The sequence below is a fragment of the Ascaphus truei genome, chromosome 4, assembly GCF_040206685.1.
Source record: "Ascaphus truei isolate aAscTru1 chromosome 4, aAscTru1.hap1, whole genome shotgun sequence".
In the NCBI taxonomy this organism is placed as follows: Eukaryota; Metazoa; Chordata; class Amphibia; order Anura; family Ascaphidae; genus Ascaphus; species Ascaphus truei.
The window spans coordinates 216,111,020-216,183,108 of record NC_134486.1 but is presented as its reverse complement, the minus strand read 5'-3'; positions in this window follow the sequence as shown (position 1 = coordinate 216,183,108).

Genomic DNA, 72,089 nt, shown 5'->3' with positions numbered 1-72,089 from the left:
ATGGTCCCTAAACCCGATGGGAAGGTAAGATTTTGTGTGGACTTCCGAAAGGTCAATGCGGTATCCAAGTTTGACGCATATCCGATGCCAAGGGTGGACGAATTAATTGACGCCCTTGGTAACGCGGAATATATATCCACGTTGGACTTGACAAAAGGATACTGGCAAATACCCTTAGAGGAAAAGTCCAAATGCAAAACAGCCTTTGCCACTCCCATGGGTTTATACCAGTTTGTGACCATGCAAGTTGGACTGCATGGAGCCCCAGCCACATTTCAGAGACTCATGGATAAGGTACTAAGGCCCCATAGGACTTATGCCGCAGCCTACCTACTGTTGCGGCAGCTTTTATTCTAACAAATTACTGGTTTTTACCTGGCTTGTTCCTGGAATGCGACACTGTTCACCCGGAGCATGCCGCGTTCCTTTTGCGTTCCCAGCCACGGGTCATGCCCGGCTGACGCGCGGTTGATGCGTTTATTGATAATGGTTCAGGATTTAATAGGCTGCAATGCTTCGCGTGTCCGCCAGATGGCAGAAATTCATGAATTGTAATGCAGTATATATATATATATATATACTGTATAACAACAACCCCTATAACCCCTAACATACACATACTGTATATGCACATCAATGATACTATAGGCCGGCGGGGGTGTTTGCGAGCTGTTGTCTTTGAAGCCGAGAAGCCGTTGTGACGATAGCTTCCACAGGCTTATTAATATTACACAAAAATAATTGGGTTTGAACTGAACGAGGCTTAAGATATAATAAATTGTATTTATTCCTTAGAATAAAGGTGAACACAACAGATAATGCAGTAACAAACAAGAAGTACACTTACATTGGGGTTGGGGAATGAGAAGTATGATGTAGCATTTCTCTCAGCAGTCAGGAAATCATTCAGGTGAGATCAGGTTACCATATCAGCAAACGAAAACGAATGAAGACTTTGCATGAAGACCAAAAATGAAGACAAAGGATAGATGGGGAACAGCAGGTTATAAACCTTTTGTCCCTCTATCTCTAACATTAAGAACTTGTGATTGGTTTGCAATTATCTCCAGCCAATCTTTGATGGGGGGACACATTTTAGGACAGGCCCCCCTGCTAGCTGGCACATGTGCAGTAGAACTCTGGGGTCTCCTTTCTGAGGCCCCACATGTGCAAATGGAATGCCAGCCCAGCTACCCCTCCGGATCTTGGACAAGATAACCTGTGTTGGACAGTGATAAGTGGGACACTTAAAAACTGCTATGGTATGCGCCCCCTCCACCCTCACATAGACAGGGTGATAAAACCTTTTGAACAAAGCTTAAGTTCTAGCCATCTGTCATCCTGATAGCAAGGAATTTCGTTGAAGCTTTGTCCATACCTTGAGACACAGTATTAACGGACTATTAACCCTTGTGCTCCCGGATGGATTCTAGTGTGTGTGCAGACACTGATGTACAATAACAGAGGGGAAACAGGAAAATACACATTTACAGGTTATAACAGGGGTGAAATCACATTTCTGGACTCTCAGTCCAGTTAACCCCTTGTCTCCCGGGTGGGGTCAGGGGTGGCCAAATGGGGTGCAACCCCTTTAATACCGGGCCACCCCCTTTCTCCCTCTACAGCCGTCCCCTGGCGAGATGTGTTTGCAGCAGAGAGAGATCCGCTGCTCTCTCTGCGCAAACATCGGCACATTAAAAATTATTTAAAATACATTTTTATTCATAGTGTAGATGTGCAGGGGGTCTCCGGAGCTGAACCGCATTGGTTTCAGGTCCGGGGACCCCCTGCGTCCCGAGATACTGGCCCCTTTATGGGGTGCAGGTATCCCTCTGCATTTAAAGGTCCAGATCACGTGACCGCGGAATGTAAACAAAGCAGAGGGATACCGGCACCCCATAAAGGGGCCTGTATCTCGGGAAGCAGGGGGTCCCCGGAGCTAAAACCAAAGCGGTTCCGCTCCGGAGACCACCTGCACAACTACAGTATGAATAAAACACCCATATCAATAAACACTCGTTCCTTACCTTTGCGGCTATGTGCTATGGTAACGAAGCAGCATGAATGTATTTTTAATAATATTGTACAGTGAGCAGGGGGTTCCCTGAGCCACAAATCAAAGCTCAGGGGACCCCCTGCTCCTGCACAATATTATTAAAATACAGAAATGCTGCTTCATTACCATAGCTGATAGCCGCTAAGGCAATGAAGGGGTTAACCCACCGTGCCCACTTTATTGTGGGTAGCTGGGGTGGGTGAAGGGGGTATTTGGCCCTTGGTGTGAGTTTAGGACTTGCGGGGGGGTTGCGGGTGCACTTAACCCCTTCATGACCGTAGCAGTTAATACCGCTACGGTCATGAAGGGGTTAACCCCTCCCACTACCCCCCGCAAGCCCTAAACAACCACCGTTGGGGCTAATACCCCCTTCACCCACCCCCGCTACACACAATAAAAAAATTCACACACAGCAGCCCCACAATAAATAAATAAATCTAAATAAATAAATAAATACATGAATATAAATAAATATATATATACAATATATATATATATTTATAACAACAACCCCTATAACCCCTAACATACACATACTGTATATGCACATCAATGATACTATAGGCATGAATGTATTTTTAATAATATTGTACAGTGAGAAGGGGGTTCCCTGAGCCACAAATCAAAGCTCAGGGGACCCCCTGCTCCTGTACAATATTATTAAAATACAGAAATGCTGCTTCATTACCATAGCTGATAGCCACTAAGGCAATGAAGGGTTAAGGCAGAATAGCATGTTTATTGGGGACATTTGCCCCCAATAAACATTGCAATAAACAACATACAGTACACCCCCTGTGTATTTAAAATACATAAACAACAATAAATACATTAAATACATATTTTTAACATAACTGTTCCCTTTTGGTTATAACCCCACCTCCTTGACTGTAATCTGTGTAAGGCCCCCTCCCCCTAATTTGTCTGTTAAATCTCCCTGCCTTCACTGTAATCTGTGTAAGGCCCCCTCCCCCTAATTTGTCTGTTAAATCTCCCTGCCTTGACTGTAATCTGTGTAAGGCCCCCTCCCCCTAATTTGTCTGTTAAATCTCCCTGCCTGTGTTCCTGTGAGTGCAGTTTATGTAAATGTGGGGAGGGTGAGGGGGATCCCGATGTGCATATAATGCAGCGCCTCACTGCCAATGGCCCACCCCGTGAGGCCTAACCATCCTCACCAAAAAGAAAAGACTGTCTTGCGCTTCAGCTAAACAGTCAATACCGTCATGTGGGCAGGGTGGGAGGAAGTTAAGTGCGACCCTAGAGTGACCGGAGTGAGTGGTGAGGCAAAAAAGTGAAAAACTCTTACCTTAATCTCCACTCCGGTCTGGGTCCTGCTAACCTCTGTCCTCCTGCGCTCGCGTGCTGACTTCTGTAAGTATGGCTGTGTAGGAAGAATTCCGGCGCAACTGCGCATGACACAATCCACGAGGTCCCGGATGGAGTCAAAAAACTTTATTGGCACATAACAACACCAAGGCTACACCACGATCTCCCCCTCTACGCGTTTCACCCTCTGGAGAAGGGCTTCGTCTCGGAGTGGGGAGATGTGGTGTTGCCTGAACATTTAAAGTAAAAAGCCCGTGAAAAGCGGGTAATAATGATTAACCCCTTCATGGGAAAAATTGCACACAGTCATTACATATTCATAGACATAAGTATAGTGATAACATTCAGAAGGTAACCTTTATAAAGGATTAAATAATAATCACCAATGACTTAAACTTATGGCTAGTCAATTTTACATGAAGGTACTTAAAAAGCTGCTTGCAACATTGCAAAAAATCAACCTTATTGTACCTGTGATTCCCTTATTAGACATGCAGTCTTAATTCCATTGATATAGGTAAAGCATATCTTAATGCATATAACCTTAGCTTAAAGTGGTAAACACTTTAATGAGACTGCTAATTGGAATCCAAATGCAGGTTGAACAGCAGAGGTTGAACAGAAAAAAGAAAAAAGAGTTAAGAGAAAAGTCATTATGAGGGAGAGAGGGTGGGGAGGGGTGGGTAGAGGGGGTGGAGGGGGAGGGGGAGGGAGGGGGAAGGCGGAGGGGGGAAGCAGGGGGGGTGGAGGGGGGGGGAACCCAGAAAAAGAAAGAAAAACAGACACAGTAAAATCTAATAAAGTATCGAAATGCATTATTCTATAATATGCAAAAACATAGAAGAAGACACAATTTATTATACAGACCTTTTACACGGTAAGATGCATCTATTATGTATTATAAAAAACAACGTAGATCCCATTCCTGATTGAGTCCATTGGGTTGCAGGGTATTCAAGGCAAAAATCCAATGAGCCTCCCGTTGATACAGTATTTTCTTCCGATCTCCTCCACGAGGAGGTAAAAGAATATGCTCAATGGCTATACATTGCAGTGAATTTACTGAACCCAATGGACAGGTGTTAAAATGTATGGATACTGGATGCATCATATCGTGGTTGCAGATAAGTCTCAAGTGCTCTAAGATGCGAATCTTGAGCACTCTACTCGTGAGACCAACATATTGTTTCTTACAACCACATTGTAATAGATACACTACAAAAGGTGTCTGACAAGACATGAAGGAACTAATTTAAAAATTACGAGTTTCATCACAATTGGAAAAATGTGTGGATTTTCTCATAAATGAACAAATTTTACAATGACCGCATTTAAATGAACCCTGTAATTTAGGGAATAAGGATAATCTGTTTTTCTTACAGGTATTAGGCTGTAGCATACTTGGTGACAAGAGGTTGCCTAGTGTGGCCGCTTTCCGGAAGACTACACGCGGGCCAGTATATACCATTTTTTGTAACAGTGGGTCCAAATATAATGTGGCCCAGTGTTTCTGAATAATAGATTTGATGGCATTCGCTTGTTCACTGAAATTGGTAATGAAATAGGGCGCATCAGTGCCCTCTTGGGGCGTAATGGTGTCAGATCTTTTAACATTCATGTTAATTAATGAATCTCTTTCAGTGTCTAATGCCATTTCATAGGCTGTATCAAGGTCTTGTTTGGCATACCCTCTTGCCAGAAATCTGTCCCTCATCTCACCCGCCCTGTGTACAAAGGCACCACGAGAGGAACAGTTCCGACGCAAGCGAAGGAACTGGCCCCTCGGGATGCCTCTGACCAGAGGGCGGGAGTGACAACTTCTCGCATGAAGCAAGGAATTCCTTGCATTAGGTTTCCTAAAGATGTCTGATTGGATTTTGTTATCAATATCAATGTACAGATTAAGATCAAGGAATTGAATTTGATGCATGTCAAACGCATGTGTAAATTTCAGATTCAATGTGTTGTCTGCCAGATAAACAAAAAACTTTTTAAGTTCCTCCTCCCCACCCACTCCAGATCAAAAGCAGGTCATCAATATAGCGCTTGTAGAACGCTATATGATGCCTGTAGGGATTGGAATCTCCAAACACGTGGGACGCCTCCCACCAACCCATGAACAGGTTGGCATAGGAGGGGTAAACGAGGTCCCCATAGCTGTCCCACGTGTTTGGAGATAAAACTGATGGTCATAAAGAAAATAATTGTGAGTGAGTGAAAATCTGATGCTATCCATTAAAAAAGCGGTGTGAGCAGGGGAAAGGGGGGAAAAATCAGTGAGAAAGAATTCCACAGCTGCTAGCCCGTGGTCATGGTGAATAATATTGTAGAGGGAAGCTACATCTAGTGTGACCCAGATGTAGTGTGAGTGCCATATGAGAGGTGCTAAAAGTGATAAAACATGCTTGGTGTCCAAAATATGTGAAGGTGAAGAGTGTACAAGTGGTTGTAAAAAGTGATCTATATATTGCGAAAGGTGCTCTCCCAGGGACCCAATACTAGAAATAATAGGTCGACCGGGGGGTGAGTGGAGTGTTTTGTGAATTTTGGGGAGGTGATGAAAGATGGGTATGATAGGATCTGGAGTGGTGAGGAAGTCTCTCTCAGTGGGAGTGAGAATTTGTAAAATCTCACCTTCATCCATAAGTTCGGCAAATTATTTAAGAAATTGGGGAGTCGGATCTCTGGCAAGAACTGCATACGCCTCGGGGTCCTCAAGCTGCCGCTGGGCCTCTAACACATAGTAGTCTCTGTCAAGGACCACTGTGGCGCCCCTTTGTCCGCTTTTCTAATGAGAATAAGATCGTTATCAGCGAGTGATCTAATAGCCGCCCTTTGATCAACTGTAAGATTATCAACATGTGATCCATAAATATTGGATCCTTTGGGCCCTACTCCCTTGGCAAGAAGTGATAGATCTCTTTCTACAGCTTTTTGAAAGATGTCAATGTACTGCCCTTTCATATGGGAAGGGTAAAATGTAGACTTCTTTTTGAAATCCGAGTTGATACTACCCAAAAAGAAAGTTGGATCATCTAGCGTGTTGCTTTCAGTAAAGAGATCTTGTGTTGTCATAATTTTTATTTTTATCGGCCAAAAACACATGGTTTTCACGGCCCAATCAGGGCCGTGGGAACCATATGACGAAAATGTGACGTCATAGGCCTTTAAAAGCCTATGTCGTCTCATTTTGAAGACCTCCTACAGAAGAAGAAGGCCAGGGCGTGGCCGAAGACGGGAAGAAGACCCCGCCCGGAAGAAGATAGAAGAAAGAAGAATACAGATGAAGATGGATTACAAATAGAAGACCCGTGGATTGATTTGGATTTTTAGTGTAATGTTTATTTTTTTATGGTTTATTATTTTATGGGTTCCTGTGCCTGGTGGATTGGTTCATGAGTAAGCTGTTCAACGAGAGTCGGTGGGGGCAAGTAATGGTAAGTGAACTAAAGAAATGTATTTAATTGTGCTTGTAAATTTTTCAAAAGTTTTTTTTAACATGTGTATTTATTTATTTGTGGTATATCAGTTCTTGCCACTGTATGTATGTATGTATATATGTCTATAGAGATATATACATACAGGGTAAGAAATGTTGTTATATTAAAAGCTTGATTTGATGTGTTTTAAATTAATTTGGCTATGCTGCTATGCTTCAATGTGTGTATAATGTTTTTTTTTTACAATTGGATAGATGTAATCCTTGGTATTGTATTGTGTGCTTGTGGTTAGGGTTAGCCTTGGTTTTAAATTTTGTATTCTGGTTGGTACTTATATTTTTTCACATGCTAAATTGTTCTGCTCCAGGCTTGAATTAGTTAATTGTTTAATTGTTCGGGATGGACTGTCAATTGTTTAGGGATGTAAATAATGAATGCTAATTGATTTTTGTTTACTTGATTGGTTAAAATAGTTTACTTGTTTGGCGGTATTTGTATTTTGCTTGCAATGATATTGTTAACATTCATTTGCAGAATGTATATGGTGCATAGATTTTATGCATCATATATACAATGTAAATGCAATGTATTGATTGGAATGTGAGGTTTTTCATTGGCATTTGATGATTTAGATTGTAAGATCAGTTAGTATTATTAAAGGAAATTCATTTTAATGTAGTGTGTCTGTATGGAGAAGTGTTATTTGTAGTACAGTATGGTTTTGATAACCCTTCTACATTTATTTGTATATTGGTTCATCATGTGTGTATATACTGTATATATATCTCTCTCTCTCTCTCTGTGTGTGTATATATATATATATATATATATATATATATATATATATATATATATATATATATATATATATATATATATATATATATATATATATATATATATATATAGTTGCATGATGAAGCCACTGTACAAATTCATGGGTGAAGGGTGGGTATCGGGCCAGTGTGGCTTAACCCCTTAATTACCTTTGCGGTTATTATCCGATAAGGTGTTTAAGGGGTTAATTGATATCTGAATGTACTTGCAATGTATTGGCTTTGTATTTGCTATGTATTTTGTGGGCAAGACAAGGATGTTGCTGGCGACGGAGACTTCTTATTGATGAGGTCAGTAGTACTTTATTTATTTGAATATGCTAGTTAATGTTTTAAATAATGGGCAATTAATCTATTATCCATATCTGGATAATAGTTATTTTGCATATTATTGTACTGTAGGTGTTGGGGGGGGGGTATATGTATTGAATGTATAGGCCAGGTTTATTTTTTTTACATTCAGGGTTTGTTCCGTGGTTCTGCGTGGGACCTCTGGAGACCACCTGCGGGTCTCCTCGGGTATCTCATGGGTATCAGGCTGGTGGTTCCACGGGTGACACGTGGAAGGGGATGAAGCGGTGGCCTCACATCTGTGGAGCACCGTGGACCCGTAGTCTGCGGGGATGAAGCGGTGGCCTCACATCTGTGGGGGCACCGCCGACCCATAGGTGCGGGGATGAAGTGGTGGTCCTACTTCTGTGGGGGCACCGCAGACCCATAGTGAGCACTCGTGAGTTCCCCAGACCCGCGTGGGAACCACCCGAGGCCCCGCAGACACCTGTGGGTCTGACCAGGGGCTCCCAGATATCCTTGGGCCTACCGTGGGGACCCAATTGTGGCCCATGGTGACCCAAGGAGACCATCTGGGGGCCATGGTGCTGGCGGGACCCACCAGCAGGCCTCAAGAACCTGTTTGAAAAGGGCTGCTGGTACCCTGTAGGTCTGTCAGGTGCCCCGCCAGCCCACCGGGGACTCGCGTGGGGCTGCGTTATGAACCCTGTTTGTAAAAGGATAAATCTTGTATTTATGGGGGGGCACAGGGGGTGGGTAATGTATTTAATAAATACAATGATGTTTATTGTGGGTCACTGTATTGTTTTTATTGTGGGTACTGGGGGTGGGGGGTGTTTCCCAACGGTATGTGGGTAGGCCTCCCTTGTGGGTAGTGGGTGAGGGTGGTTAGGCCTCACGGGGTGGGGGGTTAGTGTGGGAGGGTATGTAGGCGTCCCAAGTGGTGGGTGCGGGTGGGTTAACTCCTTAATGACTGTAGCGGTTAATAACCGCTATGGTGATTGAGGGGTTAGGGGACATTACTTTGGATGTTTTAATTTTTGTGTCTGTTTTGCAGCAGCGGAGGGGCCATGGGCAGGATGGAGTGTGGAGGGGGGGGGGCAATGGTATGTGGGTAGGCCTCCCTTGTGGGTAGTGGGTGAGGGTGGTTAGGCCTCACGGGGTGGGCCATTGGCAGTGAGGCGCTGCATTATATGCACATCGGGATCCCCCTCCCCCTCCACACCTTTAAATAAACTGCACTCACAGGAACACAGGCAGGGAGATTTAACAGACAAATTAGGGGGAGGGGGCCTTACACAGATTACAGTCAAGGCAGGGAGATTTAATAGACAAATTAGGGGGAGGGGGCCTTACACAAATTACAGTCAAGGCAGGGAGATTTAACAGACAAATTAGGGGGAGGGGGCCTTACACAGATTACAGTCAAGGAGGTGGGGTTATAACCAAAAGGGAACAGTTATGTTAAAAATATGTATTTAATGTATTTATTGTTGTTTATGTATTTTAAATACACAGGGGGTGTACTGTATGTTGTTTATTGCAATGTTTATTGGGGGCAAATGTCCCCAATAAACATGCTATTCTGCCTTAACCCTTCATTGCCTTAGCAGCTATCAGCTATGGTAATGAAGCAGCATTTCTGTATTTTAATAATATTGTGCAGGAGTAGGGGGTCCCCTGAGCTTTGATTTGTGGCTCAGGGAACCCCCTGCTCACTGTACAATATTATTAAAAATACATTCATGCCTATAGTATCATTGATGTGCATATACAGTATGTGTATGTTAGGGGTTATAGGGGTTGTTGTTATATATATATATATATTTATTTATATTCATGTATTTATTTATTTATTTATTTAGATTTATTTATTTATTGTGGGGCTGCTGTGTGTGAATTTTTTTTATTGTGGGTAGCGGGGGTGGGTGAAGGGGGTATTAGCCCCAACGGTGGTTTTAAGGGCTTGCGGGGGGGGGGGGTAGCGGGAGGGTTTAACCCCTTCATGACCATAGCGGTATTAACTGCTACGGTCGTGAAGGGGTTAAGTGCACCCGCAACCCCCCCGCAAGTCCTAAACTCACACCAAGGGCCAAATACCACCTTCACCCACCCCCGCTACCCACAATAAAGGGGGCAAGGTGGGTTAACCCCTTCATTGCCTTAGCGGCTATCAGCTATGGTAATGAAGCAGCATTTCTGTATTTTAATAATATTGTGCAGGAGCAGGGGGTCCCCTGAGCTTTGATTTGTGGCTCAGGGAACCCCATGCTCACTGTACAATATTATTAAAAATACATTCATGCTGCTTCGTTACCATAGCACATAGCCGCAAAGGTAAGGAACGAGTGTTTATTGATATGGGTGTTTTATTCATACTGTAGATGTACAGAGGGTCTCCGGAGCGGAACTGCTTTGGTTTTAGGTCCGGGGACCCCCTGCTTCCCGAGATACAGGCCCCTTTATGGGGTGCCGGTATCCCTCTGCTTTGTTTACATTCCGCGGTCACGTGATCGGGACCTTTAAATGCAGAGGGATACCGGCACCCCATAAAGGGGCCAGTATCTCGGGACGCAGGGGGTCCCCGGACCTGAAACCAATGCGGTTCAGCTCCGGAGACCCCCTGCACATCTACACTATGAATAAAAATGTATTTTAAATAATTTTTAATGTGCCGATGTTTGCGCAGAGAGAGCAGCGGATCTCTCTCTGCTGCAAACACATCTCGCCAGGGGACGGCTTCTTGGCTTCAAAGACAACAGCTCGCAAACGCCCCCATGAGTTTTTACACGGCATTGCAGTATTGCAGACAGCGGGAATAAAATGCTTAAATCACAGCCGCGAAAATAACGCAATTCACCCCGGACGAAAACGACACAAAACCGCACATAACCGGGATAATCTGAAATTCCCGGATCTAGCCGAGTTAGAATAAAGTGTGTCGCCACTGTAGATGACATTGTCATTTATAGTAAACACTGGCGGGCCCATCTAAATAGGCTGAGAGTGGTCCTCAAATCTCTAAGAGAGGCAGGGCTCACAGCCAACCCTAAGAAATGTGCCTTGGGTAAAGCGGAAACCAAATACTTAGGGTATGCAGTGGGAGGTGGAAAAGTAAGGCCACTAGCCGACAAGGTAGCTTCCCTGAAAGAAGTTCCGACCCCCCAAACAAAAATGCAGGTACGCTCTCTGCTGGGTTTAGCAGGGTACTACCGGCGGTTCATCCCCAACTATTCGGAAGTGGCAGCCCCTTTAACGGACCTCACAAAAAAGTGTGCCCTACACAAGTGGTGTGGTCAAGGGATTGTCAGAGAGCCTTTGAGGACATAAAAACAACTAATGTACGGGCTGGTAACATAGATCTTCAGATTGCAAAAAGGGAGCAATTCTGGATATTTACCCTCCAATCCAAGTACCCGGGGGGCTTGAACGACTATGTGGAATTAACCCCTTTTTTGAGGTGAAACCATGCATACTGCAATTTGATACAAACATTGGTCTAATACTTTTTTATCTGTTTTTCATCTGATTTTTTTAGCTACTTTATCATTACAGTGGTTTTTATTAATTTTATAAGCCTTTTTCCCCACCTTTTCTTCAATTCTTTCCTTCCCTCCACCCACCTTTCCATTTGTTCTATTTCCCATATTTTAAAAGTTATTTATATGTCATTTAATGTTATTAATGTTGTTATCCAGTATGCACATATACTTTGTTTTTTATGCTACTACTATGCATATTTTATTGCACTTGACTATTTGGGACACATGATTTTGGCTCCCCTTTAAGGTCTGTTTACCTTTCTATTTACACTTATATATATACTTAATTAGTGTAATTCATTACTGGATCAAATGCACTAACAGGGAGGTCTTCCTATTGTGGCCCGCCCCTATCAGTATATGAGCCTGATTGGCCATGCAGCCATTAGGTATTAACCAATGACGCACAGAATTAGACCTATAAAGGACCCCTAAACAGGTGTCCCAGATATTGCCTGAAGAAGTTTACTTTGGTAAACGAAACGCGTCGCGACTGTTGTGGCTGGCGGTTTTACTATCCACCACCAGTACACACTCAAGTGTACCGTTCCTGCTTATTTCCGATCGTTTCTATGCTATCAAAAACGGACAGGCATCCTAAGGACACCTATTGAAGGCCCCGGTTCCTGCGCATGCGCGCTACACTCCGCACCACGCTACCACACGTGGAGGACAGGAGAGTGAACAGAGACAGCCCCAGCGCGCGGGTCTGATCTCTCAGAACTGAGATTACCCTTCATACTTCCTATGTGATGCCCTACTCCTGTGATAGACACCAGAATCGGGGATTATTAAAGAAATTTTATATGTAAGTTACTAATTATATTATTTGTTGCTAATACAATATCTATCTCTCATCTTGGTGCGCTTTTGTGTTTTTTCTTGTTTTGCTGATATTGGTATCACCATCAGGGTTCCGGTGGAAACCACATTTGGAGGTGGGGGAGACACCTCATAAACACAGAAGCAGCAAGAGAACTGAGAGGGACCAACACTCCAAGTTTAAAGAGCCAGAGCGCGGACTGAACTTTTCATTACTGGACATAAAAAGGTGTCTATCAGAGGGTCCCATCCTTCGAAGCCCAAACTTCAACAGCCCTTTTATAGTACAAACAGATGCATCAGAGATAGGGCTAGGGGCAGTGTTGTCACAACAGTTTGAGGGAGTTGAACATCCTATCCTTTTCCTGAGTAAGAATTTGTTCCCAAGGGAAAAAAACTACTCAGTGATTGAGAAAGAGTGCCTCGCAGTAAAGTGGGCAATCGCAGCTTTGAGGCATTACCTGGCAGGAGTCCATTTTACTTTGGTGACGGATCATGCTCCACTGAAGTGGTTAAATAGCATGAAGGATTCCAATGCTAGATTGACTAGGTGGTATATGGCCCTCCAACTCTTCTCATTTGAGATTCAGCATAGGCTGGGAAAAGAGAATGCAAATGCTGACTTCTTTTCTAGAGAAGGGGTGGATAGTCGGGCTTCAGACGTGCGTAGCCCCAGCCACACACTAACAGGGGAGGAATGTGACAGGGTAAATAAAAGCCACCAGTTATATGCCTGGAAAAACTATGTCTAGTCTGCAGTGCAGCACTGACTAGGTTAACTTCAGCTGGGAACCTCAGGACAATTAGTTGGATCCCAGCTGCCTAATCAAGGTGTGTTAAAACCCAGGCTGTAGACACATGGAGCCTGTCTGTTGAGGAGAGAGGAGTAAGCTGCTGAGAGATTTCCTGATACAAGGTTAGAAAAGTAGATGAATTGTGAACTGTCTGTCCCCTGCATAGAAAGGGCAACTGCCATATACACTGTCTGCTAAAGAGAAACTGTTTTTTTGTCTGTCTTCTGAAGAAAAGCCATTTTCCTTTTGTTGCTGATGAAAAGCTATTTTTGCTCTGTGTTCATGTCCATGTTTCCCCGACGCCGGAGCAGGAGGGTGGCATGGATGTGCTGAATGGGAGCTTCGACCCCCTTCCATCACCAAGCGCACCCCCTCCACCAGAAGATGTAGTGTACATGTATGCCGTTGAGGAGGACATGACAACCCCGTCAAGACCACGCCAGGAGACAACACGGCGACCAAGACCAGAGGAAAGCTTCCTCCCAGACAACCTACCATCGCCCGTCGCCTCAAGCACACCCGCTCCCAGAAGACCTACATTCGCTCGCATCGATATGCCCGACATCACCCTGTGTTATCTGCCACCGGCGCTCGGGGAGAAGTATAGGGTGATGAGTGCTGGTGCACCCCACAAGTATGCCTTGTTACTTTTTAAGCACCATGTGCCCTACTCTTTGTACTGAGACTGGGCCTTCAGAGTGAACTACGAAGGAAATCGATTAAAAAAAGCGCTTCCTGCCAATTTAAGAAAGACCATTCTGGGGGAATTGCGGCGCTTTTATACAATTACAGATCCTGTAATGAAAGGCGTTCGAGACTGCATTAATGGCGTTTTGCGCCATGCAAGGAATCGGCCATGGACGGACAATCTGGTGGACTTTCTGGTTTAATCACGGGTACTGTAAGACCATACTGTTGTGCTGAACTGTACTGTACATGTTTTGACCTGCTGTACTTAAATAAAGGAGATGTTGTTGTGTGTTTTTTAAGGTTGTCCTGAAAACCGGGCCTGTTTGCTGCCCTCGAGGACTGTAGTGGTGCAGGCCTGACTGACTGTTTTGCACACCATCCCACTGTACTGTATATGTTTCTTTAATAAAGGAGATGTTGGCATTTTGTATACTATATTTTAAGAATAAATATTTTTTTTAATCACAGGTAAGACCATACTGTTGTGCTGAACTGTATTGTACGTTTTGACCTGCTGTACTTAAATAAAGTAGATGTTGTTGTGTGTTTTTTAACTTGTATTTATACAGAAATGTTTTAACTTGCTGTGCACACACACAGGACCTGCACAATTCCAGTCCCTGAAAGCCGCAAACAGGCACGGTTTTCAAAGGTTACCCTGAAAACCGGGCCTGTTTGCTGCCTTCGAGGACTGTACTGGTGCAGACTGTTTTGCACACCATCCCACTGTATATGTTTTGACTTTCTGTTCTTTAATAAAGGAGATGTTGCGTTTTGTATATTTTATGAATAAAGAATTTGTTTTTAAAACATGTGACTGTAAACCATACTGACTGACTGTAAATGTTTTTACTTTATATACATAAATGTTTTCACTACTGTAGCAGTAAACCATACACCTGTTGATGTTTTGAATTGCTGTGCACTTAAAATGTTTCTACATTGTACAGTATTTGTAAATAAATGTTTTTGTACTTACTCCACCAATAAAAGAACATGTTGATTTGTTTTACATTGTTCCATTGGCTCCTTTGCTACTGTAACAAAATACAGTGTTTCTAGAATGTACACTACTGTCCAGGCATACTGTACTGTATACTGTAGGCATGCTCAATACAAGAGTATTAAAAAAAAATAGAAGACACATACAGTACTGTACTGTACTGTATGTACTGGCACTGTATAGAAGACACATACTGTATGTACAGTACTATAATACATGTAGAATAAATGCATAGTTTTTATTTTTTCGGGTTTATTACACAGTATACTGTATATAAAAAAGTATTGTATACTGTACGGCCGGAAAACATCAGCATACTGTTTCAGGTACAGTATTCTATCCTAATCAATAACAACGGCCACTAAACTGTAGCCTCCGGTACGTGGGTTTTTAAATCCGATTCAGCAATGTGCAGGCATTGTTACACAAAGCGATATTATCCATCGAAATCCCTCCATTAGCCGTTTTCTTTTCTGAGGAAAAACAAAAAGAAATTTTTTACTGTAATGGTCAGCCCCCTAAAGAAGTTCCCAGCCAGTCCCACCAATAATTTTCTCGGGGGGCGTCTCCTGTTCACATGCGCATGCGCCTACCGTCGATGTAATGACACGCATATGCGTTTCAAGAAGGTTCCAATGCGCATGCGCCTAGCGTTCCACCAATTGTTCAGTATCTGCAGCACAGTACTGGAGAAGCCGCTCAGCCAATAATATTGCTTACAGGAGAATCGCTTGACTTTTGAATCGCGCCGATATTGATACTGTATTGTCAAAATAAAAAAAAACACCGAAAATAATACGGCAACAATACTCACCATAGAATTTCCCATTCAGCTGGCGCCGGTGCCGGGCCACTGCCAATCCAGTGTTCTTGATCATCCACGTCGATAGTTTGCAGCGGGACTAGTACACCTGTAGTGAGCTGATGAGGCTGGAAATTGCTTAGGTACATGCAAGCTTGATCGAAACTGCACGCGAAATCCGGCTCAGGCTTGCTGGATAGACAGCAAGGGTTGTCACTGACGGTGGGACCGTTATTGGAAGCCGGTGCTGGTGCTGGTGCATTGCTTGGCAGCGACTGTCGTTTCTTAGTTGGTTTTAACACGACCTTTTGCCTTTTGCCGTATGCATGATCATAGATACAGGAAAAAGCCGGTGATACACACCAATACCCTCCAACAAATTGTGGCTCAATACGATAAAAACAGGGATCGCTACATAACCTTTTCCTTATTGCATGCTTCCACGTATGAGGAGCTGGCGAAAATTTGTAAAAGTCATAGTTTTCGATAAAATACTGATAAATTTGAACAACTGTTGCCATCTTATCATCTGTTGCATTAATCGCGGCCCATATCAAATACGCGTAACATCTGTCGGGTTTTTGGAAAACTGGCTGCACTTGAACACTCATGGCGAGGACTCTTTGGAGAATACTGTAACAGAAACTGGTCTTTGTCTTTATTTAATATGAAAAGCCTAAATTGATACATTTTTGCAACCTCTTCCTTCAGTCTCAAGGACACATTACTGAAGCGCATGCGCATTACAATTGATGCATATCTGCCATCTGGCGGACACGCGAAGAATTGCAACCTATTAAATCCGAACCATTCTCAATAAACGCATCAACCGCGCGTCAACCGCGCATGACCCGCGCATGTCCTGTGGCTGAGAACGCAAAAGGAATGCGGCATGCTCCCGATGAAGTGCGTCGCATTCCAGGAAAAAGCCAGGGACAAAACGGTGATGTGTTAGAATAAAATGAGCCGCAGCAGTATATATTAAAAAAAAAGTACAAGTAACTCACATAATAAAAACCGCTTCTTCAGCTATGTGTTGCCTTTTTGCGTTCTCAACTACGGTTGACTCCCGCTTCCGCGTCCGATGGTGGGACTGCTGTAAGGGAACTCTTGTGACTACGGTGGCCGACACTGGACAAAGTTGTGCACGTACCGACAGGGAACAATGCGTTTTGCATGTATCTATGCTTCCTCAGATTCCTGTCGGCATCATGCAAGTAACTCTATATTTATACCCTGTGTGGAACATTCACAGGTATATATGCTCAATTAGTCAATTTTTTCTAACATGTTATTGTCTGGATGAATTCAGATGGTAAAGCTGCTATTTACAGCTAACATGTACAGTATATGCAAATCACCATTACCGAGACTCATAAATGCCTGCCCCAAATTGAGGTTCCTGCTCAAAAGCACTACGTTGTAGTTGTGGATACTAGATATAAATAAGTTCGGCGCAGACCTGGTCCTCTGGCGGAGATATATCGATCCCATTTTAAAAGACAATTTACCTACACATCCTTGGGTAATGTTCAGAAAAGCAGCTAACAATAAAACCAAATTAGCAGGTAGCCAGTTTAAGACAAATGGAGAACCCAATAGTTCCCAATGGCTTCTTCAAATGCTCAACGTGCAAGGCCTGTATACAGGGTTCTAAAGAGAAAATGGAATTCAAATCAGCAGTAACGGGAGAGATTTTTAAAGCAAAAGATTTAATGAACTGCCGTTCTACGTATATTGTATATCTACTACATTGCCCATGTGGACTCCAGTATGTGGCCGCACCAGTAACCACTGAGGGTCTGCATACTGGAGCACATGGGCAATATTAGGAGAAAGCTAATGACCTATAATGTGTCTAAACACTTTGTTTTAAAACATCAGAGCAATCCAACAGGTCTGACATACAGGGCCATCGAACAGGTCCCCATAAACTGGCGACGCGGAGACAGGTTGACCAAATTGGCGAGAAAAGAGACATTCTGGATCTATGTTGAATATATTGGCTCCACTGGGTCTCAACGTAGACATAGACATAGGGGCTTTCATCTGATTCTGTCTATTGATAAGAATAGTTTCTCCTTTTTAATAATTTATTCTATTATCTTGGAATATTTTTATATATATATATATATATATATATATATATATATATATATATATATATATATATATATATATGTAACGGGTTTTCTGACTTGGCCTGACCCACCCAATCTCACATTGGCCCCTGTGGTCTAACCAGTCCCCATTACAGTGTGGTTGTGTCTGGTGGTGCACCTGTTGGCTACAGGACTCCTGAGTCTCCCGCATGATGGTGTGTGGGGAGGACCTGTCCAGACAGGCAGCTGAGGTAGTGTGCTGAGTCCTACCTAGTTCCAGTGCAGCGCCTCCACCTCATCAGGGTCCCTTCGGTCACTTGGGGATGGTCCTGACGAGGAACTCCTCTGTGGTGCTCCTCTCTGTACATTCACTCCACACATGTACACGAGAGGGTTTGTGATTAAGAGCATCTTTATTGATTGAGGTGGGCTAGCTGCCCCTCGCAGTAGTTTCTCTAGCCACTCATTGTCCCTCAGTGCTTCCCTTTGAAAGGTGTAATTCTCCTTTAATAGGGATTCCCTATCCCAGCCGGGATGTCTTTACCCTGTGCCAGGTCCCTGGACACAGTCTTCTTACTCAACTACTATAACATAACTCTTACAGACTATTCAGAACCACGCAGGACACAGAACTCCGCAGAACCAACTTTTAGACACAGTGCTGTGCCTTATGTACACTCTGGAAGCTGACACACCTCTGACATCACTAACCATGGAGTGAGAGCCTGTGACCACTCCCATCCATACACAGGGCACCTCACCAGGGTGTGAGGGCAAACCTCCATAATTACTGCTGGCATGCCCACAACTTACCAGGCCTTACTGTCAGCAGGAGAGATGACTGTAGCCATTTTACATGACCGCTACATTCTCCCCCTGGTGAATCCCATCGTCCTCGCTGGGACCTAAATTTAAATGCCTTCTTCCAGGAAGCACTGTAACACATAACACATAATTGTTAACATCACAGATTGTCCATTATGCAAAAAAAAATGACCACAGTGACATCTCGCCAAGCCCGCCCCGACCAGCAGCCACGAGCCCGCAAAATGCCTTAGTACCCCCTAATAATAGTGACTCGGGTCAGGTTTCTTAACCTCTCTACCACCCATGTCCAGGACCGTGACATGATAGTGCCTAGGCAGTCCCCTCTCGGGCCTATAGGTCACCCTGTGTTTGTGTATATTCCTCCCTATACTCCACACTCGCATCAGGTGATCTATTCTGTCCTCTGCCCTCCTTCCAGTAACGTCACTCCCCTTATTGACTAGGTTCATCTCGATGGTTTCCCTAAGCCACCTTTCCCTGTTCTCTTCTATCTCCTCCATGAGGGGTTCAGGGACATAAGGGTACTCCAACCCGTGGGAAGACTTATATCGAGCCATTATTGCCCGTTCCGCTCTACTGATCCTAATTAGGTCAGCCCTACCTGTTCTCCCAGGTAGCACCCATGACAGGGGTTCGTCAGGATCCACAGGGTCTGACAGGGTGTGGGGACCCATGGGCTCTATCTCCCTGTGCTCAATCTTATACCACCGTTCCTGCAGCTCCCTATCTCGCTGTTCAGGGGTGAATTCTCCCTTGGCCCACCAAAAATCAACTACATCCTTCCTTCGAATAAGGAATCGCGTACGATCCATCCAGGCCGCATAACCTTCAAAGAGGGGGGCCCACCAACGGTGTTCCTTGAACCTATGTGAATCCCCTGAGTCACTCTCTTCCGCATCCCCCCATGAGAATACCCCCGATGTCCGTGCTGACCGTGGTATGGACCACCGTGAAGACCCCAGGGCCTTGTCCTCTGTTTTATTGGTCGCAGGAGGCAACCACCGGCCTACCGCGGCCTTGCCTAATTCTCCTCCACCCCGAGAAATGCCCTCCGTAGCGCAACTGCGCTGTCTTTCCCCAGTCCGTCTCTCCTCCCCCCCCAAAGGTATGTCCACAAGTTCCAGGCTAGGCGGGGACCCCGGGGGACAGGTGATGGGGGCAGGGGTTTTACCTAGGGCGTGGGGTTGGGCATAAGGGCAAGATGGGATACGCCACGGGACTACGAACCGTTCCCGGCTGTCCATGGACTGCTCCAAGGAGGATAGCTCACCCTCATCCGTCTGCGGTTCTCCCATCCAGCTCTTGGGCCCTTGAGGTGATCGGGGACCTTCACCCGATCGCCGAAGCGTTGCTGCATCCTTCCTGTCTCTTCCGCCATCGCCACCGGAAATGATGTCCTCATCGGAACCGGAAGCGCCGCCATCTTGGGTTGGACCCCCATGCGGGATCTCTTCCTCGATGACGACATCCGGAAGCTCCGCCGTCGTCTCCACCGGAAGTGGTATCTTCTCCGCACGTGCGTCTTGGGCCTGGCACGGCCTTGTTTCCGCTACACCGTCTACCGGAGCAAGGTAAGTGAGTGGCTTTCTCTTACCATTCCGCAGGGGTGTAGGCGTCTCTCGCCCGTCGCCACCATATCCTGGGGCGGAGGGACTCCGTCTCTCGGCTCGCCGATCTGCGGGGGACGCCCTGCTTTCCAGGCTGCTACTCACGCTACGGGGTGTCGTCCTCCCCGGTTCTGTCCTGGGCCTCGATTTCACCTCCGCTAGCTCGCGGAGATCCTCATCCGAGTATTCTGCCTTCCCCGACTTAGGGGTCACCGATCGGGGCGATAGTTTTTTCTCAGTGCGGTCGGGGAGTGACCCGACCATCTCGGTTGCTGCTGACCCAGCCGATTTAATCGACTCCAGTCCCCTTTCTCCGGGACTTGCACGATTGATCCACAGTGCACCAGGGGACTCGGCGGAGCGCCTAGCCGTATCCCCCGGGGGGTCAGCAGATTGGATCAGAATGAACGTCGGCATTGGCCATAAGTATAATGTCCCGCATTGTGGGCAGCGTGCCGCTGTGTTAACAATGCCTCCGGGCAGCCCGCATTGAAGGCAGAGCCTGACCACCGTTTCGGTGTTGGCCACCCTGACTACCAGTACCCCGCCGGGTACCGAGTAGGGCTGGGTGGAGACCATAGTGCCCACAGTGGAGGAGCAGGCCATTCTTTTAGTAGGGACCACTTTCAGTATGGGTCTCTCCTGGTCAGTGGTTCCTCGCAACTGACCGGTAGAAGCTTCTGGGCCAGCCACTTCCTGCTTCGGCTCCTCCTTCTGCTGGCATAGCTGGAATCCGCCCCCAGGGGTTGCAATTATGGGCGGATCCCACAGGGGAATAGCATGCCCCTTAATTAAGGCCGCGCCTTTCTCAGTCCTGGTGGGCGCGGTCTGCGTTTTCGCGCCAATTTCCTCATAAGAGTGGGATTCTTGGCCCGCGGCTAGTTCCCGCCTTCTCCTGGCAGCTGCTTTTCGTGCAAAATATCCCTCCTTTTTGCACGTTACCTCCGCGGCCGGAACTACTTCTTGTAGTGGCGCCGTCTGGATATCAGTCCCTGGGCCCAGTGGGTGCATTCCCACAGGCCATAATTGAAAGTCACTCCCCCTGGTGGAAATCAGGGGAGGGTCCCATAGACTAAGCGGTTGACTCAGCACAGGGGCCGAGTGAGTCACTGTCCATGAAGGCGCAGCCATAGCTTTCGCGCCATACCCCCCATCAGGGCGGGGCTCTGCTGTTCGCGCCATTCCCGGCCAGCTTTTTGCAAGTTCTGAATCAGCCATTTTCTCTGCGACTGGCCCACGCGGTCTCCCTAGCAAGCGGGAACCGCCATTTTGGGTGGCTTTTAAGCCCGAAATGTCAGTTTGTTTGCTCTCCTCGCGGGGTTCCCCCCCAGTTATCACAATGTCCTCACACTCTTCAAGGGTGGCCCCTCGGTGTCCCAGACAGGACAAAAACGGGGCAGCCACAGCCTTCGCTCCACTCCAGAGCAGATTAGTTAAGGACAGCTCAGCGACAGTTTGCTCTTCAGTGGGGCGCACGCCACGGGTGCCTTCCCCATCAGCCTCTGGTCGCCATTTTGGGCTCTCCGCACCACGCGGATCCTCCATTCCTTGGGTTGACACGCTCTCGTACCAATTATCGTACATGGGGCTCCGCTCTGCGGGGCAGCCACCACACCAGTACAATAAAGATTGCTCAGATGCACCACCACATGTGTACCTGATCTAGGCTGGGCTCATGTTGCACTACCTCAGGCTAGGCTCACTCTCTCAGTGTCTGCTGTAACTCCTTCCTCCCAGTCTGTGCTCCCTATTGTAAGTGTCTGGAATGGGCTAGAGTACTCTGGCTCTGCCATGCAGTACTTGGGGCGTCTACCTCTCTTGGTCAGCCTAGCGCAGACCCTCTCCAGGATTCCTGACCACGTTAACAGGCTATCCCTTCTGGCGTCCTACCAACTAGCACTACCTCAAAGTGACTCGGTCAGCTATAGCCTGGCTCCAGACCCCTCACTCCCTTCAGGCCCCTAGGTCGTCCCTGCGAACTGACAATACCCTGTCAGCCCCTGACCACCCCTAGGTCCGTCCCCACGCAGCACAGAGTGGCAGCAGACGCTCTCCCTGTTTCCCAGTGTGCCTAGCTAGAGCCTGTCCTGTTGACAGATCTGATCTCAGCAGCTCGCCTCCAAATGTAACGGGTTTTCTGACTTGGCCTGACCCACCCAATCTCACATTGGCCCCTGTGGTCTAACCAGTCCCCATTACAGTGTGGTTGTGTCTGGTGGTGCACCTGTTGGCTACAGGACTCCTGAGTCTCCCGCATGATGGTGTGTGGGGAGGACCTGTCCAGACAGGCAGCTGAGGTAGTGTGCTGAGTCCTACCTAGTTCCAGTGCAGCGCCTCCACCTCATCAGGGTCCCTTCGGTCACTTGGGGATGGTCCTGACGAGGAACTCCTCTGTGGTGCTCCTCTCTGTACATTCACTCCACACATGTACATGAGAGGGTTTGTGATTAAGAGCATCTTTATTGATTGAGGTGGGCTAGCTGCCCCTCGCAGTAGTTTCTCTAGCCACTCATTGTCCCTCAGTGCTTCCCTTTGAAAGGTGTAATTCTCCTTTAATAGGGATTCCCTATCCCAGCCGGGATGTCTTTACCCTGTGCCAGGTCCCTGGACACAGTCTTCTTACTCAGCTACTATAACATAACTCTTACAGACTATTCAGAACCACGCAGGACACAGAACTCCGCAGAACCAACTTTTAGACACAGTGCTGTGCCTTATGTACACTCTGGAAGCTGACACACCTCTGACATCACTAACCATGGAGTGAGAGCCTGTGACCACTCCCATCCATACACAGGGCACCTCACCAGGGTGTGAGGGCAAACCTCCATAATTACTGCTGGCATGCCCACAACTTACCAGGCCTTACTGTCAGCAGGAGAGATGACTGTAGCCATTTTACATGACCGCTACATATATATATATATATATATAGCAACTGTAAATATTCCTATTTATTCATTTGCATGTCTTAGACAGGTCTGCAACCCTGTCTTTCACCATTATCACCCAGCAAACAGCACTTCCACTGCAGCAAGGGATTCTGGGAAATGACATGCAAATGAGCACACAGTGCCACCTTTTATCTCATGCTCACATTACATGAGCAACCCTTAGTCAATGCATGCTGCTTTAAACACAGCTTTTAAGCAAGGACTTGGGAGATGCAAAGTCAGTTAACCCACTCACAGACATGTTTCAACCTTGATGGGTATCATCAGTGTGAGGTTGGCTTGCTGACATTTGCTCAAATGAGATAAGAGTAGGTAATCACCACGACTATTAAGGTTATGGTGGGTAAAAAAGTGACTAAAACCCTCCACAGTAAAGCATAAAGCAACTGTAAATATTCCTGTATATTCATTTGCATGTCTTAGACAGGTCTGCAACCCTGTCTTTCACCATTATCACCCAGCAAACAGCACTTCCACTGCAGCAAGGGATTCTGGGAAATGACATGCAAATGAGCACACAGTGCCACCTTTTATCTCATGCTCACATTACATGAGCAACCCTTAGGCCTTGCCCCCGCTGCCTGCTACAGCGTCCGCTGTGGCGGACGCTGCGCTCACGAGAGCCCTCCCCGCAATTGCGCCGGGCCCGCTGCGAGGGGGGGCCGCAGCGCTCGCGCGAGAGCTACTCCTGCTCTCAATAGTATTGAGAGCAGCAACTCGCGTCGAGCGGCTAGGCACGCCCCCCGGCGGTTCAGCCAATGAGGGCGAACCTGCCGGGTGACGTCATGGCCGCGCCCCCGTCACTCCTCCGCCACGCCCCCCCGGTCTCTGCTCCTGCAGTGAGCTGCAGACCGGGGAATCGCCGGAACGCGCAGCCAAAAGCGCGGGCGCGCATTAGAGCGCCGTGACCGGGGCCTTAGCCTTAGTCAATGCATGCTGCTTTAAACACAGCTTTTAAGCAAGGACTTGGGAGATGCAAAGTCAGTTAACCCACTCACAGACATGTTTCAACCTCCCTTGCTGCAGTGGAAGTGCTGTTTGCTGGGTGATAATGGTGAAAGACAGGGTTGCAGACCTGTCTAAGACATGCAAATGAATATACAGGAATATTTACAGTTGCTTTATGCTTTACTGTGGAGGGTTTTAGTCACTTTTTTTACCCACCATAACCTTAATAGTCAAATATATATATATATATATATATATATATATATATATATATATATATATATATATATATATATATATACATGTATATATATGTATATATATATATATATATATATATATATATATATATATATATATATATATATATATATATATATATATATATATATATATATAGATTAATAGTGTATTATTCTCACCTTTATCTTCAGGTCCAACACTCTACAGTTTTACTACGTGGGCTAAGATTTGTGTCGTTACATATACAGTATGTTTACCCACCATATAAAATTTTATTGTCTACAAGTAGCAAATGTGAATATGCATTAGCATTGCCTTTAAGATCCCAACATATTCTTATGATACCAAAGAATTTTAACACTGTGAATGAATTTACATGCTATTCAGCTTGGTTATATATATGTAGTTTGCCCTTTCATCCACTAGATAGAACCCTTGTATTATACATCTTAAAAGAACACACTAAGAGACGTTGTGAAACTATTTAATCCAAAAAGAATATTTTAAGGAATGGTTCTGAATATCTGGGTATAATTTATTCTGTTGAATTTAATCATTAATGGTTATTTTACTTTGTGTAACTTTTAATTATACTAAAAACCTTGACAATAGTACAATGTATGTGTAACCATGCTGTAAAATGGCTGCAGTCATCTCTCCAGCTGACAGTAAGGCCTGGTAAGTTATGGGCATGCCAGCAGTAATTATGGAGGTTTGCCCTCACACCCTGGTGAGGTGCCCTATGTATGGATGGGAGTGGTCACAGGTTCTGACTCCCTGGTTGGTGATGTCAGAGTTGTGTCAGCCCCAGAGGATACATAAGGCACAGCACTGATCAAAAGTTAGCGAGTTGGCAGTAGAAGGTTCAGAGATTGTTGCTAAGTAGTTGGAGGAGTTCAGAGTTGGTACACTACAGGACTAATGAGACTGTGACCAGGGACCTGGCGCAGAGTAGATATCCCTACGGGGATAGGGAATCCCTACATTAGGAGGATAATACCTTTCAAAGGGAAGTACGGTGAACAATGGAGGGCTAAGTTCACCCATTGTGGAGGGCAGCTGGCCCACCGTACTAATAAAGATGACTCTGATAAAAGATACCCTCGTGTGTAAGTGTGGAGTGATTACACAGGGGGCTGCACCACAGAGGAGTTCCTCACCAGGACCATCCACAAGCGGACGCTGGGATCCTGATGAGGTGGAGGCGCTGCACTGGATATAGGTAGGACTCAAGCACACTACCTCAGCTGCCTGTCTGGGTTGGCAATCCCCAATACAACATCATGCGGGAGACTCAGGAGTCCTGTTGCCAACAGGTGCACCACCAGACATCACACTGTAATGGGGACTGGTTAGACCACAGGGGCCAATATGACATTGGGTGGGTCAGGCCGGTCCAGAAAACCCGTTACATACGTTTCTAAGCCACATAGGCATACTTAAATATTATTTTACGTGCTATGTTAAAAACAAATGTCAACATTTTTGCAAGTCTATTGAGATTGTGTGTTTTTAAAGTTGTAAGAAAGTTCTGTGTTGTCAATTTCCTAACAGTTGACGAATACCATAACAGTCACTTATTTATATCTAGTATCCACAACTACTACATAGTGCTTTTGAGCAAGAACCTCAATATGGGGGAGCCATATATGAGTCTCAGTAATTGTGATTTGTTAACTGTAAATAGCAGCTTTACCATCTGAATTCATCCAGACAATAACATGTTAGAAAAAATTGACTAATTGAGCATATACACCTGTGAATGTTCCACACAGGGTATAAATATAGAGTCACTTGCACGATGCCGACAGGAATCTGAGGAAGCATAGATACATGCAAAACGCATTGTTCCCTGTCGGTACGTGCACAACTTTGTCCAGTGTCGGCCACCGTAGTCACAAGAGTTCCCTTACAGCAGTCCCACCATCGGACGCGGAAGCGGGAGTCAACCGTAGTTGAGAACGCAAAAAGGCAACACATAGCTGAAGAAGCGGTTTTTATTATGTGAGTTACTTGTACTTTTTTTTAATATATACTGCTGCGGCTCATTTTATTCTAACACATCGCCGTTTTGTCCCTGGTACATGCAAAACGCGTTGTTCCCTGTTGGTAAGTGCACAACTATGTCCAGTGTCAGCCACCCTAGCCCCAAGAGCTCCCTGACAGCTGAGAATTCAAAAAGGCGACACAGAGCTGAAGAAGAGTTTTTATTATGTGAGTTACTTGTACTCTTTTTTTATATGTATTAAACCATTTATATTTTACCTATCGTGTGTGATTGGCATCCCTATCCGGGTTATGGAAGAGACGCCGGTGGTCTATCTTCTTACAGTAGCTGCCGGGTAACTGAAAAATCGTTTGGGAGGAGAGACACAGTGCCTAAAGATACTCTTGATGTGTGAGTATAAATATTATCTATACCTTTTCCTATCATTCTCCACCATTGACCTATTATTTAAAACTGTCTATAAAGTGTAACAACACTAATTGGTTTTTATTATATATCTTTCACATTTCGCGCTGACCATATACTCCACATCCATTGCCTCATGAGGATCAAGGGATGATCCTTTTCTGGCAAGCAGCAGTTCAACAGAGGGGCCAGTATATTAATCATTATTGTTTATTTCTGGTTTTAATCTCTTACCCACTACTAGTCACATTAAGACGCTTGTTTGTGACAACATTGTTCAATATATATATAGGATTTACAGGGAGCGCCACAGTTACTCTATACATCGAAGGACATGGACCTGGAGTATGCAGATGAGGATTCCCTCCATGATGGTAGGGGTAAGTTGAACATTTTATTTACTTTATTAATGCTGGCTAATGTTTGATTTTCTAATGGGCAAATGCACTATTATCCATATCTGGATAATAGTAATTTTGCCCATTACCGTACTGTATGTGTTGGGGGGGGGGGGAGAGAGGGGATTGGGGGTAGAGGAGGTGGGTAGTAGGTAGTAGTTGTGTGTATTTTTATTTATTGTGTGTAGAGGGATTAGGTGAGGTGGGTAGTAGCCCCAAGGATGGATGTTTAATCCTAGCGGGTGGTAGCAGGAGGGGTTAGCCCCGTCATTGCCTTAGCCGTATTAACCGCTAAGGTAATGAAGGGATTAACTCCACCCGAAACACCCCCGCAAGGCAGAAACACCCACCAAGGGCCAAATACCACTTTACCCCACCCTCGCTACCCACAATAAACCTGACACCTGCAGTTAACCCCTTCATTGCCTAAAGGTAATGAAGTTGCCTCTTAATTCATTTTTATTGCATGGGATTCATGCCGGGGTCCTCCGGTGCTGATATTCATGGGCATAAGCTCTGGAGACTGCCAGAATCAATCCAAGGCAGTAAAAATTCATTTTTTTTCTAAGTCCTCTCTCGCCGCCTTATTGGCAGGTTCTCACCACCTTCACGCCAACTTTTCCTGGCAGCAAAATTTTCAGAGGAAATCGCCATTTTAGAGCCTCGATTAGCCCCAATAACCTACTTGAGGCTACTAGAATTGCACGAATGTGAAAACCTGCTGATAAGTGGCTTATCATTGCTTGCCTGGCGATTTTTTTTTGGAGAACAACATAAGCCTTAAAAGCCTTTTAAGGGCCACTTATCGAGGATTACTGAATAGCAATAGGCCTTTTTGGGTTATAGCATAGGCCCCCATGTGTCTTTCCCACTGTCGAATTGTATTGGCTTCCAATTAAACTGGTTCTCCTTACTTATATCTTGTGTTAAAGATTGGTGAGAACTGTTCAAGGCCAGCGTTGAACTTTGTCGCTACTCCTTTCCAATCTTTGCACCTTCTAAGTTCCTAAGGTCCTTCATACAGTAGTTCTTTTTACTGCAAAGTCTTTTCTCAAGACCATTTCCACTCCTACTAATAATTTTTAGATCTTCCCTTTGGGGCAATTACCTGGTACTCTGGAGATGAAGTACAGAGTTTGGCCACCTCTTTATAAAACCCTGGCCACGATGTGTAGTACTGTAGATTGAAGAGAAGACAGGTGCCAAAGTCTTTGTAATTTATAAACTCAAGCAGCCTCTCTTCAGTCTTTGCTCTTGCTCGTCACGCTTTAGTCGCTCGCAGAGGACTTCTTGCTCAAATTAATTTTTCCATTTTCCCACCTCCACTTTTACTCACTTTGCAACAAATTCTTCCATGTATCGTGTGATCTCCTCTTCCCTGTAACTCGTATGACCCTCTGTGTCTGGTACAGCATTATTTACAGCTGCAGCCGCCGGATGTCGACCATTTCACGCCAGGCAACCTGAGGCTAGCCATGAGATTTCAGAAAATTGTCACGCGTGTTAGCCACGAGTTTACTGTGGTTCGAAAGAGTGCAGAAATTTAATTTTGCGTTGTCTACAATACCGGCCAGAAACTCAAGTCAGCGATTGTAAGTTATGTGTCTTAAAAATCTAATTGCAATGCAACCTGTCACTTATTCCTGTTCAGGTGTGCACGATCCGATATCAAACAGATGTTTAGTACAGAACTGTACTGTACAGTATGTACTTCAAGTGTGTTTAATTGTAATCTGAAGAGTAAAACCGTGAACATACCAAGAAGTATTTTTCAAGTTTAAAATGTTTTATTTGCACACGATAGATAAAGTAAAAATGAATAGAACAAAAATACAGTCTCTTTTTCTAAATGTTAAATATTCTTTAATTTTGCTGGCTGGCTTTTGGACGTCTTGGCCTCTAAAGAAAGATCCAATATTCAATATTAATAATTGAACATTACATTATGAAATCCTGAGGTTTTTTAGGGTTTGGGGAGAAAAGACATGATATTGAGTACTATTTGACTACATTATGGGGTCTATTCACAAAGCAGTGATAAGTGGTTGAATGGGTGATAAATGCCCTTGTAGCACGATACTGCCTGATCTGCTGTTCACAAAGCAGTGATAACACTGCAGTATCATGTTATAAGGGCTTTTAAATGCCCATTTACAGACAGAGACAAAAAAGTTATCTGATAGGCCAATAAAAAGCTAAAATCATTTTTTTGCCAGTAATTGCTATTCACAAAGCTGTGATAAGTTTATCGGCACATAAAAATCTTTCAATATCTTTGCACCAGCTAAAGTCTGGTGATGAAAATATTGAGAGATACATAAAAGCATTTTTTTTCTACACGGGATTGAAGCCGGCGGGGGTCTCTGAGTCTCCAGCTCCTACATGTGTCTGGGGGCCTGCGTGTGGTCCCCAAGGGGTTCCAGGGGCCCCATCGGTGTCCGGGGGTCCTCAGGTGGTCCCCGCAGGTGTCCAGGGGCCTCCAGGAGGTTCCCACATGTGTCTCGGGCCGCACAGGTGTCCGGGGGTTCTTGGGTGGTCCCCACGGGTGTCCGGGGGTCCTCGGGTGGTCCTTGTGGGTGTTTGGGGGTCCTTGGGTGGTCCCAGCGGGTGTCTAGAGGCCTCTGGGTAGTCCCCATGGGTGTCAGGGGCCTCCAGGTGGTCCCCACAGTTGTTTGGGGGCCCCACAGGTGTCTGGGAGTCCTTGGGTGGTGTCTGGGGTAGTCCGGGGGCCTCTGGGTGGTCCCTGTGTGTGTCCGGGGGCCCCACAGGTGTCTTGGGATCCTCAGGTGGTCCCTGCTGGTGTCTGGGGGTCCTTTGGTAGTCCCCACAAGTATCCGGGGGGTTACAGCTGGCCTGCGGTATAAATCCTGTGCAGAAAAAATAGTGCAATACTTTCAAATAAATACACCCCTTCCCCCCAATACATACAGTAAAGGGCAAAATTACTATTACCCTCTCTCTATTCATTCAGTCGAGTACGACTCTCAGCCACTCTATGGATCAGTGTGCTACATGTCTTCCGATCTCTCACGGCTTCTTTCAATTCTGCTATGTTCAGTCCAGAATCTTTCTTGATGGTATCTAGCCAGCGAGTTCTTGGGTGGCCTCTTCCTCTTTTACCTCCAGTCATTCCAAGCATGACGTCCTTCTCAAGCGAATTGCTTCACATGATGTGATCAAAGTAGGAGAGCTTTTGCTTTGTTATTTTGGCCTCCAATGAGATTATAGGTTTGGTCTGTTCCAGGACTGCTTGGTTCGTTATTCTGGCTGTCCACAGAATATGCAGCGGACGTCTCCAGCACCACAATTCAAATGCATTGATCTTTCGCCTATCTGCCTTTCCCAGAGTCCAGGTTTCGCAGCAATACATTGCTATTGGGAAAACGATCGCCCTGACCAATCTGCATTTAATTGCCAACTTGGAAGAAATTCGATGATCAGTATGAACAACATCTGGAAGAGTAAAGACATCAGCTTGGCAACTTGCCAAAGCGATAAGCCACTTATTGGCAGGTTTTCAAACTCGTGTAATTCTAGTAGCCCCGATTAGCTTAGAGGCTAATCGCAGCTCTAGAATTGAGATTTCCTCTCAAAATCGTCCCCCCAGGAAAAGTTGGCAGGAAGGTGGTCAGAAGCTATCGAGAAGAGGTGAGATGGACTTTGAAAAAAAAAATGCATTTTTCCTTCATCGGATTGATGCCAGGAGTCTCCGGAGCTGATACCCATTAATATCAGCACCGAAGGCCACCATCATGAATCCCATGCAATAAAAATGCATTTACAGGCAACTTCATTACCTTAGCGGCGAACCGCAAGGCAGTGAAGGGGTTAAGGAAAAACAGCAGCTTTATTGGTGGCAGAAGGGGTGAGTGAAGCAGGTACTTGGCCCTTCATTCACCCCCTCTGCCCCCAATAAACATTACAATATGGTACTAACCACCAATGCACAACCCACCCACCCCCTGTTCCCCCACATAAAACCATAATTTATTTTTTTAAACACAAGATTGATACCAGAGGCCGCAGGGTCCTTGGTTGTTCCCCGCGGGTGTCCGTGGGCCTCCAGGTGGTCCCCATGTGTGTCCGTGGACCTCCAGGTTGTCTCCGCGGGTGTCTGAGGGCCCTCGGATGGTCCCCACAGGTGTTCCCCATTGGTGTCCGGGGGTCCTCAAGTGGTACCCACGGATTGTTGTGGGCCCTCGGGTGCTGTCCGGGGGTCCCCACTGGCCTGCGGTACCAAACCTGTTCCTAAATTTTTTTAGGGGAATACATTGAAATAAATACACCCCCTCCCCCCCAACACATACAGCACAGTAATGGGCAAAATAACTATGATCCAGATATGGATAAGAGCTAATTTGCTCATTATTAAATAAAACATTAACCAGCCAGCATTATTAAAGTAAATAAACTTTACTACATACCACTGCCATCATGAAGGGCGTCCTCATCAGCATACTGCAGGTCCATGTCCTCCATTGCGAGAAAGAATATAAGAAAAAATACAATCTAATGGCCCCTAACCTCTTAATCACCGTAGCGGTTAATAACTGCTATAGTAATTAAGGGGTAGACCCGCCGTCCCCCGTTTCCCACCCGGGAGGACTAACCACCCACCCTGGAACCACTATACCCACCCTGTACCCATTGATTGGCATAATGGTATATCATACCCATATAATATGGGCATGATAATCCACTATAGCAGCCAATGGTCACCCTGATCAAAAAGCATGAAGGCCAAAAATGCACAATAATAAAACATATACACGAGCACCTAAACACCACAATTCAAAAAATAAAAGCACTAGCCAACAAATCAATTAATTAATTTTAAACACTAGCCAACAAAACAATGAATGAATTTAAACCAGTAGCCAACAAATAAATGAATTAATAAAACCAAAAGGCAACACATCAATTAAAGAGACATACAAGCAATGGGGGAGCGTGGGATTAGAATAACATTTAAGAATAAAAAACAATAAAATTATTGTGGTTACAACAATAATGCTGGGGGTTGGTGAAAATACTAAAGACACTTACACGGCCATGTGCAAGCAGACACGGTGATGTGGTTTCTTTTAGCAATTCCAGTCACTCCCAACAACAAGTATGGGTGGTTTAAAGGGTTTTAAAATAAATATATAAATATATCTGTACTCACACGGCCGTGTGTGAGTCCTTGCAGGAAGTTGGTAACTTTGGGGTTAAATTAACCCATCTGCATCTCCCCCCAGTGTAGACTCTTCTATGTCTGCAACCAACGTGGGGTTCTAACCCCGGTCTTGGGCATCAGATGGGGACTCTCCCTGGTGGTGGTAGTAGGGGGGGGAGTAGGTAGAGAAAGTGAGGCACGTTGTCAGTAGGTTTTAAAACACATTTATTAGTTTTAAAAGCAATTGGTAAAACAAGACTCACATACATACATAGTGGTTGGACCCCTGGCCTCCTCGTGCAGTCCAGGATACAGTTTTAGCAGCCGTTTATGCAACTCACGCGTCCGTGATGCAGGAGAAAAAAAAACTTTTTCTCCTTGTCTGCAATGGCTGCCTGGTTGATCCGGCTACGGGAGCCACGTTGGGCCAAATTCAGCAGGAATTTTAGAGCTACGCGTTTCGCCGAGTCATCGGCTTCCTCAGGCTCATATTCTGACGTGGAGGGGGTCTCTGAGTTTTATAAACCCCCTGTGTAATCAAAGTTTAATTGGGGCGGGCTGTGTTTAATAAAGCCCTAATTACAACGTTTTATTAATGAGATTTACATATTTCATGTTCTGTAATCATACTGTCTTGCCTTTTAAAATTAGTTTAAGCTAAAACGTTCTTGTATACTTAAATTGATATCCCTATCTATCGGGGTTAATAGATGACTGCAGTAAAATACATACTTGTTAATTATTTAATGAGATAATTTTATCAGAGTATTATCAAATCTATTTTTAAACTTCACACACATTTAAACAATTTTATACAAATTCTACTAAAATTAAAATTCACAGGTATTTTGGTTTTAAGACCACCAATGGTGTCCATATAATCATATGTCAGAATTGGTCATCTGGTGATAATAGTGCAAAGTGTACTTGCTCCTTGAACTTGATTAAAAATTATTACCATGTAGATTTATAAACACATATAAATTAGTAAAACATTTTGGCTATCAAAGTGCCCAAATCCTTTAATATAAAAAGCAAATTACCCATCCCCGTCAGGGTTATGCATTGGTTAAAAACAATTATAAATGGATCATACGCAATATGTTCCATTTTAAAAATTGATCACTTTTATAATAGTCGCACAAAATATTATTATCATTCTAAATCTAAAAGCTATAAACTAAAAAACTAAAAACAAGACTGACAACTAAAAACTAAAACTGAAAAGGGAACTGACGCTGGACAAAGAAAATCTAGGGAACTAAAGGGAACTGTAACAGAATGGAACTGTAAATGAATGGAACTGTAAAAGAAGAGGGGGAGAGGGGAAATACAGTCAAACCCACATCTAATCCAATTTTCTTATGGTTCTAGATAGGGATAAAAAGTTCCTCCCTCATAACTCTATATGGTTTAATGAATGCCTCAGTAGCCCAATAAGATTTAATTTAATTATTCAATTGAAAGCGGCGATATCGAGGTCGACTTTGAGGCCTGAGGGGGACATGGATTTCAAACGGTATATCCAAAACGTCTCCCTCTGCCGTAAACGTCTCAATCTATCACCCCCCCTCCAATTCTCAGGGACCACTTCTAATCCCCTATAAAGTAGTCCTGAGGGGTCCCCCCCATGTTTCTGGATAAAATGAAGGGGCACACTATGGGTGGTCATTCCCCTTCTTATATTGCCCAAGTGTTCCAGTATGCGGGTCCTAAGACTTCTTATGGTCCGGCCCACATACTGGAGTCCACATGGGCATTGGAGCATATATACCACGTATTTGGTTTTGCATGTGATGAGTTGTTTGGTCTTAAACCCCTCCTTTGTAACATTTGAGCTGAATTCTATTTTATCAGTCATCGCATGTTTACAGGCCTTGCATTCAAAACATTTAAAAAACCCCATCGGTTTAGGTAACCAGTTATTGTCTTTAATCTCAGTTTCCTTCCTGTATACGCTGGGCACTAGTTTGTTTTTAATGTTCTCCGCCCTTCTGAAGATGACACGGGGTGTTTCTGGCAGATAGTCTTTTAATAGTGTGTCTTTGCACAGCACGTGCCAATGTTTCATTAAAATCTTTTTAATATTTTGGGCCTCGTTGTTATATCTTGTTATAAAAGGAACGATGTTATTGGTGGTATCTCTTTTTTGCTTGGGTACCATCAATTCTTCTTTATTTAAGTTCAGAGCTCTCATATGTGCTTCTGCAATTAAATCCTGTTTATACTGCCTTTCTTCGAATCTGGTTTGCAGAACTCCTGCTTGTTCTCTATAGATCTCGACCTCTGAGCAGTTCCGTCTAATTCGTCTGAATTGTCGGAACGGAATATTTTTTAGCCATTTTTGATGGTGGCACATGCTGTTTAGTAAGAAGTTATTAGCATCTACTTCCTTGAAATAGGTCTTGGTTCTGAGAATATTTTTCTCAATGTAGATGGTTAGGTCAAGGAAGTTGATGCTCTCTGTGCTCATCTCTGATGTGAAACTCAGATTAACCTCATTGTTATTAATATAGGTCAAGAAGAGTTTAAGATTTTCCTCGCTCCCCTGCCAAATGATGAGCACATCATCGATGTATCTCCTCCAGAGGACCAGGTTTGCTCCATATGGGTTTTCCGACCAGATGTTGGTCTCTTCCCAATGTGCCATGAAGGTGTTGGCATAGCTTGGAGCAAACCTGGTCCCCATAGCGGTCCCGCATTTTTGCAAGAACATGGACCCATCAAACCAAAATAGGTTATGAGACAGAATAAACCTTATTCCGTATAGTAGGAAATGTTTTTGTTCCTGTGGGACTGATGGGTCTTTCTCCAGCGCAAATGCCACCGCTGCACACCCATCCTCATGCCGTATTGATGTGTATAGAGACGTCACATCACAGGTCACTAATATGTAGTCTTCTTGCCACTTAATTGTTGATAATATGTTTAGGACTTCTAAAGTGTCCTTTAGATAGGCTTTTGCGTTAGTCGCATACTTCTGTAAGTATATATCAACATATTCAGAGAAGTTCTGTGTCAGAGACCCGATACCCGATATAATGGGTCTACCTGGTGGTCTTTGACGGTTTTTGTGGATCTTGGGTAAAAAGTAAAACACTGGTTTTACTGGTTCAGATTTGAAAAGATAGTTAAACTCCTTTTCACCCAAGATCCCTACGTCCCTTGCTTCACTCAAAATCTGTTTTAATTCCTCCTGGTATGCCTTTGAAGGATCTTGTGTCAACCTCTCGTAGGTTGTCTCATCACCTAAAATACGGAGACACTCAAAGAGGTAATAACTGGTGTCCATAATAACGACACCACCCCCTTTGTCTGCTGATTTAATTGTAATGCTAGTGTCTTCGCTGAGTGTTTTTAGAGCTTGCTTTTCCTCCTTTGTTGAATTTTCTCGATGCTTACCCTTACATCAACCCTTACATCAATTAAAACCAGTAGCCAACACAAAAAATAATTTAATAAAAATGCTAAACAATTGAAAAATTAAATCAAAACAAAACATCCAAATTATGCCCTTCATGATGGCAGGGGTAAGTATAAAGGTTTATTTACTTTATTTATGCTGGCTGGCTAATGTTTTATTATCCATATCTGGAAAATAGTTATTTTTCCCATTACTGTACTGTATGTGTTGGGGGGAAGGTGGAGTTGTATTTATTGCAATGTATTCCAAAAACATTTTTTGCAACAGGATTAGTACCGCAGCCTTGCGGGGACCACCTGAGGGCCCCCAGGAACCTGTGGGGACCACCCGGGACACCCGTGGGGCCACCAGACACTTGTGGGGACAACCTGGAGGCCCACGGACACCCGTGGGGACTACCACCGGCCTCTGGTATCAATCCTGTGTAAAACAAATTATAGTTTTATGTGGGGGTACAGGTGGTGGGTTGTGTATTGATGGTTAGTACCCCACAGGGAGACGGAGTGGCTCAGTGAGTAAAGAAACTGACTGGCACTGTGCTTGAAGCAAGGACCTGGTTCAATTCATGGTGTCAGCTCCTTGTGACCTTGGGCAAGTCACACTATCTCACTGTGCCTCAGCCACCAAAAACATAGATTGTAAGCTCCACGGGGCAGGGACATGTGCCTGCAAAATGTCTCTGTAAAGCGCTACGTAAAACTAGCAGCGCTACACAAGAACATTCTATTATTATATTGTAATGCTTATTGGGGGAAGAGGGGGTGAGTGAAGGGCCCCACTGCCCTCAATATACCGGCTATTGTGCCTTAACCCCTTCATTACAATAGCGGCTATCCGCTAAGTTAATGAAGCTGCTTTAATGTAATTTTTATTAATAGTGTGCGGGAGCAGGGGGTCTATTGAGCTGAACCGCTTTGATTTCTGGCTCAGGGACCCTCTGCTTCCCAAGTTATAGGCCATTCATTATTTAAATCCCCCGGTCACGGACACGGATGATTTAAAAATGGCAACAATACCGGCACCCGGTGCCCCATATTGGGGCCTGTAACTCGGGAAGCAGGGGGTTTCTGAGGTTGAAATCAAAGCGCTTCAGCTCAGGATACCCACCTGCCCCCGCACACAATTAATAAAAATTACATTAAAGCAACTTCATTACCTTAGCGGATATCCGCTACGGTAACGAATTTGTTTAATTTTTTATTTGTGTTTTAATACTAGTGTGTTGTAGCAGGGGGTCTCCAGAGCAGAACCACATTGATTTGAGGTCTGGGGACCCCCTGCTTCCTGAGATACATGCCCCGTTATGTGGTGCCGGTATCTCCTATAAAATTTATTCACAAGTCACTGTGAGGATGCAGGGATCGCGGCGCTCAAAGCGTGGCCCCTCCTCACCTCTGAATGCCCCCGCTGCCGTGAGACAGCTTCCTCTCCTCACCCGACCTGCTCCCACTGTGCGGGGGTGCCCCCCTCGTTCCCGGCGGGCCGGCGCTGCCCCGCGGCCTCTCAGGGCTCTGGCGGTTCCCTCTGGTCCTGGGCGCGCGCTCTCCGACTTTACAGAGCGCGCGCCGGACAAGGATAATTTATTCACTGCACTAGCAGTGAAACCACTCCCCCAAATCTCTCAAAGGCTGCCACTTAATCGTAAAGCTCCCCACCTGGCTGCATATTATAGGAACCAATCCAGGACAGCTCCTCATGTTCCTCCAGGACTGCCTCCATTCCCTATTGGTCAGCCGCAGTATATAGTACCTGTCTTGCCTCTCTCACATCGCTCGACATAGTCTCTGCTTACGGACGTCTATTTTGGCTCTCCCTTTGCTCTTCGTTATTCAGGTTGCGACCCGGCTTGGTGGACGTTCCACTCTGGTTCTGGACCCCGGCTCCCACCTGACCTTGCAGCTTCTCTCATCCCTCGACCACAGCTTGGACCTCGACTTCCCAGATCTCTCTAGCCCTGACCTTGGCTAACGGCAACGACTTTGTCTCTTAGGTACCGGTACCGGCAAGTATTGCTACACCTATTCACACCTGGCCTGGCAACGCCAAAACACCACACTCCGGACACGCTCCTTCTGCTGCGTGAGCGTGCACATATACGTCCCCACCTCAGTATAAGGGACGAGTCTGGGCTGCGGGCAGCACCGGCATAACATTATGTCAGCCCACAAGACGCAGACCAGACTGACATGGCCTCCATGATGACGGCATGTATCAGCAAGTCCAGGCCCTAACTGATCAAATGGCTCTCCTCACTCAACTGGTACAGGACTTTTCATTTCAGGTACCACCTGTGGCCGCACTGCCGCTGTCGGCAGAACCAGTATCTGCCGCGACCTCAGGCCTGAAGATCCCGGCACCTAAGCCATACGTGGGGGATCCGCAAGCCTGTCACAATTTTATCAATCAATGCGAGATCCAGTTTGAGATGGCCCCGCAGCAGTATTCCACTGGTCGTAAGAAAGTGGCATATGTGTACAGACTACTCACAGGGAATGCGCTGGCATAGGCCTCCCCGATTTGGGAACTACGTCCCGAAATCACCCGCGACTACGTGGCCTTTAGACGAGACTTTCGACAAGTCTTTGATACCCCCGCACGCCAAGAAACTGCCTCTGACTCTTTGCTTGAGCTTTCTCGGGGACGTTGTTCCGTGGCCCAGTATGCCTTGGAGTTAAGGACCATAGCAGCTGAGACACGATGGGACCAGGAGGCTTTAGTCTCAGTCTTCTGGCGGGGCTTAACGGATTCTGTGAAGGCCGAGTTCGCCTCACAACCCAGGCCAGGGCTTCTGGAGGAACTCATCTCCCAAGCCATTCGAGTGGATCAGCGCCTTCAGGTACGCCGCACTCAGTGCCAGCATCCCTGATTTATGCCCTTCCGTGGTCCTCTTCCCAGGTTCTTTTCAACCACAGGACCTGCCGTCTCCTCGCTGCCGCTCTGGAGGCTCCGGAGCCGATGCAACTTGGAGTCCAGCGTCCTCGGGCACCGATACGACAAGTTCGCCAAGCCGGTGGGTTATGTTACTACTGCGGATCCTCTGAGCATCTGGTCCGTGAATGTCCACTACGCCTGGGAAACTACCAAACCCAGTGAGTATGAAGGGGCTCTCCCTGGGTGCTAAATCTCCTTGTCCCCTTTCCAGGAAGGAACTTCCCAAAAATTTGACCATTCCCGTCTCCCTCTCGGGTCCTACCTTCCGCACCTCCACTGTGGCATTTATCAATTCCGGCGCGGGAGGAAATTTCGTGGACCAAACCTTCTCTGAACAGAACCAGATTCCACTCGTTAGGAAGAAGTCTCCCATTGCCTTGGTCGGGATCGACGGCCGTCCGCTCACCCCGGCATACATTTCCTTGGAGACTTGCCCCCTCACCCTTTCCTCTCATTCCTACAAGGAGACCCTGGCCTTTGATGTAATCCATGCTTCCGGAACACCAGTCAGCCTTGACTTACCTTGGTTGCAGAAGCACAATCCTCACATCAACTGGACATCCCAAGATCCCATTATCTGGAGGTCAAGGTCAGAGGAGTCATCTGCACCAGCTGAACTTCCGACTCAACTGCTGGCCAATACATCCAACCCTAAGGGAGATTTACCCGCTCTGTATGCTGATTTTCTAGATGTCTTCAGCAAAACTCAATGTGAACTACTACCTCCTCACAGATCATACGATTGTCTGATAGACTTGGTACCTGGATACATATTGCCCAAATCCAAATCCTACCCCCTCTCTCTACCGGAGACGGAAGCCATGAACGAATATATCCGCGAGAACCTGAAGCGGGGCTTTATACGGCACTCCAATTCGCCCGGAACACCAGTCACCCTTGGCTTACCTTGGTTGCAGAAGCACAATCCTCACATCAACTGGACATCCCAAGATACCATTATCTGGAGGTCAAGGTCAGAGGAGTCATCTCCACCAGCTGTACTTCCGACTCAACTGCTGGCCAATACATCCAACCCTAAGGGAGATTTGCCCGCTCTGTATGCTGATTTTCTGGATGTCTTCAGCAAAACTCAATCCGAACAACTACCTCCTCACAGATCATACGATTGTCCAATAGACTTGGTACCTGGATACATATTGCCCAAATCCAAATCCTACCCCCTCTCTCTACCTGAGACGGAAGCCGTGAATGAATATATCCGCGAGAACCTGAAGCGGGGCTTTATACAGCACTCCAATTCGCCCGCGGGGGCTGGATTCTTTTTCGTCAAGAAAAAGGATGGTACTCTCTGACCGTGTATAGACTACCGGGGACTGAACCGCATTACGGTGAAGAACCGTTACCCACTTCCACTCATCTCTGAAATCGTCGACAGACTTCAAAGTGCTTACATGTTCTCCAAGCTTGACCTTCGCGGGGCGTATAATCTTATTCGCATCCGGGAGGGCGACGAATGGAAGACTGCCTGCAAAACCTGTAGTGGCCACTACGAATATCTCGTGATGCCCTTCGGCTTATGCAATGCCCCGGCGGTTTTTCAGGACTTTATCAATGATATCTTTCGGGATGTCCTTAATCGTTTTGTAATTGTTTATTTGGATGACATCCTTATTTTTTCCAAGAATCTACAGGATCATATCATCCATACCAAGTTTGTACTCTCCCACCTCCGAGAGAACCGATTATTTTCCAAGATGGAGAAATGTCTCTTTCACCAGTCTACCACCTCTTTTCTTGGGTATATTATTTCCAACACGGGATTGGCCATGGACCCAGAGAAACTTAAAGCCATAGTAGATTGGCCGCAACCCGACTCCCTCAAGTCTATTCAGCGGTTCCTAGGCTTTTCCAATTATTACCGGAAGTTTATTCGTAACTTCTCCACCATCATCGCTCCGATCACGGCACTGACCCAAAAAGGAGCTGATCCTTCGTCCTGGTCCCCTGAGGTAGTCACAGCTTTCGAAACATTGAAACAAGCATTTGTCTCAGCTTCCATCCTCCGACACCCGGACACCAATTTTTCATTCACCCTAGAGGTAGACGCTTCGGACTGCGGGGCCGGCACAGTCCTATCCCAGAGATTTTCTCCCCAGGATAAACTTCACCCTTGCATTTTTTCTCAAAGAAGTTTTCCCCAGCTGAGAGGAACTATGACGTGGGCAATAGGGAACTTTTGGCTGTCAAGTTGGCCCTTCAGGAATGGAGGCATCTGTTGGAGGGGTCAAAAGAGCCGTTCACTATTCTCACGGATCACAAAAATCTTTTATACATCGAGAATGCCCGCCGCTTAGGCCCCCGCCAAGCCCGCTGGTCGTTATTTTTCTCCAGGTTTCATTTTATTTTGTCTTACATTCCTGGCACTAAGAACATCAAGGCGGATGCCCTCTCCAGACAATTTTCTTCTGAAGAGAGACCGGAGAAGACTACCGAGTCTATCCTTCCCAAGCAAAAGATCCTTGCGGTCGCTACATTCAAGAATCTTGAGAAGATCATCAAGTCTCAAAGACACCTTCCTAACGATCTTGAGATTCCGAAGGACACCTTATACGTGGAGCCCAAGTTTATTCCTGAGATTCTGGAATGGGGGCATGCTTCCCATTCGGCAGGACATCCGGGTTTCAAGAAGACTTTGGATCTCATCCGTCGCACCTTCTGGTGGCCCAATATGGCCAAATCCATCCTTGAATTTACCCGGGCCTGTCCGATATGTGCATGCAATAAGATTCCTCGCCAGAGACCCCATGGTCTTCTCTTGCCCTTACCTATCCCGGAGCGCCCCTGGTCCCACATATCCATGGACTTTATTGTCGAATTTCCTAGGTCAAATGGCATGAACACCATTCTAGTAGTGGTGGATCGGTTTTCCAAGATGGCACATTTTATTCCTCTCAAAGGATTACCCTCCTCACCCGCCCTAGCCGATATTTTCTCCAAAGAGATTTTCCGGATCCATGCCATACCCACATCCATCGTATCGGATCGTGGCTCTCAATTCGTTTCCAGATTCTGGAGGACCTTCACCAGAAGACTGGGCATTTCTTCCTCCTTTTCTTCGGGATATCACCCTCAATCTAATGGACAGACCGAGAGGGTTAATCAATCTCTTGAGAAGTATTTAAGGTGCTTCGTCTCTGACTCCCAGGATGACTGGGCGGAATTACTTCCCTGGCTGAGTATGCCTTTAATTCCTCCAGGAATGAATCCACTCGTGAGACACCTTTCTTTATTAGTTACGGCTTTCACCCGGCTCACCTACCTATTTCCAATATCTCCTCTGGCGTTCCAGCTGTGGATGAACACATCTCTCTCCTACAGGACTCTTGGGCTAGAATTCAATTGGCACTTCAAAAGGCCTCCCTGACTTCTAAAATTCAGACTGACCGCTCACTGATCCCTTCACCCTTATCACCTCCACCTGATGCTCCTACTCACACACACTCAACCCCCCTCTTCCCATTGTATTTGCAACCTACTGTAGCAGAATGGGCACTACGAGATGCAGGGTTGCTCTGTTGACTTCCAACTGTACAGGCGCTCTGCTCCATCCTATTTTGCCAGCCCTTTTGGCTACTCTTTTTCCTCAGAGGAGGCCCTACTTCTAAAATCAATGTTCCCCAGCATCAAAAACATCAACCCTAGAGGCCCTCACTTCCCTTCTATTGTCCCCTGCCCCAATTGCTTTGCATCTCACAGGGGTAGCCGCTCAGCCTCCCCTCAATGGGTCCATGCAGGCCATTTCAGCATGGCATCACCATGAGCCGCAATGTGCGCAACTAACACCATGCCCAACTGGCTCCACTTTCTCCTCTACAGCTGCTGCCACAGGTGCCAATGCTGCACCAGGGAGTGCCACCAATTGGACCTGAATCTATCTGCCCACTGCTGCTCAGCTCCCCTCTGGAGTTCCAGAAGCAGCCACTCCCGCTCCTGCAGAGGGGTTCCCACCACCAGGCCTTCCTTCGCTTTAGCGCTGTTAGGCATGTCCAGCACCACTGAAGGCCCAGCCACTGCAGACCTGACCGACCGACTGCCTCTTGGGGGCCATCCTTTCCCCACGTGTATCAAACAATTAAGAGCGTGATTGTCATGGGAGAGGGGGTTTGGCCTGGGATTAAAGGGGTTACATCCCATTTGGCCACCCCCTACTCTCACCTGGGAAGCAAGGGGTTAACTGGACTGTGGTCCAGTAATGTGTTTTTACCTTGCTTCAGCATCCTAATGTATATTCCCCTGTAAAAATTTATTGTTTCTGTTCCAGCGTTTGCACCAACACATACACTGGGATTGATGCGAGTGGCTTAAGGGGTTAATGAGCTACAGTTTAGGAAAATACAAATATGTGTGGTGTCTTTCAGAAATATCTGGGCTTCAAAAGGCTTGATTGAAGTTGGGTGTGAAAAGTACAGAGGGGGGTTGTTGTATGTTAATACCTAATTGACAAGCCAAGGGTATATTGCTGGTAGAGACAGCTAGGACCCAGGTCTGGAGCATTGGGTGTGAATATAGCACCTGTGACAAATGTTCTCTACACACGAGGCCCAGCTTCAAAGGATTTCTTGACAAGGGGTTATGGGGGCCAGGGGTGCGGTTACAGAAGGAGATATCAGAATGAGTGACCTTATTAAATATAAGAATATTATGAGATGTCCTCGGCTGAACGTGCTAAAAGCTACATGTGTGTATTCGTGGGACCGATTCGCACATAAGGATTACAGACACATGATGTCTAGCAGATACTACGAGACAGATATTAATATCTCTCTTATTTTTAGTATTACACGGTAATATTTAGTCTTATTGGGAGCGTCATGCGTACCGGAATGTATTAATATGCTCGCGTGCCAGTAAGTACTACTGAACTGAAGTTATGAAGTTATTTAGATAGGAAAAGCAGTTTTTAAACGTCCTTGGGTGGGAGGAATTTTACTCTGGGGAAGACTGTCAACCTCACCACTGATTTATGAGAGGGGCTGTTTTTAGGTCGTATTCAATGGGAAATAATTGTATATAAACAAGGCTCAGCCTATGGCTATTGTCTTTGTGATTTTCAAGATTGCTGTATGAACTGTCAGTCCAGATTTGACTGTTTCATCATTCCATCTTAAGTAAGTGTCTATATTTTGTCTGTTATTTGTATATCTCGTGTGTTCACCTTTTTCAAGGAATAAATTATATTTTATCATATCTAGTCGTGTTCAGTTCAACCCAGGTATTTTTGGTGTATAATATAGGCCTCTCACAAGTTCCCGTGACAGTGATTAAGTGTGACACTGAGCCTACTTTAAATAAACTCCCTTGGTGTCCCTTATCTTTAACTCCTTGCTGTCGAGGGGCACTTGGGCCACTAGTCATGACACTTTTTGTCAGGGTTAACTTTAAAGTTGATAGCATTGAAAGCGTTGACAGTTTTTATAGCACTGTGCATAGAACAATTTATAATGAATTATTGCAGCAATGATCTTAGAATTTCATTTTGGTTCAAGAGTTGGTGGCTTTGAATTTCAAAATGGATTTTCTAAACATCAATGGTAGCGCTATAACAAATACTCACTCAAAGTCCTCACATGTAAGCTCATAACCAGTGTAGTGAGGGGCTACCATATTTAATTTGCACTGGCTGATAATAAGAAATAATATTGCCATTTTGATTCAGATTTACCAATCTTTGATCTTTGTTGAATCGGCAACCCCACCCACTGGAATGTTAATGAGCCATGGGGACACAAAGGAAAGCTCTTTTTGTTCACTCCAGCATACATCTGCGTTGCCCCAAAGGTGCACAGTCTTTGGCGCAGCCGAAGGGCATCGAAAGTGCGTGAGCCGTTTGCTGCCGTTCGCTGATGTTAGTTGATGTTAAAGCTGCTCTATTTCTATCAGAATCTCACAAGCCCTTTATCCCCTGTACCCAATTTTCCTACTTTATCTGTCCATGAAATGTCTGTGAATTGACTGTATAACCCTGTTCTTTTATTGTAACCATGTATTTTTTATAACTCTGTGCCCAGGACATACTTGAAAACGAGAGGTATCTCTCAATGTATTACTTCCTGGTAAAACATTTTTATAAATAAAATATAAAAATAAAAAAATTAAGAAAAATATTTTTTAAAGCATTGGGATTTTTATCTTTGATAAATATGATGCTATGTTTGCAACCACGTTTGCACCAGATATGAACTGTGGTTTTCATTCTGATATTCAGCTGTTGTTCACTGCATAATTAGCTGTTTCACAAATGTTGCCAAAAACAGGTTTACATTCTGAAAGCTGTAGAAGGCAAATACTTTTAGTAGCCTTTGAGATCTATTTGTTAAGGCAATTTGACAGAACAAATGTTGACACAAGAAGCACTTTCATTATGTTTCCATGTATCATGGTACTTTCTCCAATGTTGTCCTATTTACATTAGCTTGTGATTTGCATAGTTTCAATAGGAAGATTTAAATCACTCGTTCTTTCTTTAATCAGCATCAAAAGCCAGTTTCTTGGCGGCACACATTTTCCTGTTTAACAATCTGCTAATAGATTTTTTTAAATTCAACCTTAAGTAGAAAATGTGCAGTGCACACACTTTTAGATTACAAAATACATTTCAATCGTTCCTCACATGTTCATGTTGCACTAAAATAAATATATAAAAGGATAGCCCTAATTTGTTTTTGTGACAAAATAGAAGTTACCAAAATGACGTAACCTAGATCATGAAAACATTTTAAATTACCCCCAGATGTAGCACATCTACATTAAAAGATTACACATGCTTTCCTACAGTATTTGCAGTGATCTATCAAAACAGGCTGATAAGATTTGGGTTTCATTGAATGTGCTTATGTAATTCAGCAAAGTGGCATAGCCTATTTCCCACTGCCAGACAGACAGCACTTTGGGTAATCTGTGACATTCTTTCTTTACTTCAGTCTCCACCCTCACCAAATCTAACGTCCTCTATGGCTTTTATGTTGCTTGATGATAATACCCAGCGGCGTGGAGAAAGCAAGCATTGTTACCCCAAATTACCAACATGTGGTGTGTAAATTGTGTAATGGAAAGCACATACAATTTCAAACACAACTTGTAACCTTAAGTATCATTGTAAAATATTTTCAGATCCTGGTTGGTGTTTCATGACAGGATGCAACAGGTGGTATTGATTAGGTTCTGTAAATCTTGCCGTTAACTATTTGCTTGGAGTTGTTTGAGTAATACTTGTGCTTCTTTGCTCAGCTTTGAGATAAGCCATTTATTAATACTTTTTTTGAACAAAGGCAAAAAAATGACCCCAGATTACGAGATGCAGTCCCTCCACATAAAAATACAATAAATGTAGTCATACAGTTGTTGTGGTAATAATCTACTGCATACTGTTTTATGTGAAGTTCTTCAATTAAATTAATCACAGTAAGAATTAAATAAATGTACAGAGTATAAAATTAGGTTAGAAGTCCAATGGGAAATTCTGGGGCTCGAAAGTGACCAAACGAAGAGAGACTAATGACATTTCTCTTAAGCAGAAATACTGTATATTTATTTGTTTATAAGGACCTAATCAGACCCATAGATCCATACAGGGAGTGTAAGTGGGGTGGGGGGGGGTGTGTGTCCAGTAATGGATAAAGTAATAAGATGACACCTACCTGGCCTCACTCTTATTCATGTAGCATGTATGCAGCATCCAGGAAAAATAAATAACGCCCATACATCCATTCAACACTTGGTACAGATTGTCAGGGTTCTGCTCGCCACAAACCAGGGTCGGACCGCGAGGCTGAGGTGGGGTTGTAAAAGCACCGACCTGAGACCGCGCAGACTGATCCGGATTGCGCAGTTCGTAGTCATATGTCGCAGGATCAGGATTGGAGAAGACAGCGTCGTCGTTGTACAAGCCAGGGTCAGAACAGGAGACGTCAGGATAAACATTGTTCATGCAAGAGTTCGGCAATAAGGAGATAGGAGAAACCCGCTTCAGCTTAGGAGCGCGGGGTTGGCCTTTGCGCGAGCGACGACCATGGCCCATGGTGCTGGTCACAGGAGATGGTAGGCAGACCAGAATAGCACACCGTCTTGCTGCACGGGTGCACCAGTGCTACAGCGCAAAAGTCCTGAGCGGGCAAGGGAATCCACTGTTTCAGCGCAGGAACCAGGACACGGCCTCTCTATATTAGGGAAAGAGTAGGCCCCAGGAACCAGGAAGCTGTAGATACAGGGAAACCTCCGCTTCAGTGCAGGAATCCAGGAGACTGCAGAACGCAGGGACGAAACCACTACTTAGTGCAGGAATCCAGGAGGCTGAAGGACGCAGGAACGAATCTCTGCTTCAGCACAGGGGAACAAGCGGCTTGAAGGGAGCTGAAGGATGCAGGACGTAACCTGGAATCAGCATTGGAGAACAAACGGCTTGAAGGAAGCTGAAGGACGCAGGGCGTGACCTGGTATCAGCAAAGGGGAACAAGCGAGAGCTTGTGGCAAAACAGTTGACATCCAGTAAGGACTATGCTCGGCAAGGAGCATTATGGGCAAGCAATACTTAAAGGCCAGCGGGCCAATCCCCGGCGGGGGTGTGAAGGTACTGCCCCTAATGAGTGAATGCAAGTATAGTTTGCAATGAAAGGCTGCACAGCTGCAGTAGATACCAGAGGGAGTGTGTATTGCTTTGAGTGAATCCAGGCTGCAGCAAACCTCAGGAAAGCTGTTCCAGAACTGCACCGGTCTGCAAGGTAAGGTAACCAGTAAACCGTGGAGCGGATTCCTTACAGTACCCCCCCCTTCACGCGAGACCTCCGGGCGAACATGAGCACTCATAGAGTTGGAGGCCCGGGAATTGTTGCTGAACCGTCTAGGATTGGGGCTAGAGTCGTACTCCAGAGACTCATGATTAGTCCTTAGTGTACCCCCACCCCCCGGTGAGAACTTTGGCCAGACAGGACCATCCATGGGCCTTGGGGACATTGAGTTGTTCCTAAAATTCTTTAGGTAGAAAGGGCATCCGTAAACGAGCAGTTCTTTGGTGAGTACAGTTCTAGGATATAAGATTGATGGAGGAAACATCCTTGGTACATGGCTTGCGTCGCAAAATGTCTTGGAAATCCAGGGCTGTGAAGAACCAGAGAGTTCCAGAGCAAAAACGGTAGAAGAACCCCCACTGAAAGCCCAGTCCTTAATAAAGAAACCTGAATCTAGGATCCGCGGCCCTGATAGTTGATCGAATACACCAGGAGAAACTTTGTAACAGAAAAAGTCTTGGCTGACCACTGCATGTTGGAATTTGCGAGGAATTTTTCCTCTAGAAGGCTCCCAGGTAATGGTTAGTAAGGGTATAGGCTGGTTAGAAGCATCTCCCGGTATTGGTATGGAAGGTGACAAGGCAAGCAGTAAACCAGGCATAGGGACCGAAATCTTGGGATACGTACAGAGTATTTCCAACTGAGAGGAAATAACAGGGGCAACCGAAAATTCCGAGGGACAAAACCATGGTTTAGCAGGAGCAGAGAAGCAAACAACAGTAGAGCTCTCCAATACTGGGAAATCTTCATTGGGAGATAATATTGTCAGTGAATCAGGAATAGTCCTTGGGATCTTCAAATCAGTAGCTTGAGAAAAAGGCAGAGCCAGGGTAGTGGTGGGAGGGAAGCTAACATCAGAAGCTGAAGTCTGTACCTCAGTGACAGGGCCCTGAGAATCAACAAGCAGCAAGTATGAACTATGAAAACTCTTAATGACATGCACCTTAGGAGTACAAAGAGTCTTCTCTAAAACTGCAATGGCCCTAACCACAGGGGTACCTAACCTGACAAAAACATGAATTGGTGTGTTTTCTAGTGCAAAATCTCTGATCACAGGACTCCTAACCGATAGTGAGGGTATCTGGGTTTGATTAGGGAAAAAATCAGATGTATTGATAAGTGACATAGAAACACTTACTGAGATTCTAAATTTGCTGGACATATGAGAAAAAATACCCTTTAAGACAGGAGCTTTAATCTCCCCCCCGAGTAACCCCATGTTTGCTGGGACATATTTAGACACAGTACTGAGGGACTGGGTTTCAGCAAAGGCAGGACAGCTAAAAAGCTCAGATTTAAACCCCAGGACTTGTAATATGTGCATGGTGTCCTCAGACAGTACTAAGGGAGTGACCGCAGATATGCTGATCCCCAAAGGATTAGCCTGGAGAGAGAAATCAGGAGAGCCCCCAGACAGGATACCCCTTATAGAAAGAGCCTCAGAATCAGAAGGTGAATCATTACCTCTCAGAGTCTCAAAACTAGTAAGACACAATTCAGCGAAAAGGGAAACAGTATGCAAGCTTTTTACTGATCTATATGAAAAAGCGTCACTTTTGGGAGAAAACCGTGCGTCCGCAAACATTCCTGGGAACACAATATGAACCCCAGGAGAGACATACAGACTACTGTATGCCTTTAACCCTAAGCTTAAAGAGGAGGAGAACTCAGACAGTACACGGGGGTTAATCATAACTGTACTGGTCTCTGAAGTAGGTATTTGGTAAGGGATGTCTGGGAAACCAGAACTTACTGCAGATTCCATAATGTGGGAACTATGCGCTGAAGCAGGGATCACCGCTATGTGGGCGACAGGCTGGTTCAGTGAAATACCCGGGAGAAGGAACTCTGCGACTAAGCTTAGGGAAAAACCTGACTCCTGAATACATTTAACAGGAACCAGAACTTTAGCCGAAGTCTCCGGAGACGAAACTGCGGAAACTTGAGCTGAAGCAGGGGATTTATAGCAAAGAATATCTAGAGACTCCGTACGGTTATGGGAATCCCTCAATGCAACCTCTGCTGTCTGACTTGTGGACTCATTCTCTGAGGCTACAACGAAGGCATTAACTTGGAGGCAGCAAGAATTTACAGGTGTTAATGCAGACATTGCCTGAGAGTAATACATAGGTAACCTTTTCTCTGTATTAGAAGAGAGCAGGAATCTCTCGTCTGAAGCTAGGGGCGTGACCGTGGCTGACAGAGAACAGGGATTTACCAAAGGAAACTCAGAGAACTGCCCCACAGAGGTTAATACAGAAATAACCCTGGGAACAGAACTTAGGGATTCTTTCTCTGACGGGGAAAGCGCGCAGGACTGTCTAGCAGAGTTTAAAGCTGGAAAACCCTCAAGACCTAGAGAGAGGGATTCAAAGCTAGAAATAGGAGAACTAAGGGACTTATTCTCTGATACAAGAACCTTAGTGTTAGTTAGTGACACATATGTGTTCTCCAAGGGGACCTCACAGGACTGATCGGCAGGGGTTAATGTAGACATATCATTAGTGTCAGGGAACCCGGGCATACAATCAGAGCTTGGGACTGTGGCAGTTACTATGTTGGGAGATATTGGTAATAGTTCTGTTTGGTCATCTCCCGGAGAGAGAGATACGTCCCCCGGTTTAGCAACAGGACTGGTAGCCGAGGGATACCGCCAAACGACGGCGTGAGCGGCTAAGAGACGATCCTGTTTTAACAAGCAATCATCCAATGCACGGGAAAGTACATGCAGCGTCTCGTGAGCGAGAGCCACCATGACGGAAGGTTCTGGGAATACTATAGGAATGTCCAAGGATAAAGTCAGGGCATTGAGTGTACTACAGGCGTTGACCAGTTCCACAGGACTCAGCTCCTCCCCAGTTAAAGGGGAATCAGGGGAGCAAGCAATGTTAGCAATGGCCAAAACACTGGCCAGATACTGTTTTAAGTCTCTGAGGCAGTAAGCCTTATAAACCAGATTATTACGGCATTTCTTTTGCAAGGGAGTCAAGCCCTCCAACATAAACGGATCTTCCATCAGAGGTATTATATCGCACAAATAATTATCCTCAAACTGGGACTGGTCTACAGGCTGGGACAGGTTTTTAGGAAAAAACTTACCAACCCACACCTCAGCGGGGTCCGAGTTTGTAGGGCCGAGCATACTGTCAGGGTTCTGCTCGCCACAAACCAGGGTCGGACCGCGAGGCTGAGGTGGGGTTGTAAAAGCACCGACCTGAGACCGCGCAGGCTGATCCGGATTGCGCAGTTCGTAGTCATATGTCGCAGGATCAGGATTGGAGAAGACAGCGTCGTCGTTGTACAAGCCAGGGTCAGAACAGGAGACGTCAGGATAAACATTGTTCATGCAAGAGTTCGGCAATAAGGAGATAGGAGAAACCCGCTTCAGCTTAGGAGCGCGGGGTTGGCCTTTGCGCGAGCGACGACCATGGCCCATGGTGCTGGTCACAGGAGATGGTAGGCAGACCAGAATAGCACACCGTCTTGCTGCACGGGTGCACCAGTGCTACAGCGCAAAAGTCCTGAGCGGGCAAGGGAATCCTCTGTTTCAGCGCAGGAACCAGGACACGGCCTCTCTATATTAGGGAAAGAGTAGGCCCCAGGAACCAGGAAGCTGTAGATACAGGGAAACCTCCGCTTCAGTGCAGGAATCCAGGAGACTGCAGAACGCAGGGACGAAACCACTACTTAGTGCAGGAATCCAGGAGGCTGAAGGACGCAGGAACGAATCTCTGCTTCAGCACAGGGGAACAAGCGGCTTGAAGGGAGCTGAAGGATGCAGGACGTAACCTGGAATCAGCATTGGAGAACAAACGGCTTGAAGGAAGCTGAAGGACGCAGGGCGTGACCTGGTATCAGCAAAGGGGAACAAGCGAGAGCTTGTGGCAAAACAGTTGACATCCAGTAAGGACTATGCTCGGCAAGGAGCATTATGGGCAAGCAATACTTAAAGGCCAGTGGGCCAATCCCCGGCGGGGGTGTGAAGGTACTGCCCCTAATGAGTGAATGCAAGTATAGTTTGCAATGAAAGGCTGCACAGCTGCAGTAGATACCAGAGGGAGTGTGTATTGCTTTGAGTGAATCCAGGCTGCAGCAAACCTCAGGAAAGCTGTTCCAGAACTGCACCGGTCTGCAAGGTAAGGTAACCAGTAAACCGTGGAGCGGATTCCTTACACAGATGCAGCGCCCATTATTGGAACATTTCACTAAGCCGTTTTCGTGTGCTCTGCTGTATTCCACGCGGCATTCACGTGGCATTCACGCCGCCAATCACACCAGTCACATCTGTGTTTACCGAGGTTGATTTGTTTGAATTTCATGGATTCTGATTTCTTTGGGTGCAAATCTTCGATTATCCGCCAGGTGGCAAAAATGAATGAATTGCAATGTGTACAGTACTGTGCTACTATGTCAATTTGCAGGTGTTTAAAAACCAGATAAAAACCAAGTCTACAGTACCACAGTGGTCCATTGTGAATCGACCTTGGTCCTTGAAGATGCTTAATACGTTATCAAATTTAGGCGTTTCATAATAAAAACCTCTAAAACACAATGCTGTGGGCTTTTTCCTACATTCGTATCCCTGCACAATTGTTAACTGGACTGGACACCATGTGTACACCGTACACGTATGAACAAACAAAAATAAACTGTGCGCTACTATCTAACTCCTACTTATAACTAATTAAAGTGCAGTGACTAAACCATATATAGACTATATAAACCACAATACCAAGTGAATAAGTGATTATATAATAAATTAAATCATAACCGTGTGGTTGATAAGGGCGTCTGCTGCTATAAACATTGGGGGTGGCTCAGCACCCCACACACTCTAGGAAATGGAAACAAAAAGAAAACAGCGCACAACGCCAAATAGTGAAGCAAGTAATAAAAATGTATTACAATAATATTGGGGTATAAAATCTGCGTACATCAAATAAGGAATACATAAGCATTTAGTGTATATAACACTTGTTACCACTCCAGGATTGTAGACAGGGGAATCAGCTTTATCTGCAGGAGCCTCTGTGGTGGTTGTGGGGCACAGGATCCCTCATACACTCTTTGTCCAGCTGGAAGCTGCTTTCAGGGGAGTTCCTTAGCAGCAGTCTGGCTCAACTGCAGGTTCAAGCACTCACTGAAACAAAGTCTCAGGCGGCAGTATGCCTCTTCCAGGGGTTTTTCTTCTTTTCTTACAATCCTCCGTTTGCAGCAGTGACAGGGCAGTTTAGAGCCGATGGAGAGGCTCAGCAGACACTTCCGCAATTGCATGCACCTGCACGGCGTGCCACGATGTCGCTCTGTCACGTGATGTAGCGGGGTGACGTCACAGCTCCCGTGGCAATAAGGAAGGAGCAGAAGAAAGTCCTTCAGAGTCTCTACAGCGGCGCAATAACCGCTTCAATCAGCAAAAAAAAAACCAAATGGTATTGAATACAATGCAGATACAGGGGATAATAAAAAACAATAAATTGGCATAAACTAAATACATCCAACGCGTTTCGTACATCTAAGTACTTCTTCAGGGAATAATTTTTGGCCATTACCCAGAGGTCTTAAATACCTCTCAGAGATGTCTCATTGGTCAGACTATTAAAGTTAGACCAATCATCTGAGCCATGGTCAAAGTGATAGGGAAGATATACTATTACTTTTAAAACAAAAACTTTATTGACAAAACCTAAAAACACCAATCGACAAATAACTAACCTATAATCTAGCCTACCATAAATATATAAAACCTTGCTGGAATAAAAAGAAACACAGTATTAGTATATAAAAAAGTTAAAATAGACATTTTATAATCCTTTACATATATATATAAAAAAGATTAGCTAAAAATACTTTTTATATAAATTTTTTATATATATATGTAAAGGATTATAAAATGTCTATTTTAACTTTTTTATATACTAATACTGTGTTTCTTTTTATTCCAGCAAGGTTTTATATATTTATGGTAGGCTAGATTATAGGTTAGTTATTTGTCGATTGGTGTTTTTAGGTTTTGTCAATAAAGTTTTTGTTTTAAAAGTAATAGTATATCTTCCCTATCACTTTGACCATGGCTCAGATGATTGGTCTAACTTTAATAGTCTGACCAATGAGACATCTCTGAGAGGTATTTAAGACCTCTGGGTAATGGCCAAAAATTATTCCCTGAAGAAGTACTTAGATGTACGAAACGCGTTGGATGTATTTAGTTTATGCCAATTTATTGTTTTTTATTATCCCCTGTATCTGCATTGTATTCAATACCATTTGGTTTTTTTTTGCTGATTGAAGCGGTTATTGCGCCGCTGTAGAGACTCTGAAGGACTTTCTTCTGCTCCTTCCTTATTGCCACGGGAGCTGTGACGTCACCCCGCTACATCACGTGACAAAGCGACATCGTGGCACGCCGTGCAGGTGCATGCAATTGCGGAAGTGTCTGCTGAGCCTCTCCATCGGCTCTAAACTGCCCTGTCACTGCTGCAAACGGAGGATTGTAAGAAAAGAAGAAAAACCCCTGGAAGAGGCATACTGCCGCCTGAGACTTTGTTTCAGTGAGTGCTTGAACCTGCAGTTGAGCCAGACTGCTGCTAAGGAACTCCCCTGAAAGCAGCTTCCAGCTGGACAAAGAGTGTATGAGGGATCCTGTGCCCCACAACCACCACAGAGGCTCCTGCAGATAAAGCTGATTCCCCTGTCTACAATCCTGGAGTGGTAACAAGTGTTATATACACTAAATGCTTATGTATTCCTTATTTGATGTACGCAGATTTTATACCCCAATATTATTGTAATACATTTTTATTACTTGCTTCACTATTTGGCGTTGTGCGCTGTTTTCTTTTTGTTACCGTACACGTATGTACACGTATAAAAAAATCAATTTTAATATGTTCTGCAATTAATGCTGCAACAGATAAGATGGCGACAGTATCAGAAATATATGAATATTTCATTTTGAACTATGATTTTTACAAATTTTCACCTGACGTTCGTGGGTGGAAGCGTTCGATAAGGCAAACCTTAACTAATGTTCATTGTTTTTTTTCCGTATCCCCCCTACTCCCGGAGATAGAGGGGGGTTTTGGTGTGTGATCCCACATTTTTACACTTTGTTTGATCATAGCAACTTCAAAAGGAGAAAGGTTGGGTTTAATCCATATAAAATTTGTCAATCCCAATCCAGCAATGTGCCAGAGCTGGCAACAGTGCCACCACCGGCACCAGCACCGGTTTATAATAACGGTCTGACCATCAGTGAAAACCTGGTGAACGGCAATTCTTGCTACCTGTCCCCACCGAAATACCAGCAAATTTACAGCCTGATTTCCAATCAGATTACACGTACAGGTACCTGTACCAGCATGCTTACAACCAACATGATTACCAGTTTCAGAAGCTGTCAACTACAGGTGTAGCAGGCCAGCTGTCACCTGTCAAATATAATGCAGACTGCAGTGGCTCATCTCCACCCGTTTGGCAAAGTTTATAATGAAGCTAAATATAATGTACTACAATATACTGTATTACACAATACAATACAGTATTAAGTTTAAAGATGCAGTTCAAGCTCCCGTGTTTAAAAAAAAATATATTTTTTTTTAAAAACAACACATGCATCAATACAATATGCACACAGACAAGCGATTAGTTATAGTACGCTGCAGATCGGTCCGTTCTCCTGTAATCAGTTGCTTTGCTCAGCGTTATTTAATTTAATTCTTGCACAGCATTATTGAAAATGTAGTCCTGCAATATGATTGACTGAGCAGTTACTACAGTAGTTACAATTGGTGGACTGCTAGGGAGAGGGCGAGGCTCAAGAGCCAGAGCCTATTAGAAGATTGTTCTCATCGTACAGAACTGATATTTTTGTTTTTTTAATGTAGGATATTGCTTGAATTGCTGCTTTAATTCTAAATGACACTATAGTAGTGTACAGTATGCTTGCCATACAGTATCAATACTTGTACTTATACAGTATGCGCAATACAGGAAATAATAGCATCATTTTTTTTCCCAGAAAAGAAACTTTGACATCAATCGGCAAGAGATAAGGAGGAATTTCGATGGAGCATTGTGAATCTGATTTTAAAATCCAAGTAGGACTTTTTTTTTTAAAGTGACTAATTTTTATTGATTAGGAGAGAATAATTGTGAGCTTTATACAAAACCTTATACAGTATGATGCTATGTTTTCATATTCAATACTTTTTTACATTGTTATAATCACTACTGTTTGATTGTATCAATGACGTTGCATTTTGCAGTATAATTACAGTAGACTTGCATGTGTAATTTATTCTGCTAAGAAACCCCAAAACTAAAAATGTATATCTTTTATTCTATATTTATTATTTAATACTTTCAACTTTTGCTTGGCTTGCTCTTCTTTTCATGCTGTTTCTGTGAGTGGATTCAAGGACACACACACATTAGACAAAGACGGACTAATTTAGTTGCAAAAGGCAATCGAGTCATTATCCTTAACTCCCCCTGGCCATGGGAGATTCCTTAAATTTGTTGCCATTCTTACAATCACTTGCTTTTAATTCTACTGTACTGTATGAGGTGGCATACTGTAATTTTAATTTGGGGTTGGGGGGTTTCAAATGATTCTGATGAACAACTGATTCTGATGAATTGTTCAAAAGATTTATTTGAACTAATAATGCTGCACACACAACCGGACTGGCAAAGCTACAGTAGTAGCAACCCCCTCCCCCACCCCCCCATCACAAAGCCTAACAAACAAAAGCGAATTCAACTGCTTATCGACTCCTCCCCCAGAGCCATTCATTATGTTTCAGGCTTTGACGAACTGTGTAGAGTCTGGAGACCGGTTTGACACACGCATGCGCACGTGTGATAAGTCCTTCTTGGGGATTTAGCGAGAATGACTTCACATTCAATGTGAATTTCAAGTCTGAAAAAAAAGAGACATTCTTTTTTTCCCCCCCTTGACATGGGCTTATTGGAGGACTGATTTTAATAAACCATTATGTGAAGCATGTTTTTGATACTTTATCAATTTTTGCCATTCTTACAATCACTTGCTTTTTAATTCTACTGTACTGTATACTGCACTGTATGAGGTGGCATACTGTAATTTTTATTTGGGAGTGGGGGTGTTCAAATGATTCTGATTTATTTAAAGAAAGGGAGAGGGAAAAGAACGGAGCAATATCTCCAATGCTGTAAAAAACAGCCAATAAACCACAGGGTATGCGTTCCCAAAATAAAGCTATTTAATGGGTCAAAAATCAGTTACAAAGCACACCAACGCATTTCAGACCTTAGTGGTCCTTTATCAAGGTGATAAAGGACCACTAAGGTCTGAAACGCGTTGGTGTGCTTTGTAACTGATTTTTGACCCATTAAATAGCTTTATTTTGGGAACGCATACCCTGTGGTTTATTGGCTGTTTTTTACAGCATTGGAGATAGTGCTCCGTTCTTTTCCCTCTCCCTTTCTGTGAAGATTTCTACAACGGAGGCACATTCAACCTGGAGGTGCTGGATATCTACAAGGACTTTCTTTTCATCGTGGAATCTGCTTTCCCAAGTGAGTCCGTTCCAGCTTTGCCTCAATCAATATCCAGGGATCATCAACTGGTAACTATCCTTACCTCATTGCCTTGTGGGATAGCTGATTACCTGATCCAATAGGACATATACATATCAACAGGTTGTCTTCCAATTCATTATATATATTTTTTTAAACTACACAATTGTCTTGAGAGCATCACACATTTTTTTCTTCTATTGATTTATTTAAAGAAGGGACAATTTTCTTTGTATAGGATAATAAAGGAAACATGAATAATACAAAAATACAGTAGGTTGCTGCGACGGGAGCACAGGCCAAATACACCTTTATATTTAAGGGATCAATCACAAGGCAAAACAGGCAGTAAAATAAATTGAGGATTATTCGGATAAGACCTCAGAAACACACAGAAATACAAGAAACAGAGAATATATACACTTACTGGGGTCTGGGGAAGAGATCTACCCTTTCCTAGTTGCAAGGCGCCTGTTCAGCGAAGGCTTACCTTGATAGGACCCTGGACCGAAATCCAGCCTGCTGGCTAGGCCTCACCATGCTCCCATGTGTGAATAGCTCTTTTACAGAAGCACTTTTTGAGAGGCCCGCCAGCAGCTGCTTGTCTTCAGATCTCCAACAGGCAAAAGAGAGAGAGCTGCTTTTACTGCAAGCTCTTATATAGGCTGAATTCCTATCTAAAGCATTGAGGAGTGTAATAGCCAATTAAAGCAGGGATTGAAATTAAGCATTCCCTGATAGGAGGGATAAATTCAAAACTTGCCAATAGAAACCTTGCTTATCAGTTTTGACATCCAGGGCCGTTTTTTCTCTGGCTCCGCGGTGTTTAGTAAAATAAAGACATCCTAATCTGAACATCCTGCTCACCAAATGGGTTTCCCCCCTCTGCCATTCCTCTCCTCTCTGAACTATGGAATCTATGCAAACTAGCTAGCATCTTCCATATGCCTGTGCTTTCTGTATAGAACCTTATAGTAAACATTAAAACACAATATAAAGTACACTTCCTTACAGAATATACTTTGGGGGACCTTATACTTATAAGGAAAATAAATTGGGGCGATTTGGGACTTGGGATCCCTATTGGAGCTGGGGCATTGAAATGCTAATCCACATGTAATTCACATGCTAATTCAAACTGCCTTTTGTCACCAACCTGGGTTTAAATCACAGGACAAACACAATGCATTGCAGTTTTAAAACCCAGAGAACCAACATTTAGACCCAAGAGCTGACACTCTCAGCCCATACCATATGGTTTTAGGGGCAGCCAGCCGGGCTCCACCTTTATTAATGAAGGCCGGCTATGCCGACCGCGACAGTCGCCTCTTCTTCAAAATTTACAAACTTGTCTTTATCTTCTTCGTTATGGCTGTATTGCATTCTGTATTTCTTTTGGCATTAACAGAGGAGGGATTAGGGCAAATTACTGAATGTTACTACAGTATGCACACAGTACAATAAGTTTGCACATCCCCCCCCCTTCCTGTAGTGCTGCAGCTCTGAAAAGAAAAGAAATATTTAATCAGGATTAGTGCATTAAAGTCATTGAGTATTTCACATTATTGGACAATAACTACTGTCTAAATATATATAACTGTATAACTACAGATATACTGTAACTCTATACAGTATAGCTATAACTATAATAAGTTATGGTTTGGAGCACTGCGGTGTGGGGTGGGGGGTATTACCTGCACGTTGTCTTCGCCCAGGTCCAGACATGCACAGGCAAAATAGAAATAAATGATTATACCAAGCATTAAAAGCATTAAACAATGAAACAATTTAAAACAATCAACGTTTTTTTTTTTAAAGATTAAAAACATTTTTCTATAAATTTTGAACTACAATCAAACAGCAAAGTCGTCCAAAAATTGGCTGGACTTCCAGGGAAGAGCCCTTGTATGCCTCTAAAGGCCATTGATGCTGTCTCTCATGTTTCTCATAAGATGAGTGGTAACATGAAAATAACGCTGCACTTCATCCTTAAATTTGCGGCAGACCCTTCTTGCATTTATTGCTTTCATAATTTACATTGCGGGTCCACTCGCTGTACAGCTCAAAACTGATGTGGTGTTTATAGATGAACAGGGCATATTTCTGGGCTAGACAAGCACATCCGATCTTGTATTTCTCCCGGACACGCTGGGGCAGTTCTCTCAAGATGATGTCTGGGAGCGTTAGAATCCTGGGTGCTGGAGCGGGTGTGCTTCTGGCAGCGGGCGAGGGTAGGTGGTCTGGGAGGATGCTTTCCTCCTGTCGTGGCATTATCTGGGTTGTCATCTCTTGCCGTGGCCTTATCGGGGTTGACATCTCCTGTCGTGGCCTTATCGGGGTTGTTATCTCCTCCACCAGAAGGGCATGCATGTGTTCTGCAGGTGGAGGGGGTGAGCGTGGAGGGTCCCATTGTGTGCTTGGTGTTGGAAGCGTGAAGGGCAAATCCAAGGATTGAGAGTGTGCCCGGGGGTTTGCGGTTTTTCCATGGTAGAATAAGGTGCATCCAGGCCACCCTCCAGCTCCTGCGTCAGACATATAGGGGCAGGGACTCCAAGCAAAGAATAGAGCCCCACGATGTTCCTCTCAATATTATCCATATGAACACACATGGTCTCCAAAAGAAGATCAATCTTGCCCTCCATTTGGTCCCTGTATTGCTCCGTTGAGTTGTCAGGGATTTCAACACAACTTAAACCATTCAGCATGCGGGCGAATGAGCTGGATCTGGTGCGAGGAGTGCTGTTGACATCTGCGTGGATGGGTGCTGGAGCAGGTGTGCTGGGGGTTCCCAGCAGAGCTTCATAGTTGATGGGTGCTGGAGCAGGTGAGCTGGGGTTTTCCGGATGAGCATCGTCGTGGATGGGTGCTGGAGCAGGTGAGCTGGGGCTTTCCGGATGAGCATCGTCGTGCGTCGTGGATAGGTGCTGGAGCAGGTGAGCTGGGGCTTTCCGGATGAGCAGCGTCGTGGATGGGTGCTGGAGCAGGTGAGCTGGGGCTTTCCGGATGAGCATCATCGTGGATGGGTGCTGGATCAGGTGAGCTGGGGGTTCCAGCAGAGCATCGGTGGACAAAGGGTCCTCCTCGGTGGGTGCCGGGTCAATTCTTGATGTCGTCCAAAGTGTTTGATTTGAGTTTATGTTAGCCATTTCTTCTTCACATAATAAGTACCAGGGTTCTTAGCCTTTGGAGTCTTCGGAACGTTTTCTTTAGTCTCCTTTGGCTTTCACTTCGGTTTTGGCTTGGAAACAGCTTCCGCCTTTCGCTTTCTTGTGTCAGCACAGCAGAAGAAAGTGGGTTCCTGCATCCGTAGAATTGGGGTAGATCCATGGATGCAGATATAAGAATGCACAACACAGTATCTGGCAATAGCTCGTTCAGATAGAGATCAGCGTGTGGGAGGCTATGCAATTCATGTCACCTTTTATACACTGTGTCCCTATTTGAAATTTTTGGCGGGCATGGACACGAGCTGCAGGTGTTAAAAGTGGGCGTACTGTATACTAAACCTGTCGAGCGAGGTCCATTACATTACAGTATAAATACACCATCACTTTTATTGATTCAATGCACATTGAATATACATTGAATACACATCGAATATACATTTCTCTGTGCTTGATTTTTTTTCTAAAGCAGTGATGCCAAATAAAAGGATTTCAAAGGAGAATACAGGATATGTACAAAAAAGGACATGGAATTTTACAGATCCAACGCTGGTTAGTTTCTTCGGGCCTCGGTTTAGCAAAAAGCACAGTCAGTTATCATGCCCATGGTTAGGCAAAAAGTCTAAAGCGGAGTCCCACAGTCACAACAGAGTAAGTATTTTTGTTTTCTTTAATGTATGTAATTACACTATTATTGGTAAAATGCATTTGTGTGTTTTACAATACTTATGTCCTTGCAATTATTTTAGAGAGAAAAAAACTTGTCCTGTATTACGCTAAAAACGTCTTGCATATCAAAATGCATTTGTGTGTTTTACAGTACTTGTATCCTTGCAATTATTTTTGAGAAAAGTTTGGGCCTACTGCAACAAATTGTTCTGTTTTCCTTTACACTGTAGGACGACAAAGGTTCTGGTGGACCAAATCAGTGAAGATAATGATGAGCATAGTCAAGACTGCTCTAGAGAAAACTCACAATATAACAGCATCTGAGACCAGCATAAGGGTGATGAGATGCAAATTAGAATGGAAATATGGACGTGTAAGGTAAGTGTCTTACCGTAACAAAGTACAGTACTGTATATTGCATATACAGGTGTGCCGACGAGTATTATAAAACTTGCCTTAAACTTGCCTTGGAAAATCTGGGACTATCACCAACATGATCCAGGTACATGCTGGGTACATGCTGCAACATTTCAGTGACATTTCTGCAGAGACTAATGGCCCATCGGATTAATACAGCAGGGGTCACTGGCAGTCCCATTCAGTTTGAATGGGACTGCCAGGGACCCCAGCTGTTAATCCGATGGGCCATTAGTCTGCCTGCAGAAATGTACCCAGCATGTACCCAGCATGTACCTGGGTCTTGTTGGTGATTGCCCCAGATTTGTTTTAGAATACTCGTCGGCACTACAGTAGTACTAAATAAACTACAGTATACAATAGTAATACCCCCCGCAAATGCTTTATGTACAGTATACAGTAGTAATAAAGTTCAGTATATTGCATTAGTACTGTATGCAGAGTGCTGTGCTGTAGTTAGTACTGTACAGTAGGTAAAAGTGTGGTTTTACTGTGCCTGTAAAATTATTCCTTGTCATTACAGAGCGTATCCTATGATAAGGGACACCAGCAAGATCAAAAGAGTGGACCAGGAATGGGCATGGATCGAAAGTGGTGAGACTTTTCAGGATGTCATCTTTACTGACGAGACAACTGTAGCTCTTGAGAGATTTGCAACTTTTGCATTGCACAAAAATGACGCCTATCTATGAAGCCGCGTCCCAAGCACCCAGTGAAGATGCATGTGTGGTGTGTAATCTCTAGATATGAACCAGGTTGCATCATCATCTTTGATGGTAAAATAAGGCACAAAGTCACATGCTGTGGTCTTATGCACTGTACAACTGTCGTGTACAGTATTTGGTACCCTAATGTTACATTTTTCTTTTCTTATTCCAGAAATCATGGATAAAGTATTTTCCCAAGAGAAAATTGGTGGTAAGTACAGGTACAGTAAGTATGATACTATTAAGTATGGCACTCAAAATAAACATTTTATGTCAGCCCATCCTCTCCACTTTCTATTGTACAGTATATACAGTATTATATACAGTACAGTATGTACACTGTACAGTACATTTGTATTAGACATATGTGTACTGTCTAATCTACTGTAGAATAGTTAAAGTTATACTGTATATAGTTATATACAGTGCCCAGCTTCCGCTCTGCCTCCCTTGCCCTTCTAAACCCAAACCCTGGCTAAATTCCCACATGCGCATGCTGCGTTCCTCCACTCGTTCCTCTGAACGCCTCTAGAGGAAATCTCACACTCTCGCAGACTTCCTTCACTACAAATTTGTGCTATCCTGTTTCAACTCTGCCCTCTCTCAAGCTAAACAAACCTACTTTTCTCATTAATCAACACGCATAAGTTTAACCCACGCTGACTCTTCTCTGACTTTGACTCTCTACTCAAACCACCCTCAGCTGCCACTTCTTCTTCCTCCATCTCACCTCAGGACTTTACTGACTATTTTAAGGAAAAGGTGGAATCCATATATCAGAACATCCCCTCTGTTTCCTCCTCCCATCCTACACCGCTTCCTTACTCTCTTTCTGCCTTCCTTGACTCTTTTTCCACTGTCTCAGAGGAGGATGTGTCACTGTTGATCTCCTCTTCTCCCTCTACCACTTGCCCTGTTGACCCATTCCCTCCCATCTCCTAAAACCTCTTGCTCCTACTATAATACCTACGCTCACACACATTTTTAACTCATCCCTCTGCTCTGGTACCTTTCTATTCTCCTTCAAGCATGCAACAGTTATACCATTACTCAAAAACAGCAAACTTGACCCTACCTGTCTTTCTAACTACAGTATTGACCTGTCTCCCTCCTGCCTTTTGCCTCTAAACTCCTTGAACATCTTGTATTCTCTCACTTGCTCCATTTTCTCAACACCTATTCTCTCCTAGACCCTCTACAATCTGGCTTTCGCAGTGCTCACTCGACTGAAACAGCCCTCACTAAAATAACTAATGACCTCCATGCTGCCAAAGACAGAGGTCATTACACTCTGCTCATATTACTCGACCTCTCTGCAGCATTTGACACCATGGACCACTCTCTTCTCCTTCACATTCTCCATACTCTTGGTATTTGGAACAAAGCTCTATCCTGGATCTTCTCTTATCTCTCTCATCGTACTTTTAGTGTCTCTTCTGCAAACACCTCCTCCTCTATTGATCTCTCTGTGTGGGTAACCCAGAGCCCTGTCCTGGGACCTCTTCTCTTTTCTCTGTACACATTTTCTCTAGGTGACCTAATCACATCTCTTGAGTTTAAATATCACCTCTATGCTGACGACACACAAATTTACTTTTCAACCCCAGACCTTACACCTGCTGTACAAACCAAAGTTTTTGGATGTCTCTCTGCTATATCATCCTGGGTGGCCATCCGCCGCCTTAAACTTAACATGGCAAAAACAGAGCTCCTCATACTTCCTCCCAAACCTGGCTCTACTACCACCTTCCACATTACTGTTGGAAGTACGATAATTCACCCAGTAGCCCAAGCATGCTGCCTAGGGGTCACACTTGACTCCTCTCTCACATTCTCCTCACATTCAGAACGTTTTTAAAACCTGTCGCTTTTTCCTCTGCAATATCACATACAGTAGATACGCTCTTTCCTCTGTTGCTCGACTGCTAAAACTCTGACTCAGACCCTCATTCTCTCCTGTCTTGATTACTCTAACCTTCTGTTGTCCGGCCTTCCTGCCTTTTACCTGTCTCCCCTGCAATTTATCCTAAATGCTGCTGCCAGAATCACTCTACTCTTTCCTTAATCTGTTTTTGCGTCTCCTCTGCTGTAATCCCGCCCCTGGCTTCTGATCAAATCCCGCATCTCGCACTCAATTCTCCTCCTCCCTTTTAAAGCTTTACACTCTTCTGCCTCTCCTTACATCTCAGCCCTAATTTCTCGCTATGCACCATCCAGACTCTTGCGTTCTTCACAAGGATGTCTTCTCTCTACTCCCTTTGTATCTAAAGCCCACTCCCGCCTTAAACCATTCTCACTGACTGCCCCACACCACACCTCTGGAATGCCCTTCCCCTCAATACCCGACTAGCACCCTCTCTCTATCCACCTTTAAGACCCACCTTAAGACACACTTGCTTAAAAAAGCATATGAGTAGCACCGTGGCTAATATTATACGCATGATACATCAAGCTTGGCCCCCTGCAGATGCACTTACCAGAATGCCCTCCCACTGTCTCTGTACATTCTTCCTATCTACCAATTAGATTGTAAGCTCCTCGGGGCAGCGACTTCTCTTCCTAAATGTTACTTTTGTCTGAAGCACTTATTCCCATGACCTGTTATTTATATTATTTGTTATTTATATGTTTGTCATGTATTACTACTGTGAAGCGCTATGTACATTAATGGCGCTATATAAATAAAGTAGTAGTTGAAGGAATACAGGGCACAAACGGATTTGGAATAACTAACTCATTTATTGAGCCAAACACAACATTTCAACCTTATTGCCACTATGTCACTTGATAAAGACCAATAAGGTCGAAACGTTGTGTTTGGCTCAATAAATAAGTTAGATTTTCCAAATCCGTTTGTGCCCTGTGTTCCTTCAACTACTACTTGCATTGGATTGATTACAGGCTATCATTCAAACACAGGAGCACCGGTAATTGTATCATCTTTTATTTTACTCTTTTTAGGTGTGCAGCATTTATTTCATATATTTGGGCAATATAAATAAAGACATACAATACAATACAATACAATATAGTATAGTATAAAAATAAATAACAATACAGAGCGCAAACTGAAATCCTCACGTACTGTATATACTGTATAAGTGACATATTATAGCCCCCCAAAAAAAGGTCACTGGTATCATGTGAACAATAATAAACTTTTTACAAATATTTTAGAGAGACGTACAGATATAATAATACCCCCAGCCCCCCTCCCCTGTTATTGTTTTAAATGTGTTCATTGTTTAATGCTTTTAATGCTTGGTATATCATTTATTTCTATTTCTGTTTTGCATGTGCATGTCACGAGCTAGGCAAAGACAACATGCAGGAAATTCCCCCCCCACACACCAATACTGTATATACTGTAGTTATACATTTATATATAGTTAGACAGTAGTTATAGTCCAATATTGTGAAATACTCAATGCATTTAATGCACTAATCCTGGTGACATTTTCTTTTCTTTTCAGAGCTGCAGCACTACAGGAAGGGGGTGGGGGGGTGTCACGGGGGACTGACCTGTAGAACAATTTTATATTTTGGGGAAGTAGATTGAGCATTTTCCTTACTAGACAGACACACGACAACCTCAGAATATACTTAACAAAAACACTTACTGAAGAGAGAAACGGGATGGAATGTCCAGAAAGGTGCAAAGCACCAGAATATTGTCCTTTAAATTGCAGTCCTTTTGCAAGGGCGCAAATTGCCAGCCAAATCCTTCTGTGAATGGTGCAAAGTTCTTTCTGGTCTGTTGGGGTCTGATAGATACCCCCAGCAATAACTGAGTCCTGGCGCAGAGTTATGTCCTTGGTTCCGATGTGATAATACTCTTTGCGTTTCAGGGTTGTTGCTGCTCTTATCCGCTGTTAGAAGCGTGATGGAAGTCCGCTCACATTGTAGAATGAAAAACAAAAGACAACTGGGATAGCTCGGGGAGCATGTATATAGGATTTGAGAGTGTAGGGAAGCAAGGAGCACAGCTGAAGTAGAAGTCTGCAGGGAGAGTCCTGTAGAAAAAATGAATAAGGGGCACAACTCCGTGCTAAAACTGAGGGTGATTTATTGGATAATTGCACAGGGACAGAAACACAGCCCACACACCGACATGTTTCGTCCCACGGGACTTTATCAACGTTTATGAACGTGTAAAAGAAATGTTTGATCGTTTTGTGCAACGGGGCTACAAACCAGATGATTTAAATAGGGCAATTGAGGAGGTCTCATCTACCAATAGATCAGAACTATTCCACCGCTCAAAGAGAGGCTTAAGATTTAATGATACACCCCTGTTTATTACCTCATTTAGCTCTCAAGCTGAACAAGTCAGATATATTCTTAAAAAAACATTGGTCGGTACTCTCCCTGGACCCTACATTAAAACAATATATTACTGGAGGTCCTAATATTGTTTATAGGAAGGCCAAGACGGTTGCGAATTCTCTGACCCCAAGTCTCTTCTCCTCACAAACGACACATTGTAATACAGCTCCTAATGGTTCTTTCCCTTGTGGGAATTGCAAAATCTGTGGCTATATCAATAAATCAAACAAATGTTTATCCAGTCAAACTGGAAAATCTCATGCCACTAGATCATTTATCAACTGCAAATCCACATATATTGTCTACCTCATCACTTGCGGGTGCGGCAGCCAATATGTTGGAAGAACCATTAGGAACCTTAAAGTGCGAATAATGGAGCATATCCGACTGATCTCCAAAGGGAATCTGGACCACCCTGTCCCTAAACACTTCACCAACTGCAGCAAAGGTGGACTAAAAAACTTTAAATTTCAAGGTATTGAGTCCATTCAGATGTCACCCAGAGGGGGTGATAGAGTTAAAAAGCTTGATCAACGTGAGGCATTCTGGATCTTCACATTAAGAACCAGGGTGCCTCACGGTATGAATATCGATTGGGACCTTTCCCACTTTCTATAGTGGAGGAGGGTTCTTTATGATGCCACTATTCACTTATTAATTGTTTAGAATATTAGAATATAAGTATACTTTTTGACAATAAAATTGTTCTATGTCCTTCTGTCCCATCAATATATGGGTTATGAATAAGAGAAAATTAATATATACACATTTGAAAAAATTCTCAATAATCAACTCTTTTAATGATTGAGTGTTTCTATTCCCCCATATAAAATCCAATGATACAGCCAATCACATAGATTCAGTCTATACTCTGACTACATAATTCAAGTGTATGGATAAAGTTAGTGCTTGATACAAATAATCATATTAGAGTATTTTTGTATAAACTTATCTACTTAGACTAGAATATAATCTTCTAAAATGATCGAAGTCTACAGTAAATGTAGCTTTGTGACTGTTTAAAATATCTTCTCTCTTTTTATTTTATCAAAGGTTATTCAATGTGATTAGCATTTGTTTTTAATGTAACCCTAAACTAAACTAGCAATGTGTCTGTCTGCAAAGTTTAGCTATGGGCAAAATATGTTTGTCTTTTTTTAACACTAATAAAGTTGTTGAGTGTAAAAAAATTTAAAAAAATGTAGTTTTCATCCCTCTTCCGCCTCCGCCCAATAGGAGCACAGCTGGCATGCGTTCCAGGGTGGAAACGGACGCATCCCAATGACGTGGTCTCTGACTCCAGGACTAGTGCCAGAGGGGAGGCGATGTCACGGAGATGCGACGCGTCGCCGGCGCGCATGCGCAGTGTACTCGGTTGGGCGATTTTGGCGCGAAATCGGTGTATTAAAGGTAAGGAGGTATAGTGATGTGGTACACCTTGATAAAGTCCCGTGGGACGAAACATGTCGGTGTGTGGGCTGTGTTTCTGTCCCTGTGCAATTATCCAATAAATCACCCTCAGTTTTAGCACGGACGTGTGCCCCTTATTCATTTTTTCTACAGGACTCTCCCTGCAGACTTCTACTTCAGCTGTGCTCCTTGCTTCCCTACACTCTGATTTCCCTGATCAGGATTGCACGCAGTGGAACTTCGCCTGGATGGATTTCGTATTCCTATACACTCAATGGAAAGGTAATGGGCAGTAGCCCTCATTCTATGTTACCTTGGTCCCTATTTAGGGAAGTGTATATGTTAAGGGGGGTAAGCAGGGTAAACCATATCTGCGGTAGTCGCGCTGACTGACCGCTACTGCACCGACACACTTTATTCGAGCAAATGCCTGGTTTGTACCTGGCAGAAACCTGGAATCCGCCGCTGCTCACCTCTTGCATGCTTCGTTGCGTTTGCCTTCCCAGCCACGGTTCATGCCTGGCTGACGGGGGCCTGATCTGTTAAATGATAATGAGAATGATTTACTAGGCTGCGATGTTTCGATTGTCCACCAGATGGCATAAACTCATGACTTAAGTAATGTGTGGCCTTTGCAAGTTGTTTCGTTTCCAAAAAAAAGTTACTTTATCCCAGTACAGTATGCTATTGTGTAACTTGTCCTTGAGACTGAAGGAAGAGTTGCAAAAAATGTATCAATTTAGGCTTTACATACAGTAATGTATTAAATAAAGACAAAGATCATTTTCACTTACACTATTCTACAGAGACATGAGTGTTCAAGTGGAGCTCGTGTTCCAAAAACCTGACAGAAGTTATGCTTATTTGATATGGGCCGCTATTAATGCAACAGAGGATAAGATGGCAACAGTTGTTCAAATTTATCAGTATTTTATCGAAAATTATGACTTTTACAGATTTTCGCCAACTCCTCATTTGTGGAAGCATGCAATAAGGAAAAGGTTATGTAGTGACCCCTGTTTTCACCGTATTGAGCCCCAATTTGTTGGAGGGTATTGGTGTGTGTCACAGGGTTTTTCCCGTATCTATGATAATGGAGGCGGCAAAAGGCGAAGGGTCGTGTTAAAACGAAATAAGAAGCGACAGTCCCTGCCAAGCAATGCGCCAGAACCAGAACCAGAACCAGCAGCAGCACCAGCTTATCATCATGGTCCCGCCGTCGGTGACAACTCTGAGATGGATTTCGCAGCCAGTTTTGATGAAGCTTGCATGTACCTAAGCGATTTCCCGCTGACTACAGGTGGGCTAGTCCCTCTGCAAAATGATGAAAGCTGGACTGGAAGTGGGCCGGCGCCAGCGCAAGCTGAATGGGAAATTTAGTAATACTGTACAGTATGGTGAGTACTGTATTTTTGCCGTATTATTTTGGTGGGGCTGGCTGGGAACTTCTTTAGGGGGCTGACCATTACTGTACATTAAAACTTTTCATTTTGTTTTTCCTCAGAAAAGAAAACGGCTAATGGGGGGATTTCGATGGATTATATTGTACTGTATGCTGATGTTTTCCGGCCATACAGTATACTGTGTAATAAACCCGAATAAATAAAACTATGCATTTATTCTACAGTACATGTTCAGTAAATTACTGCACATACTGGGGGCGAGATGTGTTTGCAGCAGAGAGAGATTTAATAATATTGTACAGTGAGCAGGGGGTTCCCTGAGCCAGAAATTAATGCTCAGGGAACCCCCCCCCCCCTGCTCCTGATCAATATTATTAAAAATACGGAAAATGCTGCGTCATTACCATAGCGGATAGCCGCTAAGGCAATGAAGGGGTTAACCCACCGTGCCCGCTTTATTGTGTGTAGTGGGGATGGGTGAGGGGGGTATTTGGCCCTTGGTGTGAGTTTAGGACTTGCGGGAGGGGGGGGGGTTGCGGGTGCACTTAACCCCTTCACGATCGTAGCAGTTAATACCGCTACGGTCATGAAGGGGTTAAGCCCTCCCGCTACCCCCCCCCCCCGCAAGCCCTCCCCAACCATCGTTGGGGCGAATACCCCATTCACCCACCCTCCCGCTACCCACAATAAAAAAATACACACACACAGCAGCCGCCAAAAAATAAATAAATAAATGACAATAAATACATTTGAAATACATTTTTATTGATAGTGTAGATGTGCAGGGGGTCTCCGGAGCTGAACCGCGTTGGTTTTAGGTCTGGGGACCCCGTGCCCCCCGAGATACAGGCCCCTTTAGGGGGTGCCGGTAGCCCTCTGCTTGGTTTAAAGGTCCGATCATGTGATCGCGGCCTGTAAACCAAGCAGAGCAGAGGGATACCGGCACCCCCTAAAGGGGCCTGTATCTCGGGGGGCACGGGGTCCCCAGACCTGAAACCTGTGCGCTTCAGCTCCGGAGACCCCCTGCACATGTACACTATCAATAAAAATGTATTTCAAATGTATTTATTGTCATTTATTTATTTATTTATTTATATTTATTTATTCATTGTGCTGCTGCTGCAAGTCGTAAACTCACACCAAGGGCCAAACACCCCCCTCACCCCCAATAAAAAAAATTCACGCACAGCAGCCCCACAATTAATAAATAAATCTAAATAAATAAATAAAATCTATGTAAAACCCCCTCCCCTATTCTCGCTTTTAAAACGCCCTGCCTTCTCTCTAATCTATGTAAAAAACCCTCCCCCTATCCCCCTATTGTGTGTGCGTTAAGCTTCCCTGCAAGCTATGTAAAAAAAACCTCCCCCTATTGTGTGTGTGTTTAAATCTGTCTGGCCTGTGTTTCTGAGTGCTGAGTGCTCTGCGTTTAAAGGTCCCGATCACGTGATCGCGGCCTGTAAACCAAGCAGAGCAGAGGGATACCGGCACCCCCTAAAGGGGCCTGTATCTCGGGGGGCACGGGGTCCCCAGACCTGAAACCTGTGCGCTTCAGCTCCGGAGACCCCCTGCACATGTACACTATCAATAAAAATGTATTTCAAATGTATTTATTGTCATTTATTTATTTATTTATTTATTTATATTTATTCATTGTGCTGCTGCTGCAAGTCGTAAACTCACACCAAGGGCCAAACACCCCCCTCACCCCCAATAAAAAAAATTCACGCACAGCAGCCCCACAATTAATAAATAAATCTAAATAAATAAATAAAATCTATGTAAAACCCCCTCCCCTATTCTCGCTTTTAAAACGCCCTGCCTTCTCTCTAATCTATGTAAAAAACCCTCCCCCTATCCCCCTATTGTGTGTGCGTTAAGCTTCCCTGCAAGCTATGTAAAAAAACCTCCCCCTATTGTGTGTGTGTTTAAATCTGTCTGGCCTGTGTTTCTGAGTGCTGAGTGCTCTGCGTTTAAAGGTCCCGATCACGTGATCGCGGCCTGTAAACCAAGCAGAGCAGAGGGATACCGGCACCCCCTAAAGGGGCCTGTATCTCGGGGGGCACGGGGTCCCCAGACCTGAAACCTGTGCGCTTCAGCTCCGGAGACCCCCTGCACATGTACACTATCAATAAAAATGTATTTCAAATGTATTTATTGTCATTTATTTATTTATTTATATTTATTCATTGTGCTGCTGCTGCAAGTCGTAAACTCACACCAAGGGCCAAACACCCCCCTCACCCCCAATAAAAAAAATTCACGCACAGCAGCCCCACAATTAATAAATAAATCTAAATAAATAAATAAATAAAGACATGAAGAGAAATAAATATATACTGTACAGTATATACTTTGTATATATATATACACTATCATACTATATATATATATACTGTATATATATATATATATATATACATACTGTATGTGAGTGAAAAGAGAAAAAAGTAACCCGTATGGGAGCACTCAGGTATGCAATTGATATATTTGTTTATTTATTTGACACAGTGCAAAAAGGGATGAATAAACAGTACATGATTTAAAAACACTTAAAAAAGAGGCATGGACCCTTAAACACTAATGAACAGCACTAGGGAACGACACACACTGTCAACCCTAAACATGAAAAGGATAGTGACTCAAAAAACACTAGGGAGAATCAAAGTGAATCACAATAGGTTACTGGGTTTAAAGGCACCTATACAACGCTAAGGATAATGCACACTACACACCAAAAGGTAGACTTGTCAAAGTATAAATGACAGTCTCAAAGCATCACACATCTGCATTAGCATACAGTAATATACAGTAACCAATGCCTACAGCACAAATCATGTGTAGGAAAGGTGGTAAGGTGGAATGAAATCCCTAGATGTGTAGAGCAATGAAGTTAATGAATAGCATACTGTACAGTATAAAACATAACATTACAATCCACACAGTACATTGCATTTACAGTACATTGTATACTGTAAATGATGCATAGCATTAAATCTATGCACCATATACAGTACTGTACA